Raw genomic sequence first — 72,089 nt, forward strand, 5'->3', positions numbered from 1 at the left:
ATATAAAAAAACCTTACAAGATTCACTAGATAATAATCTTACTTTTAATTTGTATAAGACATCAAATCACACTAATTTTTAAACTAACACGGCTAAACGTGATCTGCTGAGCGTACAATATGCTATGTTATGCGTTTGTAAGACAGAGAGAAAGAATGCAGGTGTAGCGCCCTCTTAACATAGAATTTATTAAACCACAGAATAGGGGTTCAAATTGACTTCACACATTAATCTACAAATTGATTCATTGAACATAATATGATTTGTTTGGATGTAAGAATGTGAAATGGAAGGTGTGAATAGGTTTGGCGAAGATGAACTTTCAAATAACAGGTATCATTAATAGGATAAATTATGTTGAGCTGTATAAAAATGCATATTATATACATAATAATTAATACATTTTTAAAAGTACTTAAATATAAAAACTAAGCCTATAATCTTTCCACATATTTACTTTCATACCACATTTCAATTAAAATTCTTTAAACTTATTCACTTTTAATATTTGGAAGTACTGTGGAACTATGGCAGTGTTGGTACTATGGTATCCATTTATTGAGCATTTCCAATAACAACTTTTCTTGTTTCTGAGCCATTGCATAATATGGATCAGAAGCCTAAAAATATATTAAATTACATGAGATACCTACATAATTAATTAATTTAAATAATACAATAACAACAATAGAAGGGTTAAAATCAATAATTTTTTCAATTAAAAATAATAAAATTTATAGATATCAGTTAGGTTAGGTCTACATCTAAAATCCAATATTTATCTTCAATTCTATACAATGGTTTTTAGAATTACAATTTTGTTGATCTGCAGTACTTACATGATAATAGAATAAATAGTTTGAATATATTTTTTTAATATCTAATATTACTTCGGAGAGTGAAGTATAGCAATTGCTCTCAGATGATAATCGTTCTTTTACAGTGTTTAATGATACTGGTCTATAAACCACTTTATAGTAATGGGGATCCTAAAAATGACATACAAATAATACAATCATCCTTATAGTAATATTCAGCATATCGTCAGAAACATATAGGTAGAAGTTTTAGAGTAGGTACAGGTAATAACAACTCACACTATACTTAAATGGAATATTCATAAACAGAAAACTGTTTTTCTCATCGCCAATCAACTCTAATAATATGCGTGATGCCATAATCATCTCGTTCTTATTGAGACTTTTTTTATTGGAATCACTCTTTGTTTCACTTATGACTTTTGATATACCATCTATGTTAACGCACATTGTACATATCCAAGATTCATAAGACGCTCTGAAAAATAGGTAATGCATTATACTATTATAGTGTGTCTCAAGAGTAAAGGATTAATAAAATTAATATATGAAAATAAATTAAGCATAAATTATTACAAATCTGTATACGACATAGCGACTGGGAGAGGAGGAATATGGCAATTATTGTGATATGACCTTTTACAAGCCGAACAATATATTAATTGGTGATCCCAATCTGTACAGCCCGAACACTTCTTATATCCTTGACGATCAAGATCGTCATCATCACTGGAACTTGAATCAGATTTTTCATAATTCATTCTAAAAGTTTTCATAAATTGCCTAGAAAAATAAACAATTAAGTAGATTACAATATGTTTAAAATTGTAATTTATGGTATATCACGTTTACAATGACAATAGACGTGCTTATAACTTTCCAGTTTCATAACTTATTATTATTCATTAGGATCGGTAGGTTCTAACTTTAATGGTTTTGTAGTGATCCCGCCGTACATTAAACAGGTAGGCATGTTAATCCCCAGTTATGAGAGCAAATACCTACGATGTGGTTTAATCATTTAATACTAAAGCTTACTTACGCGTGCATTTGTTCGTGGTTTGATGCCATTTTATTGCGAGTTTCAGAAAACAGGTGTCGATGGTTTCAGTAGATTAATAACGAGGAAATCGCTTCTTAAATTCCTGTTAAAGCGATACTTCAATACTGGTACAGTTATAAGTTACAACTAATAACATAATAACGTGACAATTATACCACTCGTCACCACAAAAACGAGGCAATCGCGGCAGCTCGGAGGACCGCGTTATCACTGTTATAACTCCTGTCGTGTATTATAGCTGCTCCGATATAAGCCAATGGGTTTTTAATTCGACGGAAAACGCTGAGGAATGCGCCGTGTATAGTCCCGGCCTTATACGTTTGTATCTTAGATAATACATTATCTGTGGTAGTGCCGTAGCTTGAAAATTTTTTTTTTGGGGGGGGGGGATACTTAATTTTTTTCTCTAGTCTTTGAAATGCTGTAATATCTAATTATTACCCCTGCTTTGTTCATCAAGTGTATCTACTCTTTTTATGACTATATATTTATGTTGACAACTATGGTACCTACGTTTAATACAACAATGTATTAATATTATTGTAAACCATAGGTTAATGTATTAATTGATACAAGCATAACATGTATTTATATAAATTAAACCAAAACATAGGTATGTCCACGATGTAGAGAAGAGAAGGTGATAAACTGATAACACTCGGCTTGGCCGGGAGAAAAAAAGTGGCTTGGTTTTCGACGGCAAATTTGTAGTTTAAATAATATCCACTGGGAGCACCACAAGCTTCAAAAGGCCGGGTGTTTGAATAATTGCATTAGACGCTATATATTTTAGACACATGTGTATTGTGTTTTATTGCATTGAATCAAAAAAATTAAATATTATAAATATTGTATTTATGATGGAAAATACCTTTGTGTACCTACGTTTATTTATTGGTATTTCAATAAGATAATTTTAACGTATGGTATGCCTCTTTGCAAATCATTTATTGCCTTATGATATACTTTATTAAACTGCCTCGAAGTTTACAATTGAAAATTATAGCAAAATTGCAGATAACAGAATACAGGCCATGACAAATTTAATAATTTCTATATATTATAAGCAAGGCTGGGCAAGTTAACGATTTTTTTTAACTCGTTAAGTTAAGTTAATACAAGAAAAAGTAAGTTAAGTTAAGTTAAAAGTTAACTAATGTTTTTTTCATAACTTCGTTAAGTTAAAAATTCATGGATAAAAAAAATTAACTAAGTTAAAATTAACTTAATTAAAAATTTAATTATTTTCAAATAATTTCACAATAATTTCGTTTTTGGTAGGCAAAGGACACATTTGACACAAAATTTCCACTGACATCCGAAATATCCGCAGGTAGCTGTTTAAAATAATTATTTAAATGCGGCCATTTTGACTCTAGGTCTCTTGACTCGGTCATCATTAATTAATATTATATACAAATAATAAGAAAAAACACCACAGTGGAATTAAAACAAATAAATGACTCGAAATCGACGAAATGTCAATCGAACTGCAGTACCGCTCTGCGCACGTCAATGGTCAATGAAGCAATAAGCAGCAAAATAACAATACCGTAATTAAAACTATAAATCGTGGAGTATAAATATTTTCAATATTGAATCAGATATTCAAAAATAATTTTTCCCCATGAGGCATGAGTTATTTTAATAATTTCAAGTAATAATGTATTTCTCGGAATCAGACAGGATGTGTGGTGTATGCGCTAAAATGTCACTATACTAGGTAATGAGTTATGGTTTACAAGAAAACTAATTAAGTACATGAACGTCGAGACCCGTATACAATTATATGAGTACATATAAATATAAATTTATATTAATATTTAATATATAATTTAAATATATAATAATAGTTCAATGTTCTTTTTCATTATATAATATTATGACAATGATAAACATAATATATGATCAAATATTTATATCCAATATGGCTCGTATTCACTATTCGTAATATGTATAATGTATAAAGTATATAGTTATAGTATATACTGTATGTATATTGTATATTTGTATATACATCAATAGACAATAATCACAAATTTATAAATATTAATTATTAATTATTATTACATGCGGGTGGGCATTACTAGTATTACACTGGATACAGGCTAATAGGCTATTTACAAAATTGAAAATACCTATATTATGTCTATTGTGTATATATCAAACTCAATCGGTAATAATTATTATTTATTAACCATAGGTACGTCATTTTCCCATTTATTTTCTATGATATCTAATAATTCTCAAGCCAACAAAATTATAAATCAATGGGTCAAATTTAAAATGTAACTTAATTTTAAGAAATCTGTATAAAATTAACTTGAAGTTAACACGTTAAATATGATAAAAAATTAACTTATTAAGTTAAAATTAAGTTTCCAAAAAAAAGTAACGAGTTACTTAATTTAGTTAATATTAACTTAACGTTTTAACTTAATTTTAATTTTTAACTCGTTAATGCCCAGCCTTGATTATAAGTAACTCAAATCTATTTATATATACTTACTTCTTTATATTTACTTTTGATTCAATATTTACCTAATATTGGTATTTGGTACCTTCTCTTAAACATATTTAAATATATCTAAAACACTATTACATTAATAGTAATAGGTAATGTGCCTAAGTATAATACATAAAATAGTATACATATACGTAAGTATAGTTATCACATAATATTAAAGAAGTAGTTAACATTTGGACTGTTTTGACAAATTTTTTTGTTTTCTCGGGGTTTAAAGTGGGAAAAATTCCAGAGGGGACTAATGTCTCCATATAGTATTACCTTTTAAGCGTTCAATTTATAATTTTATGTATAATGCCTAATGTATAAAATCCTAATTTGTTAAATGGGACGCATTTTAACCGTCATCAGAGGTAGGGTTGACTGAGTCCTCCTGCATCCCCCCCACTTTAACCCCTAAGTGTTCTATGTTGTGACTTATAGATAATATCCTGATTTGGGTAGTATTTTTTACAAATTATGTTAATATAAATAGTAATCTAGATTTACTAAAATAAACAAATGTGTTATTTAATTAAAATTATAATTATATCCCAATCAGATTATAAAAACATAAAACTTAAAATTAAATATGTTATACCCTATAGGAATATCGTAATAAAGATAAATTAATATATAATACATTTTTACAAAAGGTTAAAATTCGATTTACTTAATATGTACCTAATAGTTATTTATTAATTATTAATAATAGTTTATCTTACATCAAGATAAAAGTTATAAAAATATTGTTTATTACCTAATAATTATCATATTAAATTATAATATTTAAATTTAAAGTATGAGTATCCGTATCTTGAAAATTACTTAAATGATTTTATGTACAAATAATAATAATACTCTATATAATTATTATATTATTATGGAGTAATGCTATTTAGTAATTACCTACTTAAAATTTATAAAAAATCATGTAAATATTTTTTTTGTCTTTAATATAGTCACAGTATCTTTGGAGCTCTAAACAATGAAATATTTTTTCCTTCACTACCACTAGCGTATCTTGTCTTACAGCCTGGTACATAGCATTTATTTAGCATTTTTAATTATTTAATTTACCTATTGAACTTTTAAAATAATATTTTAAAACTTAATATAATATTTATTGTTCGGTAACTAAACATTCAATAGTAGACATTTAAATGGACAGTCATAGTTCTTACAATAATTCTAATAAATTTTGAACAATATTGGGAAGGGATTTATATTTTAAATACTATTTGTTATGACTGAAGTCTACCTCTATATGTTTATTTTATAGAATTCGTGAATATATTTATACAACACATTAGTTTGGTCTATATTTAATGCACCATAATAGCAAATTATTAATATAACCGGCCTTTGAGTAATGTGGCGGTATTCATGTTAACTAAATTTTTGCCGTTAAAAATTGTGCCACTTTTTTCTCGGAGTATTATCACCTTATCTTCTCTACACCGTGGGTATGTCTATTTCAAGTACCTATTAATTATAATTATTCTACGACCGGGGACTGGAAAAACGACGACGACGTTTGTATTATTCGATCTCGCGTATTTTATAAAATTCGAGGTAGTTATTAAAATATGCGTCTATGTGTGGATAGCACATTTTTCGTGAAATCAAATATTTATTTTAAGTCTAAAAATTAAAATTAATCACCAAAATAAAATAAAACAAACTTACTTAAAAATCGACTCTTTCAGCGGAATCCGTGACGTTTGCTCTTCGACAACTATGTGGAAACGCTCCAGATACAGAACTGAAAATATTGTGATTTAAGAAAAATAAAACCATACGGAACGCAGTATGTATTTGTTTATGTCTGCTTTGGTTATTGACATTTTAGAATTTTTAATCGACTGTGTCCTTCTTCAACGATTTTGGAAAATGCCATAGAATATAAACGATGGATATTATATTACGCCAATATGATGAGTCCACAGATATAATATAATACAACTTTTTATATCAGAGAGTTCCGTGTTTAGGAACCATTTGTTCATTAAAATGTTATATACCACTATAACCAAAATAGTTAATAATTTTAAATTTAAATTATAATTTTATAAGAAAAACGATTCTGAGCGAAAACGGTCAGTCAGCCTATGATATTACCAAGTATATTTGATGATATTATTGTGAACAAAGTAATTTATATATAACCTATTTACGTGGAACCTTGTTTTAAGTTTTCAATCCTTAGTTTTAAAAGTTGAACATTTTATACATTTTTAACTACAAAATAATTATTAAATTTTAAATTTGATAAATTAAGTTGAAAATTAAACTTTAAATGATTATAAAAAAAATTGACCCTATGTATTTTTTAACTGCTATTGTAACAATATATCAGGAGCCTTGCATTACATTTTCACGCTTTTTTACCAAACAAATAAAATTTTATTGATATTTATAGAAAAAAAATCTAAAAAAATTAAAATTTACAATGGTCTGTAAAAAGCTCAAAAAGAGTCAAATTATTTTCAAAATTGTATGATGTATAGGAAATGCTAATATGAACATTAAGAGAAATTTTCAATTATCTACAGTCATTCGTTTTTTAATTACAACAAAATAAGAAAATCGTTACATGAGAATCGAGTAAATATCAAATGTTGTAAAAATATAAATTTCAAACGCTCATAAAAGTTTAATTTGACTTTCTTCTAGACATTTTTTTTTTATAAAGGTAGACAAATTTATGAGAAATCTTGTATAATATTTTCAAATCTTAGATTTAAAAAGATAAAATTTTTATGAATTTCTAACTCAAATTAATTTGCAAATTTTCGTAATTTTTACGTATTTTGTCAATACTTGAACTTTAAATGCTTGTAAAAAAAAAATTGTGACTATGGATTTTTAATTTTATCCGTTTTTGAAACAATATACTAGGAGTCTCCTATTAAATTGTCAAGCTTTTTAACCAACAAATAAAATTTTATTGATATTTATATAAGAAAAACTAAAAAAAATGGAAACTGAAAATAACCGTAAGCTGTTCAAAATAAGTCAAAATATTTGGATGATTTTATGGTGTATAGAAAATGTTAATATAAACATTCAGTCAAACTTTCATATACCTACGGTCATTTGTTTTAGAGTTGCATCAAAAACCAAAAACGAATTTCTCGAAAACAGATTTTGCATAAAAATTCCCGTTTTTCCTTAATTTTTCTTTTTTGTTTTTCACGGTGCTCTTGATAACTACTGGGACATTTTTGCTTTTGACCCCCCAAAGTACCAACTAGATTCACTTTCCTATCAGAAAAAATACTGTTGAAGAAAATCCAAGGACTTTACTGTCCTAAAAGGTGATGATAGACACAAAAAAATAAAAAAAACACACATTATTGAAAAATCAATACATTCATCGTTCTATTCAGAATCTAAAATGTGATTATAAATAAATGTGATTACTAGTTTTTAGATAAAGGTATTCAGTAAATTCATCAAAATATCAAATTTACAGTACAGACTATAAATTGTTATGGGTACAAACAGGGCCGGATTTAGGAATGTGGGGGCCCTGGGCCCACCTTAGAAGTATATATTATTTTTCGATAACATATATTTAATATTTTAATATATTATTATAACTTTATAAGTGAATTTAATTTAATAATAGGTATATTAACATTTACCGAAAAACAATATTTAATTAGAAATAAAATTATGGTTTAAAAATATTTATATTAGAATGCCAAAATAATAATAACAAAAAAAAATGTAATACAATAAAAGTTGGTAGTAAATTATGTGCATTAAATATTTATATCGTATATATACCTACATATTACATAGTTTATAATAATAATGTTAATATAATACTAAATAGTATATAATTAATAATAATTTTTATTATATTGCAACTTTGCGAGATTTCGTCGCTGCAAATTTTTCAACTAGGTACTTGAGAAAAATCCAATGCTCTAAGTATGTCACTTTCTATACTTAACAGTGGAAGGGTTGATAGTCGACCTTGTGTCATCGAAGTTCGTAGTCGGTTTTTTATCAACTTCATTTTTGAAAACGATCGTTCCCCACTGCAGTTGGACACCATCAAAACCAAATATATACGCAGCACTACTTCTATATTAGGAAATGTACATTGTAAATTATTTTCCACAATAATCCTGTATAAAAATATTTCCCATTGCTCATTATCTTTACGCGTTTCTACATATATTTTGACAAATGAACTGAACTGTATGAATTCATTACCAAGTTTTTAACTATGTGTTTATTTATAACTGATAGTCTCAAAATACCAAATTAGCAATATTATTTAGTTGTCCTTATCGCTTATCCTACTCTACGAGTCATAATAATCTATTTTAAATAACTTTAATAATTTTACTATATAAAATATGATTGAACAATATTATTCGATTTGTGATTTAAATTTATTTTGCAAACATTATATTGTGTGTGTGTTACACTTGGGCGCAAAAAAGTCCCATTAAGTGGGGGCCCTCGTTTTGTGGAGGCCCGGGGTCCAGGGCCCCCTGGGCCCCCCCTTAATCCGGCCCTGGGTACAAACTAGATTTGTAAAATTCCAAATCTAACATTTTCCCCGAGCACGAAATTAATAATTATTATTTAATAAATCAATTTTAATTGTATCGGGTAGGTATATTTTATATTTTAGACTAGTACTCTATGTCTCGATCTAGTGTCGATAAATTAATTATAAGTTTGAATTCCATATTAGAGTAAACTAATGACATTATTTTAAATCCTCAAATATTTCAAATATTTGGATGAAAGTTATTTTTTGTGATTAGAAACAAATTATTGTGACATGCAATAAAGGTTTTTTTTATCAAGGTATACATAAAGCTATAATATAAACGTATTCCAATTATTACATTACCTTTACAATATAAGTGTTCATGTTAACATAAATAATGTTTAAATGTACATATTATTATGTAATATCTCTGGAAATAAATTGGCCGTATAATATATTTTCAATTTTGAACAATATTATATTATTTTGTTGTCATGGAGATATTCGTTTGGATGTTTATTCATATACGTCCGATTACACATTTTTAATCAGTTTATATTTCGCCACGAACCATTGACTGTCGAACTATAGTAATTTCCTTTACATAAATATATTTAATAACCAATTTATGATATCATTAATATATCTTATAGTAAAATATTTTTTTTTTCACGCCTGCACCGAAAGTTTGGTTTTCGACCACGGTTGATGCGTTCGAAAGCGTCCTTTTTCCATCCAGCGGGCGGTAAAGTGGAAATCCCCAAAGTGCCGGGTGGAAAAGAGGAAATCCCCAAAAGTGCCGGGCGGAAAAGAGGAAATCCCCATAAGTGCCGGGCGGAAAAAAAGAAATCCCCAAAAGTGCCGGCCGCAGGGCGCGTATCCCCTGCACAACCAGAAACTAAAATGTATACCTACCACGGTTCTTACAAAACATAAACTTTTGGTTACATCTTAAATGTATAGTATAACCTCCTTGCATGACGCATAAACTTTTAAACATATTTAATTTGCACTGTTCATAGATAAGTGCGTCGAACGATGCGTTAGTAAGTTTATTTCACGCAATTTGTATAATAATCTTATCAGTTACAATAATAAAATATACAAAGTGAAAATTGTAATTTTGAAATAAAATAAAATGTCTTCCATGAAATTGTTTTTGGAGAATAGTCTATAATTGTTGCATAGATCCCTGCATAACTTTTTCCATGAACGCAGGGGCGTGACAAAAAATAGTATGTGTGGCTCTCGTGGGAAAGCCATTTCAGTCTTGGACGAAACACGACGCCCGCGACTGAAATGGCTCACTTCCCGCCCTTGCCACACAATATACTATTCTAACCTTGCGTAAGGTATAATAACGTTGAGGAAGACAACCGCAAAAAAAATCAAAAAAAAACAATTAATACGTTCCACAGAATATTAAAAAAATGGCTCTCACCAGTATTTACAATATTGATGAATTGAATGCCATATGGATGGATAATCTAGAAGCAATATTGGAGAGCGTAATTAACGGCAATTATTTATATTACGAGGACACGATCGAGGATTACGATAGTTTAATTATAATATTCGTGGGGCCTATGATATTCGTCTTGGCCAGGAATTCATCTTGCGGCGAAGCGGTGTCCGTCACAGAACTATCGGATCCATGAAGATAATTGTGCGACGGTCCCCAAGGACACAACGCTAGAAGATGCAATTCAAAAATACGACGACAACTTCGCAGAGCCTTGTTGGTTGGTCGACGCAATTGAGCCGGCGAAGGACACGGCAGTGCACCAGCATAGCGGTGAGGCAGCAGTAACCGGGAAACGCGTTCCACAACGTTGAAACAAGTTTTTGACGGGATGGAAGCGCGTTTTCTGCGCGCTGTGCTGTTGCGGGCGACAAAACCGTCAGTAGCTCACGCTTGGGCCGAAGACGACGGACAGGATGACGGCTATGCAAAGGAGGTGAGGGGATACGAGAAAGAGCACGGACGGTGCCCGGCGGTATGTCACCCGCGCACGTTCTCCGGCCACCCATGGCGCGACGGGTTCGCGGGCGTAGTGCGCTCGGTCGTCGTTGACGCGCGAGACCTTCTGGTGCCTCGACGAGCGCCCGGCTGCAGTTACGGTCGCATGAAGCGATGGACGACGATGACACGGTGGCTAGTAGAGGTACCGGCGCGGGCAACGATCCCGCCCCGACGGTACCGACGATGACGACGCCGACGGCGGACTCGTTACGGCGGCAGTGATGCCGGACCCGCGGAAACCCGTCCGTCACCAATGAGTCGTCGTCACCGTCAACCGTCAACGCGCACGACATCGCGCGATATCCGCCGCTCGTCTCCGCGTCGTCCATCGCTCCCGTGGGACCGGTCGCGAGAACGTTGCAGAGGTGACCAGTAGCCTAAATCTTTGCAAATCAGCACCGATTAGCCATCTCGTATCCCCCCCCCCCCCTCGTTTATTGTGACTCCTGTCCGTCGTATTTTTTTTCTTTACTTTATATTTTTAATTGTTACATTTTTCAATTGTTACTTCGTTATTTTGTATACTTAATTTTTTGCCCCCCCCCCCTTTTTTTCGTGTAAATATAAATATAATTTATTTTTTTTAATTTTTCCCCTTTTTATAATATTGTTTTCGTTCAATAATAACATGTGAACACAAAAAAATATTGTTTCTTATTATTTTTATATTGTTCAGTGTATAAATCAATTGGTACAACTTACAGATTTAACGACTAACTTTCGTTAAAACATATACTAAATACTAATAACAAAAGACTCGTGGGTCGTTTATATAGAGTATAATGATAATGAACATTGACTACAGACATGCAGTATAAACATTACACGACTATTATAGGTACATTTATATTATGTTCCAAGAAATATTTATATAGTCTGTGTTTAAACCTTCAAACACTAAACGCGACGGAAACTGCTGCATAATTAATAAATCATAAAATAACACCGGTATAACACCGGCGGATACGGCAAGAATAGGTATAATAATATTAACTGTACATTGTGCAAGGATGGTAGATAGTAATATGTATTGTGTAAAACGTACGAACGTCAATATACCTAATCGAATATATTGTCGAATAGTTTATACAAAATAATATTTAATACAAATCCAAAGTTATATTTTAGTATTTCTCATACCTATTATAGCTGCAGCCTGTCGAAAAATATAATCAAATACTATAGATATCAATACGGGACAGTTAACGTTAAAATGCTTGCAACATAGGATTCCCCAAAATCGTATTGGTTGTCTATATTATGAGAAATCCTTCGGAGTTGTAAAACCTATAATAAAACCTACAAATAAATATATAATAATTGTTAGGTGTTTAATGTTTTGCATCCCCCCCCCCCTCATGAAGGTTAGGTTAGGTTTTGTAATCGTTTATAAATATAAAGCAAGAGCCTAATACGAATTAAAATATGATGTGTGTACCTATATACAATACATAATAGTATACGTTAAAATGTTTAACTAACCAAGAATAAAATATTAAATTTCAACAAAATAATTAAAATCTGCCCATTATAATAGGCTCTATTACAGTTCAAATTTTGACGAATTTAGTTTTTAAAAGTTAAGACAACCATATCCCACATATATAATTATATTGCGATCATAGTGTAACATAGATAAACATTATTTAACACGATAATAGTTACATTATTTGCAATTGAACAATCAGCTCGCATAATATTATAATACGTGTCACATAAATGGTATGCTATTACTAATAAGTAAATATTGCAAACTAGCAAATGAAATTGGTGCTGCAATAAATAAAAAAATGGAAAATGTTTTAAATAAAAATAAAGGGTTGAAAATATTACAAAATATTTCAAAAATTATAAATGGTGAAAAACCTGATGAAAACACTATACCAGAAGATATAACGACGGACGATATTTCACACTTTATAAATATGCTCCAGTATCATCAGTCGAAGTCGAAAGAAGTTTTTCCACTTATAAAAGTATATTATCCGACCAAAGACGATCATTTTTATTTGAAAACATAAGACAGCATATCATTATACAGTGCAATAGCGATTTTGATCAGGTTAGTATTAATAACAACTAGCAAAAACAAGTTCAAATATTAAAATTTTTTTTTAAATTATTATTTTAGAATGAATGATTATTGAATAAGAAAACAGAAGCACAAAAAAACTAAAGAAGTAACAACGTACAATAAACAAAAAAAATACTGTAGTGTAATTTAAATTTTTTTTTCTAATTTTTAACCTATAATAAATATAATTAAAATGCATTTTTTTAGTTTTTTTAGTTATTTTTGCATTTTTTGAAGTTTTTTAGTGCATTTTTTGAGTTTTTAAAGTCATTTTTGCATTTTTTTTAAGGGCATTTTTTGAAGTTTTTTAGGGCATTAAAATCCCAGCCCTACTTATTATATATAAAATCCATTAACTAATGGAGTTATTAAAAAAACAGTCTTATAAATGTATTAAATTACACAGATGACCTACCTACATTGTAAAATTATAATATTATATCGCTTTATTTTTTTAATGGGAAAATGTATATATTTGAGTTGCATATTTCATTAAATTTCTTAGAAGCAAGTACATTTTTCAATGATAATGTTATTTATTTTAGTATTTTTGTTGCAAATTGATTGCAGTTATCTGTGATAAATTGTAAACTCTATATAAATGCTTTGTACGGTCAATCGTTCGAAATGTAAAACACAGACATTTTGTATTATTTTATATACATGTAACTTTAACATTAAATATACATATACTAAATAGTAGGTATAAGGTATACCTAACCTATAAAGTATTTTTTTAAACATGTCGTGACAAATACTATTTAACATTTATAATTAAAATTGAAATCTATTTGGACCGATTTACCGTGCCTGGTGCTAATATAATTTTGTTCACAAAAGTACGCTCTACGGGAATAATGATCCTGTTCTATAAAATCCACCAAATTTGATTTTTTTTTTAAGCAATTAGAGGGTAATATTCTCAGGCCACATTGAAATCCGTTTTTCAAAGTAACTTTCATTTGATCTCCATCCACTTGATTTACTCGTTCACAGTGTATTAAGAATAATGATTGTCTTTTACAATTGTGGACCATAATCGTGTTTTTAACAATTTTAGTTTCGAAAATGACCTTTTACGCGTCGCTTGTGTCAGAGGCAGAGTCAGTAAATATTATAATATTATTATAAATTATAATAATAAAAAAGAAGGGGAGAGGGGCGCTTATTTATCAATTGATCATGGGGCGCACCGGGAAAATTAGTGCCAGCACAAACATAGATTCAAACACGAATGTGTAATATTATTATAGTTATAGGTGTCAAGATATTTACACGCTTATTATAATATAACATAATATTATAAATTATTCATTTAATTAATAGTATTACGGAAGCCGAAGATTTTTCGACAGTATCATAATATTATGTGACCGGCAGCTACAATATATCCGACTATAATATTATAGTTGTTGACTGGATCTGGCTCGATCGATCGTGATACGTCCCGACCCTTAGCCGGAACCGAACGTTCTTTTACGTTTACACGCATAGTGACGCATGGCATCGCTGTCCTCGATGATCTGTGCGTCGGATACGTAGTTCTCAGTTCGTCTTGTTCTCTGCGTGCAGTGTGCACCGTTCTCAACAATGACAGAGCGTCGCCACCGGACAGAGGCTTCAACAGTACATCCGACTAGCCACTAGCGTATACGGTAAATCGTGCATTGTTTCTTCGGATGGATTGACAGTGTTCGAATGCGGTCGATGTTCAACACATTTACAATACGTCATCATATTAATATTTTGCTCTGCCCCCCCCCCACACCACCCTAATACTATACTAAACTGCATTACAATAATTTTACATTTTTATACATGTAAATGTAAATAGCAATGAATCAAATCTCTGTATGATTATTGACTGTGGTTACTACCTAAAATAGTAAAGACTGTCCGTGGTTTTAATTTTTAATAGCTTCTCAGGTGCAAACGCTGAACTCTGTCCTGCAGCCAGTCACTTATACAGACAACGCAAGAAGAACACTAAAGCCAGCAGTCACGCCGTTCAACTCTACACCGTCATTCGTCAAGTCGTAATATGAATTTCCCCCTCCCCTTTTAATGCACGGTTCTAAGCGTCGCAAGACGCGGGTCCCGCTTTTTTTTCCTTTACTCCTTATTTATTAACTTGTCGCAAGCTTCCCGTTTGGTCGTGGTACTTTAAATAAAAATAATTAAACATATTAATAAAGATACCATGAGGTACGCCCCGCCCCGGTAACCCAGCGATAACACACCCCGAATAATGTGGTGCGTAGTCTCCCGTGGGCCAGGAAGGTTCAGAATACTGTCATATTTTATTCCAATTAATTATTATACTTTAAAGCTTAATAGCTTCTAATCTTTCCGTTATTTATTATTTATGTTCCCTTCACTCCATACAACTGCTATCTAAATCTTCAGCATTAATTTGCTGATGCGTGTTTAAAACCTACGAGTTCCATTGACTTGCCCTAAGACCAACACGCGGTGCGGCTCGTAGGTCACGTGTCGAGTGTTCCCCTCGACACAAGGGTAGTTTTTTGGCGGTAAAAGGCCAGAATTCTTACAAGGTATAAACATAATATAAAATATCCACACTGCCAAACCGTTTCCGTTCTACCGTCTGTATGTAGAATTTGTACATGGTTAACATAAAATATATTATGTACTTTGAACGTTATAATATTACGTAATAATGCGTTCAAACAATATAATATATATGAATAAATTTAATACTATGGACATATAATACAAAAAATGTGTTGCAACAATAAATACAGGTACCTATTCACATAATAAAAGTAAAAACCAGTAGGTAGGTATACTATAATATAGTAATACATACATTATAAATAAGCAAAATACGTATACGTTATTTTAAAAAGACAAAATAGTTTATTGATTATTTGTTATTAATTATTGGTTATATGCATGAATTATGCAAAAAGAATGATATGACTTGAAAAATGATAAGAAGCACAAAATAGATAAAAAGAATAATTTCAAAAACAAAACAATTTATAAGTTTTTGAACGAAAAATGCAAAAAAAAAAAATGTAATTAATTTATAATTTGGAAAAAGATAATAGCTAGGTCCGAAAAGGGTAAATACAATATTATATGAAAAAGGCAAAATATAATATTATTTTATATTCATAGGTATTTGCAATTTGCATGAAAAAAGCAAAAAAAAATGAAATATATTAATAATTATGTCCTATGGACTAATTATTTGAAACAAGTTTAAAATATAAAAACTAAGATAATAATTATAGGTACTAAGAAGATAAAAAATACACAGTTAATAGTTGTCATAAGTTATAACTGTTATAGTCCTAAAGCACACAATAAAAAACCTAAATATAGATTCATTTTTTAATTTTTTTTTTTTTATTAAAGTCGCAACAACAATGATTAAATAAGCTCATGACACTATACAGTAATATTGTAATAATAGCTACAATGATTCAATATATTGTGTTGATTATGATGTATATTTAAACTTTTTTTGTGTGTTGCCTGGATCAAATTGCTTCATCAAGATTTTCTGCGATGTCAAGCAATATTACTAAAGTTTCAAAAGTGGCTAATTTGATGTTTGACTGTTGGAATTTATTACCATGTTTTGTATAAGCCTGTTCAGTCTTGGTCATAAGGTGTCCGTAAGTCAACCAGAATGTGTGGCCGATTCGTGATCTATTTAGGATTACTTCCTGTCTTCTGTATAGTGGTATATGGTTAGCCATGGAAGAACTGTATTTATTTATTCATTAAGTTTGGTGTGTAGGGTTGACCATGGATGCGTTGCTATTGGTTTATGATGTGATTTTCAATAAGTCCTGGGCTGTATGGATGCGGATTTGAAGTGAGTCAGGAGAGGTGATAGTTTCATTTTAAGGGATGATGAGCTTTTTCCCGCGGCACCATATGTTTAAATCATTGGAACATAGGGAGGACTTTACGGGGAATTTAATTAATTTACATAGGTCGTTGATGGCGATGAGACAAAGTGTTACTTAGATGTTGGAGCCTTGAGTTACACCATTTTCTTGTTTGAATACTCAGGAAATGAAGCCGTTGATTTTTACTTGTAATGTTCTGTCCGATAGAAATTTTTTATTTTGTCACTATTAAAAAGTATTTTGAGTAATTTTTATATTATTCAAAGTTGCCAGGTAGTGTTATATAATTTTGTTATATCGAAGGATAGTGCGTTATATTGTATTTTTTTCTTAATTGAGATTTGTGTGGAGGGTTGACATGCGTTGCTATTGGTCTATGATGTGATTTTCTATAAGGAGTTTAAAGTCCTAGGCTGTATGGATTTGGTGTGAGTCAACAGAGGTGATAGATTCATTTTAAGGGATTACGAGTTTGCGTATTTTGTGTAATTTTTCTATTTGCGAGTACTTCTTGGCAATATTATATAAGTTTGCTATATCGAGGGAAACTTGCCCTAGAATTTTTTTGGTTTTGAAGGTTTTTAATAGGTCGTTTTGAATGACTTGTAGATGGTTCTATTTGGTTCGATGATTGCGAAAACCGTTTTGTCGAGGAGGAATATAATTTATTCTTTCGAGAAACCATCTCAACCGAGTATCAATTATTTTTTTGAATATTTCGCACATTGTATTTAGTAAAGATACTGGTCTATAAACTTCTATGATTATTTTGTTTTTCCAGGTTTTGGGATAGGTATGACAATGGCGTGTTTCCAAGTTTTTGGAATTTTTTCAAAAATGAGATTAATACTTTAATTATTTCAATAAGTTGAAAATATAAAAAACTAATATAATATTATAAGTAGGTACGAAAAAGATAAAAAAATATATAGTTATAAGCATACAAAACAGATTAACATTAAGATTATAAAATAGAATATAATGGTAGGTAGAAAAATAATTACTTACAAATACTGCTGATCATTGTACTAGTTATTACTTATTTCCAAAATTTTTTTAACTAAGACTGTTTTAAAATCGAGTATTAGGAACAACTATATACACTAATTATTGAATTATTAAAGTGGCATGAAAATAAATACAATTTTGTACGAAAAAAATGATTGCTTAGAAATCAAAACTATACTGACGAAAATGTTCACAATCAACGAATATAATATTACAAAAAAAGTATACACATTACAGTAAGTATTTCCTAGACAACGAAGAGAACATATTGTATGAGTGTTGTAGCCGGTCCATTTAATTTCAAAATATACCTACATAATACCTACCAACAAAATTAACCACTCAATATTTTTTCGAATATTAATTTTAAAGGTATTTTAGTAGAAATTTACAATATTCAATTGCCATTTGCACAAACTTCTGATCCGTATACATTATAATTAGGGCCCGAAAAAAATGCCCAAAAACATACATTTTACTGCAATAATGTCCTTAAAAATGACTTAACAATTGTTGTAGCATTTACATAAGATAACATGAATAATATTACAATTTTAAACTAAAATATATAGGTATTAATATCAGTTATTTATTCGGTGCATAATTTTTCAGATTGATGTTTTCTTTACAAAAATTTTATCTGAGATAATTTGTCCGCCCACAAAATGTGCCACCGAGGTTAATTTCCTATTCCCCCCCCCCCCCCAAACTTGCCTAACCTAACCGGCCCTGTATGCATATAATATTATTATAATCTGTATATAATAGCTAATCAGCAATAAGCTGCTTTATTTTTTGTGCAGTGGTTTTCAATATAATTTCATTTGGGATATTTTTCATTATCTTCCATTGAATAACTCCCTCAACAGCATAGCTATTATCTGTTACTTAGATTAAAAGTGAAAGAAGTTCACCATATTTTATATATAAATGTGGTTACAATGACATAACATATTCCGATGATTTTTACTTATATATTTCGCTTGCATATATACCCAACTATTATTATATTATCATTATCAGGGCTAGGATTTATATACCAACAGGATGTTTTTTTTGCGACTTCTGATTATTGATTTTGACAGCAATGTCCAAGAATCACCTCATGATGAGATAAACGGTGGTATTTTTATTTTGCATATTTTGGATGAAATGTATATATCTTGTTGCATATATTGAATAAAATGAATGTTATTGCATATTTCGATTATAAGAATGCAAAAAATGCATGTTTTATAGAATATTTCATAAAACATGGTTTTTTGTCAAACATAAATTTTATTTTTATGAATACAATCCTATGGTACAATATGTATGCGATAAAAGATTGAATAGTTTGACATTCATTTTTGAAAATTTGAAAAAATATGTGGTCGTAGCATGTTTACTATATTTTTGTGTTTATCTTATAAAAATTTAAATGCATATTTTTGTAAATAAAATGCATATTTTACCATTTTTTATTGCATAGAAATACTAGCCCTGATCATTATTATATGCGTTGTTAACAAAAAATAATATACATTGATGTTATTTAAATGATTATATTATGTTTGTAAAGTACGTATGCCTACAGCTTACTGATACATACGACTCGAGACTTTTCGCAAATATTTACAAAACATAATATTAAATAAGATTTAGTAATAAATAAGATAAGGTATAGGTACTCACAAATTTGTACAAACAGCTGGTTTCGTTTGTTACTTCGCCAGATATGTTGTTGAGTCGTTGGTTTGAAATGAGAATTTTAATATCTTTTCGGCGGACCTAAGACGAAGCGCACTAGCCAAATAACAGCCCAGGGCCGGCGACTATGACCACCGTGGCGGAAACTGTTACTCTTGACATACAAGCGCATCAACGCGTGTCAGTAGTCTATTGGCTCGCATATGACGACGTTTCAGACGGACTATACACACCGAATTATCACCAGACGGTGACGGTACCGAGCGAATCGCACCAGGGCGGTATAATCATGCTACCAAGGTATATACGTACCACAATGGTGCACCGTATAGCGTAGTATTACCCTGGTGAACCTCTGTTTAATGCGGTGTACCTATTGGGGCGTTCACAATGTCGACGTGGTAGTGCTCCACGCAACGCATAACCTGGTCGCCATAGTCATGTACCCCGGTATATACAAATAGTGTACACGGTTGCCTCGCACTTATAGTGGATATCGATCAGATACCGGTCGGTAACCGAATTATCACCTAGTGGTGACGGTACTGATCGACTCGCACGTTGTGGCGGCAAAACCGTGCTACCGAGGTATACACCAAGCCTGCAGTGCACCGCGAAGTGTATCCCGGTTACTTCTGTTTGACACGGTGTACCTATTGGCGCCCGCATGGTTGACCTGGTGGTGCACCACGTAACCTAACCTGGTTCGCCATATTATAGTCTTGTACCCGGCTTACAATGGTGTACACGATTGCCTCGCACCCAGTGGACAGCGATCGGATGCCGCTCGGCGGAAAGCCTGTCAGATCCTTTGTCGGATGGTTCATAGACTCTGAACTACGGAGGTTGATGGTCGAAGCGGTCAGAATCACAGTTTCCGTTTGGCCCGCGATGGTGGCCAAAGTGACCAAACTGATGTCTGGTTGTAATGATATTCAGCTTCGTCTTACCTATTACGTAGAGCGATCCCCGCACAGTATATAGTTTAATGTCCGACTAGGTTTGACTGAAGGACACAGAAGACGACACAGCTTAGGACTTCCTCTGAAATTCGATATCTTTAAATATTTATTTTACAGTAGAAATTACCTAATATACTGTACAATTTAAAAAAAAATACAAGAAAAATGTTTTCGAATTACATTAGTGGTGGTGATGAGGCTCTCGAAATATACATAAGAATGTATGTTATTTTTATTATATTATATTTAGTGTTTATTTTGTTAGAAATAAACATCTATTATTTTAAACACGAAAAAATGAAAAGTAGATAATAGGTACCTACTATTTTGGATCTATATTGGACGGCACTGTGCTAGTTTGAGTATTTTCTATTTTATCATATATTATTCATAAACAATTTTTCTCAATAATTAGTTGTTTATTACCATTATGATAATCGACAATGGAGACAACGTATTATTTGAACACACGTACTGACATGCAAGACAAAAGTTAAAAGATTTTTATTTGTTTATAAAAAAAAATACAATAGTTATAATATTTATTAGAATTACCAAAATCGTTAAATAAATTTAATTTATTTTTTGAAGTGAAAACTTCTTTAGCGGCGTTGTGCACTTTTTTGAGATGGGTAAAAAATGTTAAACTCGCGTCTAATATTTACTGCGATAACCATATAATAGGTGGTCTTAGGATTTTAATTTTGACTTAGTATTTGTCATCAATTTTTATTCATTTGCAATGCGTAAAAGATACATTTATTTTCTTTTTTTTATGTGCTTAATCATCACAGTGAAATAGATCGAAAGGAAAAAGTTATATTTAACACTTACCTACTCAAATTGTAAATATTTTAATCAAAGGAATAAAAACGTTTTACAATAATTTGTCATAAAATGTATATTTAGATTGATGAATTTGAGGACGATTTTTTGTAAAATGTTTGGTCTAGACTTGTTTATACTTTTATTAATAATAGGCACCTAACAACTATAGCGTCTATAGGTAACGAAAAACAGAGGTAAAACAGAAATATTTAGGCAACACCAGTTTTGAACTAAATTTTTTTTTGTTGTACCTAATTAAAAAAAAATTTAACCTTAATACGAGTTAAAATCTTAATCAAATACTTAATGTACCTAACATTGTATAGACCTGATATAATGTTTAAAATATTTAAAATCTTTTAGAATCTGCCCAGGTACATAATAACTAAAGACCAGATTTTTATATTTTACATATCTTTACTTATAGTATGCAGCTCCAATTGGATAAGCTTTCTCAACGATTCATTTACCTATGAACTGATATATAAAGTTTTTTAGCGCATAAAATAGAATATTTTTAGGTTAAAGAATATTTTGAGTAAAAAACATGTTTTAGGAATATATTACCATGTTGGGTTAAAATTTGAATTTTTATAAAAATCTAATAGATAATAAAAAATTTTTTTTTTTATTATTTAAAACTTGTTATTATTATTTTTTGAGTTCATAAGGCTGAATTATTTAAGTTATTTTTTTGAGTTATTTGTTGAACTGTATGCGCAATCTTTAATATTATTATTTTTTTGAATTTATATGTTGTGTTACAACAGTTAAATATAGGTACACCAGTATGGCAGTATATCACCATATTATATAGATTAAATATAACTGTTCATTTTTATAAACTGTTACTTTTATTTGTTTTTCAGTGTTTAATACATTTTTATGAAAAAGAATATTTTTACGTATAAAAGATTATTTGAGGAAATTATAGAGCATAGAACCATATTATTTTCAAGATTTTAAGCGCTTATAAATTCGGTCTCTGATAATAACTATATACTGGTACTTACTTGAAGATACTGTGATTATAGAAAAAATACAACATAATATACCTAGGAGTTTACCATAAACAGGTATGTAATTTTTCTTTATTGGATTTACCGAATTTGTTACCTATTTTTTCATATATTTGTTTACGTCAGTATGTTGTGTTTATTATGTAATATGATTTTTTTTCCTTTTTTTTAAAAATATATTTGTGGTTTTGTAGGTATATTATATTAGTACTTTTATTATTGACATTTTAAGACCGAATTCGACAAGAAGTAGAATATCAAAATTCACTGTTTCTCAAGTATAAGTAACGCCTAAGTATAGGTCTTTGAATTTTTAAAGACATTTTTAATTTCGTATAAATTGTAAACATAATAAACGAGCCCGTGTGCCTTCGGCCGGTAAATTATTTAACCAATAGCCAGATTTGAATAATATTCTGACTTATCGAATCCATCTAATTTTAAGTACGTTGAGTAATATTAATGCATGTAAAACAGAATTTAACTACAAACATACCTTTAGCATAGCTTCGACCTGCAAGCCACATCTTAATATCGGTGTTGACAGAATATCACTTCACGCGTGAAAATTGGCGTACTAAGTACTGTTTCCGGCATCAATTTTAAGTCTAGAAAAAAAAGTTAAACTAATTGAAAACATTACTTTACTTTAAACACTATTATAATATAAAAACTTATTGGATACAATTTTTAAAAAAATTCACTGTCGAAATATTACAATATAAATCAACAAATTGTATTCGATTAAACATTTACATGTGTATTGTCGACAAAAATAAACAATATATTCACCGGTTTCATATTATAATAATAATAATTTTTATAGCCAGCATATTATATAATTTGTTTATTTAGGTACTAGCCAACACAGTATAATAGCAATTGTATATACGACATAATAATATATAGGTAGAGTTTATACACAATAATATGATAATAATAATAATAACCAGTTACCACGGTTATCTCAGATAACTTTGATATTAACTGGGAAGTATAAAATTATTTAAGAAGGCTATTATAGACTATAGTATTGAGATAAAAATGCAATTGTAATGTCATTGTTAGCGCGCGGTTTTTTTTTTTCGTTTTATTATGGGCCGGTCAAAATTTTTGACCACCCTCTCAAAAACTGAAATGACGTTACTGATTTTGTGTAGATTCCTATGCCCTATAATATAACGAGTAGATAAAATACGATAACAATGTTCAATTAACAAGGTACGTGTGATCATATTATTAATCGTATTAAAATCGTACGATAAATGTCGGACTCATTTTCAGCTGTTTACGGACAATTTTAAAATCATTAAATGTTATTTGTTTGACCAAAATGCGTGAAAATTTAATTCAAAGCTCTTGGTATACTGTTACACTAGTAGTTGAAAAATATTAAAAATACAAAGTTTTTTTTTTATAAGCTTTTAAAGTTCGTATTTTGACAAACTTTATAAATTTAAAATTTAATAATTATTTTATAGTTAAAAATGTACAAATTATTCAACTTTTATAGCTAAAGATTTAAAATTTAAAACAAGGTTCCACGTAGAAAGTTTATATTGTTTATAATATTATATAAATTACTTTATTTACAATAATATCAAAAAATATACTTGGTAATATCATAGGCTGACTGACCGTCTTCGCTCAGAATTGTTTTTCTTATGAATATATTATATCATTTAATTCAAATACAACAAAAATACACAATACATTACTTGTAATCTGCTGTAAAGCAGAGCAATACCCACTTACCTACCCTTTTTAATTTTTTATATGCTTAATCATTACATTTCGATAGTTCGATAGAAAAGAGTTATATTTAACACCTAATTCAAATTGTAAATGATACAATAATAAGAATAAAAACGTTTTTCAATAATTTGTCATCAAATGTATTGAGATTGATGAATTTTTATGACATCAATTTTGACCGTACCTAAATATACTATTTTGTGTAGAAGATAATGTGATGCAATATTTTATAATCACGACGATTTTTTGTAAAATGTTTGGTTTATATGCTAGTTTATACTTTTATTAAATAATAACTAAAGCGGTACTTACTTAAAGATAAAGTGGTTATAGCAAAATTACAACAAATCCCTTATCCCTAGGACGTAACCATAACATATGTATGTAATTTGTATTTATTAGATTTACCGGATTCGTTACCTAATTTGTATTTACTTTTTTACGTTATCATGTTGTGTTAATTATGTAACATGCATTTTTTTCGTTTTTTTTTCATTATATTTGTGGTTTTGTATATTATTTTAGTACTTTTATTATTGACATTTTAAAACCGGACTCGACAAGAAGAAGAATAGTAAAATGCACTGTTTCTCAGGTATAAGTAACTCCTATGAGCTCTAATATTTACTACGGTAACCATAGGTGGTCTTAGGATTTGGATTTTGAAAGGAATTTTTAACCTCGTACACATTTTAAACATAATAAATGAGCCTATGTGCCTCCCGCAGATAAATTATTCAACTAAAAGCAGGTTTTTAATAAATTTGGCCTATCGAATGTATCCTAAGTGAACCTATCGTTCTATAACTAATTTCAACTAGGTTAAGTAATATTAACGCAAGTAAGACAGAATCTAACTCCAACTGTACCTATTTAGTATAACTTCGACCTGCAGCCACATCTTAATGTTGGTTGACAGCGCGTGAAATTTAGCACGCTAAGTACTACCTAGTCAGTAGTCGGCAGCTATTCGAGGAAAAAAAATTAAATTAATTGGTTTTACATTATTTTACTTTAAACACTATAATATAAAAACCAAAGTTAAACAATTTCAAACTTATTCAATTAAATATAAATAAAGTAATTTAATTCGATTAAACATTTACAAAGTGTATATTGTCATCAAAAATAAACCAGCTTCCTATAATAATAATATTTATAGCCATGCAGCCAGCACAGTATTACATAATACATATAATATATTATATACTGTTACTTTTATTTGTTTTTCAGTGCTTAATACATTTTTATGTAAAAGAATATTTTTATGTATAAAAGATTATTTTGAGGAAATTATAGAGCATAAAAGCATATTATTTTCAAGATTTGAGTAATATTAATTCATGTAAAACCGAATTTAACTACAACTATACCTTTAGCATCATAGCTTCAACCTGCAAGCCACATCTTAATATCGGTGTTGACAGAATATCACTTCACGCGTGAAACTTGGCGCACTAAGTACTGTTTCCAGCATCTATTTTAAGTCTAGGAAAAAAATTAAACTAATTGAAAACATTACTTTACTTTAAACACTATAATATAAAAAACAAAGTTAAAAACTTATTAGATACAATTTTTAAAATAATTCACTGTCGAAATATTACAATATAAATCAACAAATTGTATTCGATTAAACATTTACAAAGTGTGTATCGTCGATTAAAATAAACAATATATTCACCGGTTTCCTATTATAATAATAATAATAATAATAATATTTATAGCCAGCATAGTATATAATTTGTTTATTTAGGTACTAGCACACACAGTATAATAGCAATTGTACATTTGTACATACGACATAGGTAGAGTTTATACACAATAATATGATAATAATAATAGTAACCAGTAACCACGGTTATCTCAGATAACTTTGATAGTAACTGGTAAGTATAAAATTATGTAAGAAGGCTATTTGTATTGAGATAAAAATGCAATTGTAATGTAATTATTAGCACGTGGTTTTTTTTTCAGTTTTATTATGGGCCGGTTAAAAATTGTTCGTAATATAGTATATTTATTATACAAAATAGGGGTAGCGAGGTTCACGAGTGCGACGGCCGGCCTGAATAGATGGATCGTCGCCGTGAGAGCTCGGCGCGACCGGCGAAAGCCTGGTCCTATATACAGTGATAGGGAATATTATGTTGGGGATATCGGCGTGTTACAGTCGCCGTATTGACGGGGTCAATATTATATCGTTGCGCCTGACACGCAGGAAGCGGCTGCAACGGTATATCGTACCCGTGGTCTGACACAACTCAATCAAGTTAGCGGAGGGGGGACGGAGAGGTCCGTTGACTCTTGATCGTTGGAGTCGGTGTTGGCGGATGATATTGATGATATTGATCGATGTCTTATGTGTCGGCGATTAGTCGGGCACAGCGGCGGCAACTACTGGCTCCGTGCCTGGTACTTCAGGCGTGCCGGTGGATCGTCGGTCACGCTCTGGACGCGTCCCCGGGCTTGGAGTGACTCGCGATTGGTGGCGGCGGACTCGTGGTCGTCGTCGGCGGGTATCGGTCGGTCACTGGGTGCCGGGCCGCGTGTATTGGTGATCAGCGGCGTGCGGCAATGTCGTTTGATGGCGGGCTTAATTAATTCGATCCGTCTCGAATTACGGCCGGTCCTCGTCGATCAGCTCTGCACGTCGTCGATCGATGACGGTTTAGATTGTCGGCGTTTGAATCGCTTATCGGGCTGGTCAGCGGCGAGTGGCAATGCGCCGGTGACGGCGGGCTTAGATAATTCGATCTGGAAGCGAATTACGGCCGGCTCACGTCTGGCTGCTGGTCTGCACGTCGTCGACTGGTGGCGGGTTTCATCGGATGGTCAGGTCTTCGTTCCTTCTAAGTGTTGTAGTGTTACTGGGTAGAAGGTTGAATGAAGACTGATGGTGTGTGCCGGAAATCGTCCGGTATATATACTGTACCGTATTGTTAACTGTGCGCAACCGCCGTGTGCGGTTGTGTTTATGTTAGATATGGAAAGTGATCTTGTTCACCCCGCTTTAGGGCTGTGTGTACGGGGTTGGGGTCGTTGGCTTTGGGGCAGCTTCCCCTACGTTTATATTTTGGGTTTATGTGTCTGGGACAACTTGAGACCCTGTAATGTGGGTTCCAAGTTGTCCTGGTCGTTTGCGCGGTGATATTGCGTTCTGATTGGTTGGTCCTGAAGAGGACCGTTTATGTCGTGCGCTGGCGTACTGTTACAAAGGTTTCTGTTAAATTTCACACAGCTACGTATATTTGGGCTACTGATTTGTGGTATCGAATTTACCAATTCACTCTAGACCAATTTTTTTACACACATTATTATTTTTTTTTTTGGGGGGGGGGGGGGGGGGGGTTGCGTAAAGATGTTAACACATCAATAAAAAATAAAGGCCCTATTGCCTAAACAGCGTGCAGACCGATGCATATAGGTTACATCAGAGACGTCAGTGACAGTAGTAATCACGTAAACAAAACAGTGATAATATTATTATTAAATTATTAAAAATCTCATCTGACGATACGGCGGCGGCAGATCAGCTGATTCACGAGTTCCGGCAGCGCGGCGGGGCGCGGATGGGCCCGCGACGACATGACGGTGGAAGTGGAACACCTGCATAGCGGTGACAACCATGAACTAAGAAGATCTTCTTAGTTCATGGTGAGAACCTAACTCAAATGCGTAATGCACGGCGTTTCGTTGAGCAATGATCGGCGGTATACCAGCAGGGCCGAGATAGAATATGCCATAGCCGAACGATGTAAGGGGCAACCCGCGCGTTACGATCCACGGCTATAGATAGTATGGTTGTCCATCGACCCATGATCCTCATACTTGAAAAGTGTCTACCGAAATGAATCTCTATAATCAGTATTAAAGTTAAATTAAACAGCTAGAGACTTAAGCACTAGCGCTTTCACAACGGACCGGCGTCCGAAATAATAACGCTCGAGTTTTCGCTATTACGTCTTATTCTATATTTTACATAAATATATTTTGTACAATTTGGGGGCAGCGAGGATCACGGGTGTGACGGTCGGTCTATGAAGACCTGGGCTATGATTGGTGGTCCTGAAAAGGACCGTCTTATGTGTATGACGGTGTATTGTTACAGCTTATAATATGTCATAGTGGTTATCACGGAACTACAATTTACATTTGAAAGGTAATTGCATTTATAAGCACAAATAAGCGCCAGTGCGTAAGTCTCCAGCTGTTTAATACTGATAATGGAGATTCATTTCGGTAGACATTTTTCTAGATTTGTTGGGCAACTATACTATCTTTAATCGTGTCACGACCAAACGAACTGTTGGCAACGTGAAGAGTCGACGGGGCCACGATCGTGTGGACAAGCAACGGACATAGTCACTTCACATAAATACCCGAGCGGTGCGTAAACCGTGAGATAAAACGTAAACCAACCCAACGAGACGTCGACGGTGGCATGGAAGGCAACGCGCGTACAATTCATGCGACACAGTGATTAGGACGGCAAACGGCAACATAAGTCGGGGGGGGGGGGGGGTGTTTAAGTATAGATTAAAACCAAGTTTTTACAGTTTTCGTATATAAATAAATTTAGGGTTCGGGACTTCTAAATTTTTCACATTTTTAAAGCATTTTTACTTCATTAATTACAGTTTTTAGGTCATATTTGCATTTTTGTACCAGTATTGGTAATAAATATTACTAATAATTATTATGCTTATTATGCATAGTCAACAGTCACCAAAATCGCTTAACAGAAGCTCAAAGAGGGGGGGGGGGCACGGATAGCACGTCGGAGTACATAAATGGCGGAACAAAAATGTCGGCGGCGCACTCGCATTAGCGCCAACTTGCACAACGGTAGAGAACGGAAGGCGACTCGGGCCACGCGAACGCGCGTGAGTTATGCGTAACATCAGCAGTTTACCAGTCACCAAGATCGGCCAAAAGTTGGAGCATGAAAATAGGATACGAATTTACACTTAACACAACGCTATTAGCGGGAGAACAACGGCGACGACACACTCGCAAAAAACAGCAAACGGAGCGGAGCACGTAACATCCGGACAGCTGCGTATTAGGGCAGATAACTGGTAACGGCCCTTGGCGACATCGTGGATACGCAGACAACGCGAAGGGAAGACACTAAAATGAGCGTCGTGCGTTTGGACGAATTACCTTTTTACACGTCTGTAACAATTAATGTGTTTGGGTGAGTTTTTTTTACCAAGGGCTGAAGAGCGGATAGGCCAGTCGGGAAATTGGGATTTTTTCAGTGGGTACCTGTCCGTACCGAATTATGGGGCCCTCAGTCTCAACACCGTATTTTATTTTTTAAATGTTATTAGTTAATAATAATACAATAATGAACTATATACACAAATACACAATTCGGAAAAAGTTTATTTTATTGATTTAGAAATGATGAAATAAATATTTTGCTTTACGTTTACAATATTACATCTACATGACATTGTACGTATACGCTATGCAGCTGATGTAACATCTTTCTCGTATAATATCTGTTTTAAGGATTGGGTTGTGATAACACCTAATATAGTGCGCTTACATACTTCAATAAATAAACAAATTTATTAGTTAAAAGTTCAAAATTATAATTAAAATTAAAAATATCCCATAAACTTTTGTGAATTTCTAACTGAAAAATAATCTACAATACATTTTAAAAATTGTTCATGTCTATAAATAGCTCAAAAAGGGTAAAAATAGTTTAAAAATTTTACCATATACAGAAAATACTATAATTATAAGCATTTGGAGAACATTTCAAGAATCTGCGGTTATTCGTTTTGATAATACAACAAAATATCAAAATCGATATAATCGATCCTAACCGAATCGGGACTACACCGGCACGTACCTTTATGGTAGATGTAGCGGCGTCCGCCGAACCATCTATCAGGTGGTCGTCATACTTTAGGTTTTGCGTTCACCGTCGGCAGCCAAGTCGGAATATGTATCTGCTATCCAGCATAATTTCTAAAAGTTCGACGACGACAGTTGTAGGCGTGGTGTTTTGTTTCTTCTAGCACTGTTATTTTGTCTATTCTCGGCAGCGACGACGGTGGCCGGTTGCGGTTAAATTATATAATACAAACGGTATTGCAATGACATAAAGATATTTCTATAACTGTAACTGATCGAAAATATAATAATTCGTCGATGTCCGTTTTTAGTATTTATTCGAATATCTCCGAGACAACGTTGTTTAATGTTTTGACCGTCAGCAGCCAGTATAATATAATCGCGACGCATAGAATGATTTACGGCACTTTTTTTTCCCAAAAAGCATCGATACACGGATATTATATAATTATTATTAAATACAATTACCTGTTATATGCTGTAATAATTAAATTATGAATGAACGCAACACGTCATGTTTTAATTGTTCATAAAATAATTATTATGTTTATTGAAATAAATACGTGAAATATTTATTAGATCACAATTTTTTCTTTTAAGTAATTATATCACTCAATGGTGATTTGACATATAACATGGAAATATATTTGACGGATTCAATGACTTTGGACTCACGATACTCCTTTGCTCTTCCTTCTCGGGACGGCTGGGCTGTGATTGAATTGACGGGTTGGTTGATGGATACAGTGGTCGTTGATAATATGAACGTAGGTATCGTATTGTAAAATACGGGCAGTCAGTCGGCGGCGGCGTGGACGAGCGACGATTGACAGATATTAATACGGTTTTTATGTAATCGTTAGTTATTAGTTATTACGATACGACGACGTGTGAATGTGCGTGTGATGTACTGATGTGTTAACAAAATAACTATTATCGGCGCGTGTAAAATATATACGGGTCGGACGGCAGCTGCGCCTCGTTCTAGAGGTATTTTAATAGCGGCGATTCAAAGTGTGCGAGACATCCAACGGCGGGTGCGTGTCGTTCGCGGTATAAATAACGATAGTCGGACGACGGCGGCGTGTCGGCACGTCGTTCACGATTTGCGGGGAACGGATAGATATTTGACAATATTACTATCGAATGACGGCTATCCTCATATTCATTAACGATATTGTGTATTGTGATATATAATATGTGGACAAGTTAACTTCTAATCGTCTCATTTGACATGGGTTCACCATAACCGAGTACGATAGAAATGAAAAGTGCGGCGGCGGGAAATTACGCATTGGCTTGTTTGACTTGGTCTTAAGACCATATCCAAGCTCGGCAAAGGTAGAGGACGGCGGTGATATTTATCTCTGGGTAGTATGGCCTGGAAATACCATATCCAACCACAGGGATAAATACGTATTATACTAGTGACTTGTATATCGGAGCACGACTTGACTGCTGGCTCTGGCCTATATTTGTTAGTGTATGCGGCTGCTGGCGTGTTTAGGATTAATAATGACGGTGTACATGTTTTCGTAGTTTATAGGTGTTTCACTTGATGTCGCGGACGCATGGTTATTATAGTGATCTATTGGGATGACGCGCTTCACAATCTTTTATTTGTTGTTGCATATTAATTAATATAAAATGATTAATTAATATGCAATGATGACAATTTGAAACGCGTTTCTTACTGCACGCTATCTGTTGTCCATGCTCGGCGGCGGCGTTGGCGATTTTTGTTTTCTAATGTTATTTTCTTCTACTGGCGGCGCGTAATTCTACGGCTACAGCGATGATGATTCGTATAATGTACGCTACGGAGCGCGTGTGTGTAGTAATTGCGTAGGCACTAATATTCGAGAAAATACATACCTATGCACTTTCTGTCTCGTTACAATGCGTTGTTTACAAAAAATAATATACCTACATTGATTAATTTAAATTATTATATTATTTTTGTAAAGTACGTATGACTACAACTCACCCGTACCTACCGTGACACGTATGGCTCGAGACTTTTCGCACACATTTACAAAACAATGGTCATATTATATAGGTAAGGTACTAAGGTAGTGTACTCACACATTTTTACATACAGCTGGTTTCGTTAGATTACTTTGCCAAATATGTTTTTAAGTCATTGGTTTGAAATGTGAATATTCTAATTTCCGTAGACCTAAGACGAAGCGGACTATAATTAGTATAATAGCCACGGACTAGGCGACTTTGACCACCATCAAGGCGGGAACTACTACTCTGACGTCTATATAAGCATCAACATGTGTCAGGAGAGTCTATAGACTCATACGACGACGTTTCAGACGGACTACCCACCGAATTATCGCCATGTGGCGACGGTACCGAGCGACTCACACAGGGGCGGTATAATCGTGCTACCAACGTATACATACCACAACGGTGCACCGTGTAGCGTATTACCCTGGTATACCTCGCAATAGCACCACGCAATGTAAAGCCTGGTTCAACATAGTTATGTACCCGGCATACAATGGTGTAATCGATTGCCTCGCACCTAGTGGATAGCGATCAGATACCGCTCGAAGGAAAGACGTTTTTCACGTACCACCAACCGAATTATTGCCAATTGGCGACGGTACTGATCGACTCGCAGAAGGGCGGTATAACCGTGCTACCGAGGTATACACCAAGACGGTGCACCGCTTAGTGTATCCTGGTTACCTATGTTTAATACGGTGTACATTGGCGCCCGCATAGTTAACCTGGTGGTACACCACGCAACGTATAACCGGGTTCGCCATAGTTTTGTACCCGGCTTACAATGGTGTACACGACTGCCTCGCTCCTAGTGGACAGCGGTCGGATACCGCTCAGTGGAAGGCCGGTCTGATCCATCATTCGATGGGTCATAGACTCTAAACTACGGTTGATGGTTGACTAGGTCAGAATTTCAGATTACGTCAATGATTTTTGTCCGCGATGGTGGCCAAAGTGGCCTAACTGATGTCTGGTTGTAATGATATTCAGCTTCGTCTTACCTGTTGGCTGTTACGTAGTGATCTCCACACACTATCGTTCAATGTCCGACTAGGTTTGACTGAAGGACACAGAAGACCATACAGCTTTAGACTTCCTCTCAACTTCGATATCTTTGAATATGTATTTTGCCGTAGATAATATGTACGTAACCTACCTAATATTCTATAAAATTAAAAAATTAAAATATAAAAACAAAAACGTTTTCAAATTTACATCAGTAGTGGTGATATTGGATATTCACTAGATTTTTCATTAAGCAAAAAAAATTAGTTGGAATTCAAAAACTAATAAACGTAGAACATACATGAAAACTTAACTGAACGTTTATATTATCATATTCTATACACCATAAAATTTTAAAAATATTTTGACTCATTTTCAGCTGTTTACGGACAATTTTAAAATCATTAAATGTTATTTGTTTGACCAAAATGCGTGAAAATTTAATACAAGGCTCTTGGTATATTGTTACAATAGTAGTTGAAAAATATTAAAAATACAAAGGCTTATTTTTTTTTATAAGCTTTTAGTATAATAAAAAGTATAATATAATATAACACAGTATAATAATATAATATCAATTTTATATACGACATAAAGTTTATACATAATATTAATATGATAAAAAAAATATAGTTACAAACTAAAGTTTAACAAGTTAGAAAGAAATATAATACTAATGCATTTTTATATCAACATAATACATAACATTATAACAAAAGTGAATGTTATTTTAAAACCAACAATGTGTAGATTTAAAGTATATAAATAATTAATTAACAAGGGTTTCGTTTTAAATTTAGTGATATCAATATTTAATTTCCTAAACATGAGTCTATTCCTACATTAACAGTATTACATTTTCCAAAATGTCTGTTTACTTTTATACAGTTTAAATGACTTAAAGTTTTTAATCGAGTATTGTAAGAAACAATAAATGTAATCAAAATTTAAACATCGTCACAACGGCACTTTTTTTCCAAAAAAGCATCGATACACGGATATTATATTATTATTATTAAATACAATTACCTATTGTACTTAAACGAGAATCGGTAATGCGTAATTTCAGTTTTTTAATATATATTGTCACTCGTGGACACGAAAATGAGCCCTGCTACACGGTGTATACCTATAATGAATAAATATACATTTTGCACAAATAGTGGCAGTTTGTAGGTAGTGATAATCAAATCTTAAAACAAAAACCTGTAATATTTTAAGGAATTCAATAAACACAAATAACTATTGTTTATAGTTTATATTATAATAATAATATATTGTAATAACACATTATCAGAGCCCGTTTTCATTTTTGTAAATACGAAACGTTAGGCAACCTACACATTATACATATAATACTTGTATTGCATTATAAATAACTTCTATATTTTAAAATATTTATATTATAGTAATTAGGCGGATAGACCGTATAGTCACTCAGAATCGTTTTCCTCGTATTTTTCTCATGGTATTTCATAAGTCCAGGGCAGTGGCGTAATTGTAAATGTTTCATGGGAGGGGGAGAGATCGAAATTAATTTGTATGGCAAACTTGTGGGGGGCTTTGCCCGTGATACATCATCAGATTTCTCTATGTTTTCCTTAAATAATAAACAAGAAAATGTGTAGGTAAAATTATTATTATTATAAATTATTAAATTCTATTTTTTTTTAATAAACTCATTCAATTTTTATATAATAATTAGTATGACATAATAGTTTATTGAATAAACTGCAGTGACTGCAGTTAATTTTTGAATACATTTTTTAACTGGTGTTTATTTAATTTTGTATAATTTTAGCGAGAGTTGTAATGCTAATTATAAATTATAATAAGTGTATAAAATACGTCATACATATTTTGTACGATTTTAAAACATTTAATTCCGGGCCTAATAATGTTTAGTATTTTGAATAATTTAAAATTGTAATACTTACATCAGGTCCAGGCTTCTTTTCAAAAAATTTCATTAGAGTACTACTATTTGCTGGTAATTTTCTTTCTTTTTACTTCATTTTTCGTTTAACTTATAAAAAAGGTGGATAAGTGGATGTCGCTCTGCTGTACAGTAGGTTACAAGTGGGTCACTGTAATGGATGGTGTTAAATTTGAATTCAATGATATAATATCATTGTATAAGAAAAACGATTCTGAGCGAAAACGGTCAGTCAGCCTATGATATTACCAAGTATATTTGATGATATTATTGTGAATAAAGTAATTTATAAATAACCTATTTACGTGGAGCCTTGTTTTCAATTTTCAATCCTTAGCTATAAAAGTTGAACATTTTATAAATTTTTAACTACAAAATAATTATTAAATTATAAATTTGATAAATTCTGTCCAAATTTGATCTTTAAATGCTTATAAAAAAAAACTGTGCCTATGTATTTTCAATATTTTTCAACTGCTATTGTAAAAATATATCAGGAGTCTTGTATTAAATTGTTACACTTTTTGGCCCAACAGATAAAACTTTATTGATATTTATAGAAAAAAAAACTAAAAAAATTGAAAACTGAAAATGCCCGTAAACAGCTCAAAAAGTGTCAAAATATTTTCAAAATTGTATGGTGTATAGGAAATGCTAATATAAACATTCAGTGAAATTTTCATGTATCTACAGTTATTCGTTTTTGAATTACAAGAAAATAAGGAAATCGGTACATGAGAAATCGAGTGAATATCTAATGTTGTAAAAATATGAATTTAAAACGCTCATAAAAATTTAATTTGACTTTCTTGTAGAAATTTTTTTTTTGATAAAGTTAGACAAACTTATGAGGAATCTTGTATTAGATTTTAAAATCTTAGATTTAAAAAGAAAATTTTTTATGAATTTCTAACTCAAAATAATTTGCAAATTTTCGTGATTTTTCCGTATTTTTTCAAGATTTGAACTTTAAACGTGTATAAAAAAAAACTGTGACTAAGGATTTTTAATTTTTTTCATCTGCCTTTGAAACAATAACCTAGGAGCCTTCTATTAAATTTTCAAGCTTTTTTACCCAACAAATAAAATTTTATTGATATTTATAGAAAAAAAATTTAAAAAAACTGAAAACTGACAATGTCCGTAAACAGTTCAAAAAAAGTCAAATTATTTTCAAAATTGTATTGTGTATAGAAAATGCAAATATAAACAACCAGTGAAAATTTCATGCATCTACGGTCATTTGTTTTAGAGTTACACCAATAACCAAAATCGATTTTGTTAAAAATCGATTTTGCGTAAAAATTCCCGTTTTTCCTTAATTTTTCTTTTGTTTTTCACATCGCTTTTGAAAACTACTGGGAAATTAAAATTTTGACCTCCCCAATGCACCAACGATATTCACTTTCCCATCGAACAAGATACTGAAGTCGAAAATCGAAGCATTATTTCGACTACTTATCGTGTACACAGACACAAAAATAAAAAAATAAAAAAAAATAAAAAAAAAATAAAAAAAAAAATAAAAAAAAAAAAAAAAAAAAAAAACACACATCATTGTAAAATCAATACATTCATCGTTTCACTCAGAATCTAAAAAAAATCAATTACTATGTTGTGTGACACTGTGACTATGAGGGAAAGACACGGTGTGTACCTACAGGCTACAACGTACAGTAGGTACCTACTGCAGTGTCTTTACGTAATCGCAATAATCAATGTTGATACTTAGTGTCGGCGCTTCGTAGTATTCGTTCTACGAAATGTAAATCTTCAAGTCATATTTTTATTATTATTTATTATATTATGTTTTTGGAATGGTGGTTTTTCGCATTGTCGAATTACTCACCGTCTATAATCTTTATGCATGTAGTGTATAGGAAGTAGGTAGGTAATGTAATTTGGTACAGTATGTGACAGGCACCCAGTGTTTATTAATAAATAAGAATTAAAATTATTCAGACCATTTATTTTGAAATCATACTTATCGTTTACCAGGTAAATATTAATTATAACCAGGTAATATTTATACCGACACAACCAAACATTTTGTTTTATTTTTTTCTAGTTTCGTAATAATTTATAAGTTTGTATTTGAACTATTTGTATGTATAAGAAAAAATATAAATACAGCTAATAGGGGGATCTATCCCCCATATCCCCCCATAATAACGGCCCTGGTCCAGGGAGTCAAACTGAGTTTTAATGTTTCGGATTTCGTATATTAGAAACTGAGAAAAAAATTTTGTTAACGGGTTGACGGTACTTTCACCATAGGCTGTATATAATATGCAAACGTTTTTGGATTCCTAACTTAAGGTTTCTAACTTTAAATGATATTTTATAAACATAAAAATGTCCAAGGTTTCAATGATTCTGATGAAACCATAAAATGTACTTATATGATGAACAATATATTTGATGCATTAAACAGAAAATATCAGAAAGAAGGAATAAAAAAAAAATATAGTGAAGATTTAGATGTTTTTTGTATTTGTATTGTCTGTGTTGCATACTTGTGTAAGTAGAAATGAAAGTATAGTTTATATTATGATCAATGTACTTCTTATTCAAATGGTGTTTGCATAAAGTAAAATTAAAACATAACTTTTTATTTACTCGGTTACTCCTCACTGATAAAGTTAATAATTGTTGTTTGGTTTTTGTGATGGATGATGGATCTAAAAAATCTCAAAAATGTGATTAAATTTAACTATGATTTAACAAAAATATATATTACATATATATATTATAATGCTCCTTATATTACTTATTATTAGTTATGTTCTATATCCAATATTATATTGTACTTTTTCACATATTATTTATTAGTTGGCATATAAAGATCTAATACATCATACTTATAAACGTTTTAAATGTATTTGAAAGGGCATACTATTTACCTGTTTATTTTAATAATATTATAAAATTAAAATTGATTATCATTATTGATACAATTGTTTAGATAAAACATTTATAATATTATATGAAATAACTACTTGGAGTGCTACACATTACTTATTGCAATAGCCAATAGTCATTTTGTATACCATCTTTGCAGTTACTGCTGTAGTTGTTGTGCAACCTATATATATTTAATCATAGTCCGTGGTCCATGGATAGTCCAGATTATGATAATATTATACCTATGGTATGTTAAATGTTAATTTATATTAAATTATTAACTACACATTTTGTTTTACACGTGGTTGTAATTACTATAGTTATAAACGTCCACAGGGGTTTATTACAATTGTTCATAGTAATTCATAATACAGTTTCATAAATGGTATGAAGTGTGGTATAATTTAGATATTAATACATTGCAAAGTAATTAAATTAGAAACATAAATGATATGTATTTAACCATGGAATATATACATTATTGACTATTATATCATTGTACATAATAATAAGTTATTTTTATTGCCTATAGTATAACTAAATTGAATACAAACTAAATTTTAAAAATTTTGTAGTATGGCTAATATTGTTAAGTTTACATTTGGTTTTGCCTATCATATTATTTATATTAATTTTTTTGGTCTTGTGAAAGTTTCTGATTCTTATAAAATATAATAATAACGTTTTTATTAGTATTGGTATATGGTTTTCTTCAAAATCAAATTAATGATAATATAGCTGATTAAATGAATATTTTTGACTTGGGCGACTAAAAACAGAGTGCTAAATTTTGTGAAAATCATTTTTATCTATTTCTGAAATGTAATATAACACTTGACGATGATATTATAAGAGTTCTGTCATTTGGCAAACACTTATGACATCACTTTCTGTTATTATAGTTTGTATGCACATGGGTTCACATACCAACCACCTCAAGCTCAGCCAGATCCTGGGATATTTTATTGGTAAGTAGATACTTAAATTGATCAGTAAGCTATAGAATATTAATAAATTGCACCAAATAAATACAATGTACAATTTATAAAAATAATGAACACAATTTTGAATCATTTGCCTGAACATATACATTTGGGAATAATGTCCCAAATTGTAAAACAGAGTATAATTTTTATTTTCCGTTGATCCATTATTTCTTTCAGTTGTTGTCACACTTCACAAACTTTGATAGTAGCTTTTAAGTAAATAAAATGTTTGTTACACCATCATGCTGAATAACTGTATAAACATATTTTTATATAAATTGTTTGTAGTATAATAAAACAATATTTCTAATAAAATACTCACTATGTTTCCATTGGGTATAAACATTCAACATCGTTAAATGGTCAGATTCAGGAACTTGGAATTTTTCAATGACAAAGTCTTATACTTCTTCCCGGCCTTTTGACACTACTAACATCTTACACTGAGGAGAATCTAATGAAATTCAGTCATTTGGCGTCAAAGCGATGTCAATTTTTCTGTATTGTCCAGTGCTCCCAGTACCCACAACTGATATAAAGAATTTAAAATGTTGTCCTAAAACATAATGTTGACTTAGTAAAAATCATAATAATTTATTAAAGTCGTTGCCAGTTAGATAGGCATGGCGGCGGTGGAGCGATAATGGTACACCTGCAGGGCAATCTCTATTTTGTGACTAAATGTGAAACATATTTAGTCATTTGAATTTTGGCATCTTGTTATTTTAATGATTCTATACTTTGATAATTTAGATGACTTAATTTCAAACGGCCAAAAGTATGAAAGTGTCTAAAATATCAAATGACTTAATTCGATCACAATAATATTGTAAAATATATAGTAGAGCCAACGTTATTTTACCATAATATCCATAAATCTTATGATATATTGATAATAATTTTTGAAAATTATTAATCGTCTTACATATTCTAAACATTTAGCATACCTAATTATATTACTTCTTTTTGTTCGAGTTAATTTTTATATTTTTAGTGTTCACCATTCTGTGTTTTTAGTTTTAATTTTTTAAAACATAAAATATAAAATACAATGGCTTCTCAAAGGTAAGTTAAAGATATAGACAATAATATTTTGGATATTAATAGTTCAGTGTTGAAATGTGAAATATGATTTTATTTATTTTAATCAATAGTACCTACTAATTGTTATATGTAAACTTTTTAGATTCTAAGCAAAACAATGAACTTATTGATTTTACAATTTAGAAATTTTTTTTAGTTTAATTAATTCAACCATCTAATGTTGTATGAATAATGTCTAATAGTAAAATAAATTACTTTAATAACAAGCGGTATCATTAGGTACTTGGCCACCTTTTAATGGCTAATCTATTTGTATTAGTGTGGAAAAGAAAAAAAACGAGTATCCGACCAATTATCTGTGCTTATTCAATATATGGATGAGCACAGGCAATTTGCTGCCGGAAAATTTCAGGATCCACACAATGGAAAACGTCTAAATGAGTTGGAGTAGTCAGAATTTACACCATGTCTAAATTAAATTGGACCAGCTAAAACATCAGATCAATGGAAGAAGGTACATTTTTATTTTAATGCATATAAATACTAATTAATCATATATCTATCAAATGTAATGTATAAATAAAGTGGTATTCATTTATTGTAAGTAATAAGTAAGAATACTTACTTAATAGTAGGTTACCTAATATTGATACCTTAGTTATTGATAATGTATATTTGTGTATTATTGGTTATCAATATATGCCCATTGCCCATTTTTTACTCAAATAACAATGTAATTAGTTATAAAGTGTGATAATAATATGACAGATTATGTTGTTATTTTTAAGTTAAAATGGTACTTTGAAGGCTATTTTACAAGATTCTTCACTAAATGAATGTTAATACTCTATTACTCTAGTTAAAAAAGCATAGCTTATAAATAGTACTATTTTTTTATATAATAAATTAACATATATTTTAAAAGTAAAAAATATGTAGTATTTCTAAAATGTTGTTAACTTAAAAGAATAATCGATTACTATTTTTATTTTTCAGTGCTGGCGTAATAAAAAATGCATTCTAGCAGCAATTTACCTCCTGAATCATATAACCGCCAGAGACTCATTCTTTAAATCATTGGGACTGAAACATCTGAGGGAATTGGTACAGGAGAGATTGAGTTTGATGAAGTAAATGTATAATTATACCTATTAGATCAGTGGTTCTCAATCTTTTTTGTACATCGACCCAAATTTTCCCCGTAAAATCTTTCACGGCCCACGTGGTTTAACTTTTCAAAAAGTAGTTATAAAAACAAAATTTGTTTATTACTTTTATTAGGTATTTACGGGGGTATTTATTATTTTATAGGTTTATAATCAATATATTTTTACAAAATAATATACTTTTAATAATGAGACGTATTAATACCCGTCGTAATAAATAAATATACGACAAATTATTATTTATTACACACGTAATTTTTGGTACCATATTACTATAACAATATAAGTATATTTAATATTAATTTAACATAAATTTCTTGGAATCTATATAATTCAAAAAAATTTTCACGACCCACCAAAAATTGACCGACGACCCACCAATGGGTCGCAACCCACAGTTTGAGAAACGCTGTATTAGATGCTAATTTTATTAAAATTTAACCTAAATCACAACTACATTTCAAATTTAAATATTTATATTTTGTTAATAGACTGCTATTGTTGATAGGGAAATGTTGGTTGATGCCACAAAAGGGTTGGAGGATTTAGAAGTAACATTTAGAAGTAACATTCAGATAATCTCAGTCCTGAAACAATAACTCATGACACAACTAATATCTCACCACAATTAATTACAAATAATGCCACTACAAATACAACTAAAACCAAGTTATATAATTCTCATTCATCAATCACCCCATTAAAAGATACCATCACTAAAAAACGATCATCTCAAAAAAAAATTTGTGATGGTTTAGAAGAGTTGACCCAAAATAAAATTAAGAAAGTGCAAGATAAGGGACGTATTTCATCAGAGTTAGATGACATTAAACTAAAAAAGTCCAAATTAGAGCTACAATCAGCAGAGGTAACCTTAGAAATACTACAAACAGAACTTTTAACCAAACAAATAGAAATGGAATCTAAAAAAAACCAAATACTACTTCAAGAGGAAATATTAAACTTACAAAAACATAAAATGTTGAATAATTGAATATTTCATACTACTTATATATAGTAGTTTATTATTAGTTTGTGATATAATACTTGTAATTGTTCAATTTACAAGACATTGAATAGCGTTAAAAATTGATGTTTATTTCTTATTATAAAATTATAAATTTTGTTTCTGTTATTAAACAATTATTTTTTTGATTTAATTATGATTATAAAACAAAAGTCATGTTTATTTCTTATTATAAAATTATAAATTTTGTTTCTGTTATTAAACAATTGTTTTTTTTATTTAATTATGATTATAAAACAAAAGTCATGTTTATTTCTTGTTATAAAATTATTAATTTTGTTTCTTTTCTGGTTATAAAAATAAAGTCGTTTTTACTATCAAATTATTAATTTTATTCAAAATATTTGTTAATACAATCAATTGAACACAGTTTCAATTAAATGTCTTTGTACTGCATTACCAGCTTGTCGAACAGGCAATACTGGAACTTGATCCACCATATCAGCAGTAAGTAGTGTTTCATCGTCTATAACCAGTGGTTCATTTGCTGCAATTAACATATTGTGCAACACTGTGGTAGCAATAATTGTGGTAAGAGTAGTCTGTATTTGTGTTCGTATTCCTAGAGATAAAACTGGGAACCGCCTCTTCCATACACCGAATGTTCTCTCTATGACATTCCTAGTACCAATTTGAGCTTTCTAAAACAAAATTAAGCAAATGTTTTATTTAAAATATACCAGCCCCTTTACAATTTTTTTAATTTGTATTACTTATCACTAATTGTATTTATTTTTTGCTAACCTGATATCGTAGTTCTGAATCACTTGTAGGATTTCCAAGTGGTGTCATCATATAATTTCTACAAGCGTAACCTCCATCTCCTACGAGCACGGAATTTCCAAATTCATTGTTTTCAAACTGTGCTTGTAATAATGAATTGTCAAAAATTGTTGAGTCGTGAACTGAACCAGGCCATCTATAAAAATGTGCATACAAAAATTTAAAAGATATGAAGGGTATTTATACTATTCAATAACTTTTCAGGTACCAACTCATTTTATAAATCAACTTCACTACTACTCACCTAGCTACAATATTTATAAATTGCATATGGCTACTACACACTGCCTGTACATTAATAGAAAAGAATCCTTTTCTATTTCGGAATTTCTCTCCGATGTCACTATTGGGTGACTGAATTTTTATGTGCGTGCAATCAATTGCACCAATAACTTTTGGAAAATTACGTGCTAACAAGAAATCATCTTGTGCTAAGTTGATTTCAGTTTGTGATCTTGGCATTTTTATATATTTAGGTTTTAGAAGTGCAATAGCTTCAGAAACTTTTTTAATGACACGGCAAACTGTGGATTTGTGGACATGTATATGATCACCTAAAACTGCCTAAAATATAAAGTGTATCATTACACAGAATTAATTTTAAATAAATATTAAATACATAATCGTGACAAACCTGAAAAGCACCTGTAGCATAATATCTCAGGGCTATTAGAAGCTGTAGTATTGGTGACAGTGACACATTTCGTAGTGTATTTTGAGTTATATTGTTGCTTATCATGTCAAGTAGATCCATGAACATAAGTTTTGACAATCTAATAAACACAGGAATATAATGTAGGTATATTTAACTACTATATTTTAATGCAACATATTATAAATTATAATATATTATTAACATATTATTAAGAAAAGAAAAATTGTAGTTAGGAGTCAATGATAGTTAAACTATGTTAATATATTTGTAGGGACAGTACCTAATTATATATGAAACGTTTTACTATAGGTACAAAGGTATTTATTTAATAAATAATAAAATATTTTGATATTAAGTACCTGAATCTTAGTTTAAAATTTACATCATCATAATCTACCAGTGGATTAGACCTGTCTCGAAAAAATCGTGGTCTTGGTAGCAATTGTAAAACATCAATAATAAATAATTCATCATCACTAGATGAAGATGAAGCCGACGAATCCATTGATTATTAATTTTAAAAAGAAACAATGAAAAATGAAAATATTTAATTATTGAGTCAAAACAAATAATTAAATAAACAATTCAGTATCAAAATTGTCACCAATAACATTGATAACATTCGTATAATTAATCGATCTGTAAGTTACAGAACCAAAATCCGATCTGTATTTTACAGGTCCAGTAGTCTATAGTTTACAGAGCCGTTACCGCTATCGGGCATTCAAGCAACACCCACTTTTATTTACAGAGCCGTTAGCGGTTAACAGTGCGATAACGGTTCGGTTAGTCACTACAGGACGTTTATACAACCCGCCCTCAATGTTATATCTAATATTTTTTGTATTTAATTTAAGAATATCTATCATTCTTATATTTTTATCTATAGGAAATTATTGAGGTATCAAATGTTATAAATGGAGTAGAAGTCCTAAAAACAAATATTGAAGTATACTCTATTTCAAATAAGAAACACCATGACAACCACGGGCAAAAACAGTTTTGCTACGTAAAAGTGGGTGTTTTTTCTTATTTGAAATAGTATAAACTAGTAAATATCCATCTTAATAAATTAGTATAATCAGATATTACATAGTTTCCATATCACATTAATTTGTTAATACTGTCATTGTCAGCCAAGGTCATTTATTTTATACATTTATGATAAACAACTAGGTGAGGCGCGTGTTGTGGCCCAAAGTTGAAACACAGTGAGTTGCAATTAGTTTGGGGTACACCTACTGAAAATTGGCGCCGTAGCCTTGCCAATCTATCTGGTAACACTGTTACTGTTGTAAAACTATATTACTTGTGGAGGTGGCTGGAGGGTCCATTAAATGAAACTGGAGTAAGTATTGGATTCCCAATGATTTCAGTAATAACACGGTGTTAGCTTTAGATTGGTTCTTAGGATTTCAGGAACTATACTGATTGGTAAATCGTCTATGTATTTCTTTTTTGTGTAGAATCTTAAAATTTAAATAAAAATATATATGTACAACTAAAAAACTTATTCAATTATTAAATTATTACAAAAAAGTTTTTATACCAGAAATATTGCCTGGGACTTCTATACGACCAGCTATACCTTCCTTGATTAGTATTTGCTTGTCTGGATAAATTTGCAATGCATTCACACCAATTTGAAGATTATAAATTTTCATTTTATCATAACTAGTAACAACAACAAATTTAATTCCATCAACTGTTTTATTTGTTGGCATATGTTTCGCTGATATCACTAAATGGATTTTTAGTTTCATCAACTCCTTCATCTCAATTATACCACCACCTATCTAATCAGTTTTGGGCTTCGTCCCATTCATCTCTATCAGTTTCACAAGCCCACAATAGAACATTTTCTGTAATAAAATACAATTTACTGGTCTTAATATAATATAATTGTCATACTTATTCACAATAATCGCTAAACAATATTACAACAAATAACTAATGCATAATAATAATAATTAATAATGGTGTCAAATTAAAATATTAAAAATGTAATTTATTTATAGTTAATTTTAATAAGAACACCTAATTATTTGAATTATACCTTTTCCAGGATTAGGTGTAGCTCCTGAACCACGATAACTATCCCACTTGTTATACTTCTACGCTGGCGTAAATCTTGTTGTTTAAGTAGAATCATCATCAATACTTGATATGGGTGGGCATGTCCCAAGTAGATTTATATAAAGACATATTTTGATTATCTTCATCTCAAGTAGTTCTAAAAAATAAGAGATTGTTATAATTTTGTACAAAAAACCAATCACTTGGCTATATTCTTGAAAATGTTTACAAATAATATTTATAAATGACAAAGATAAGTGGGCAGGTATTTAAATATTAAAAAAAAAATGTATTTTAAAATTTAATATACGTTTATAAAGTAAAATACATGAATAATTTATTTATTCATATTATAACTTGTTTTTATGTAAATATAGGGAAAAAAACTCTACTCGGGCCTTGTTTGATCATATGTTAATTTGCTTTAATTATAAGTTAACTGTAGTAGGAATCCAGTAATTAGATTTTCTAACACGAGTGTAAGATAAAAATAACACATGCGGGTGAAGATACTAGGTTCTACACTTTTAACTATTTTTAATCCGAGAGTTCTCCAAATACTTTTAATTATTTGAGTATTAGCACCGGATTTTAGATTCACAAAATTCTGAGTGATAAAAATAATACTAATGTCTATATGCACATGTAATGAAAATGCATTTGGACATAAATCAAGTCAACTGTTACAAATAAACAATTTTATGGCATTAGGACTAAGAGATTAATAAAGACAACATGTATACTCAGTTATTTTAAATATTATAGTGAATTTACCATTTATTAAAATTAAAGGTAAGAATATTATTTAAGACCCCAGTACCCCATATTAGGTTTTTTGATACTTTAATTTTGTAAACAAGTTATGAGTAGGTATTATAAAATTGACAAAATTATATAATGTTAAAACGCTCATAACTTGTTCAAAAAAACCATACATAGACAACAAAATATAATATTAAAAGTTTATGAAAATGTAACTATATTATCAATATTAATGTAGGTAATCGATTCAGTTACAGAAAACTAACTATTTCATACTAGTACAATTTTAAAAATCCACGAGGTCCCTTTCACTCACTCGAAGACTGTTAAAAAAACTCACCTAATTGGTATATCTTGAAGTCTGACATTAGGAATTGAAGGTTCATCTTTATTTCTAATAGATGGTATTTTACTGGATCACAGTTAGATACCACTTTTTCTTGTTTTTTTTATAATAATATGGTTAATTTTGTTGGTTCCATTTATCACTTTTGTTACCTATAAAAGAAGTATAATATGATAATTTAACTTCAAAATGTTTACTAAACAATCATTACTTACTAGTTACTAATCCTCCTCAAACGATGACGTTTCTGCTTATCTTTAGAATCTGAAGATGAATAATTTACACTATAATTATATGATTTTTTCAATATTTCTTGTTTTGATAACTCTCCAGCGTCTGTTGCAGTTTCATCAAGAGCAGATTGATAATGTCTATCCATTATCTATATATTAAAATATAAAATTAATATATTTACCACACAACTTATTGTTAAGTCATAAATTCTTAATGGCTTTTGATTGTATGTTTTAGATTGCTTTTTAAAATTGTCTCTTTAACATCTTGTTCTTCATTGTCGTTATCTGTAAAGAAGTGTCAAGTCGATTTCTTGGTTTTCTACAATTCTTTTTCCAACAACTTTTGGGCTGAAAATTATTATACATTTGTTATGGAATTTGGTTTGTAAATAATTTCTCAAGTTATAATATTGTATCAAATACAGTGGTTAATAGACTACTTACCAACCTATTTGTCCAATCTGAGCAATGAACCTTTCGTTAAGTGAGGTATTTTAAAGGCTGTGTCCGACCATGGTCGGTATTATAATGTACGCCCGAACATTTCGGATATCCAAACTCAACTTCAATAACTTAAATGCCACAGAATAAGAAATAAGAATGAAAATAATAATATAATCCTTTAATTATTCTGTTCTTATACGTACCAAAGAATCTATTTTTTCTATTCATCTATTCTATGGTTATATCAAGACAAATCAAATAGGTATCACCACCATGATGATGACTGCGAATGAGCGCATTTTGAAAAGCTATACAGCACGAACAGGGTCGACGATATTATGTCCTAGTATGGTCAAAGTTTTGAGCAGCGACAACAAAATACGTTGGGTCGGCGAAAACGGCAAACACTGGTACGGACAAACAACAGGCGATTGTAGAGATGAAAATCAACAAAAGCCGAGGTCGAGAGTAGCGTAAAGTTCGAGCTGCGAAACAGTCGTCGTTCGTATAAAAAAACGGTCGTAGGTACCTACTGCGTGACGGTGCGTGAGACGTGAGTTGGCGCTTGGCACGGCGGTCAGCTGGTCGCGGGTGGGAAACTTGGAAAAACGTTTCGCAAAACCCACTGTAAAATACAACAATATTATAACATGCGAAAAGGCGGAAATTAATAATTATTAAATTTTTCAGGGTTTTCTTTACGATTTATGATCATAATATTATTACTATATGATCTGAAGTCCGAACCTCCGAAAAACATGGAAACGAGCTGGCGCGGGCGCACTGATATGACGTTAGACCTATGTTCACCCGATAACGTTAACTTCCACGGTTGGCGGACAGTCTGTATACGCTTGATTAGTGGGACGTCACAAATGTTATCAATCCTTATCAAAATTTTGATTTGGATCCAAACAAAATAATGTAATATTATAGTCTCTGCTAAATACCTTCATAATATTCGTTTTAATTTTTTTAATTCAAATTTAAAATTGAAAGAAGAAACTATTATTATTATTTTAAGTTCTATTTGCAAATGGTAATGGCTGGAAATCATTTATCATCAATTACATTAATTTCAGACCATTTAAAAAATAATATCAAGCAACTTAAAAGAGGAGAAAGAGCTTATGAGGATAACCATGTACTTAAATTTCAAATGGATCCTAATCTAGGTATAATTGTAGGGTAAGTTAAACCTAGTATGCGTAGTAAAGTTTACAAATAAAAGTTGAAATTTTAATGAATGACGATTGTATTACAAATTCTAAATGCTCTTGCCCCCGAGGCACAGCTATTTGCCATCACATAGCTTTATACACTCATTATAATCTAAGTTCAACAGACAAAGCTTGTTCATGGAGTGTTAGAAAAAATAATTTGTCTACAGAAATTAAAACCATTAATCAAATATATTATGGTAGTATTGATTTTCCAAATGCCATTGTTTCAGAAATAGATATATATAATTTTAAAAAAGCATTATTCAATTTAGCAGAACCTGATGGTTTTTCTTGGTTGTTATAACCTGCACCAGAATCATCTGACAATAATGTGGTATTAGTTGAAACCATTGGTAATATTGTTATTGATCCAGAATTTAGACGTTTAGTTAAAATTAAAGATTTTATTTCTCTTAAAAAATTGTTATACACTAAACTCCATATTGATGATAGTACTATATTACAGTTGGTTAAAGACACTACAGGACACCAAAAAAATTATTTATGGTTTCATAATAGGCAACATAGATTGACAGCTAGTAATTTTGGAAAAGTGCTAGCGGCTTGTAAAAGAAATAAGTTCCCAAAGTCATTATTTAAACTATTGGAAAATAATAATAATATTACTGTTGTGCATGCTATACAATGGGATAATACCAATGAAGTTGGCGGTATTAAGGTTCTAGAATAAGACCAAAATGTAAATGTAATACCAACTGGGCTGTGGTTAAAAAATTGTGGATTATTAGGTAATACACCAGATGGACTTGTTAATTCAAGTCATATTGTAAAAGTGAAATGTCCGACAGTGCACTATTGTTCGTTTCCAGTACTGTCAATCAAAGTCTGTGGTCGCCGACTGCCGGCTGCCGAGTTCCCTGGAATTCATTTATTTCATTTATTTGCGGTTTCATTGTACAATTAGAAGGCGAAAAGTAAGTACTCGAAATTCGATCCCGGCTGTCGACGATCCACATAGGTAATAGGTAACCTACCTATTATAATATTTATAGTCTCGTCAGGCATTTGCCATGTTCCACAGAATATTTTGATTGAGCAGTTCGGTCGGCCAAACTACAGTTTTGCGATCTCTCGTCGCCAAACACCATCATCGTTACTACATTGTTCCAAAATTGTGTACGAAGAGTATGGCGATCCCATAAAAATCGTAAGTCTCGTAGAGCAAACGCTACCCGACAAACTTGACGACGAACAGGTACCTATGGGCTATGATGCTACTGACAGTCTTTACACAAACAATTTAATAATATATTTACTTGTTTATTCCTAAGGTCTTGGTGAAAATGATTGTTGCGCCCATCAATTCTGCCGAGATTAACACTGTTCAAGGTGTGTATCCCGTGAAACCGCCGTTGCCTGCTACTGGAGGCTATGAAGGAATTGGGAACGTATTGGCAGTAGGATCGTGCGTTAAAAATATCTGCCCTGGAGATTGAGTTATAGCTGACGGTGTTATGGGTACTTTGTGTACAACTGGCATGTTCGATTCTAGACTTCTAAGAAAAGTTAGTAGTATAATACTATAACATAACATATTAACATATTATAAAATATGTTTATTTTGATTGACTTGTAATGTTACAAAAATAAACATAACAAAAATCGTCATATTATTTAAGGTAATTCACAAAACATGCTCATCCCCATTTTTCCTTTAAAAATGAATTTATTCAAATTCTTATTTTTGGAATTTTTAAATAAACTTAGGTATTTTATAATTATTGGGATGTATAGTACTACTTAAGGAGTGTCCTGTACTGACACAAACTTCTGTTTTTCAAATGATAACCCCCCAGTAATGAGTTGTTGTAATTAGTAAACAAAATTATTTAGCTGATAATTTTTTTGAAAATGTTGACGTATAAAATCAAAATTTGAACATGTAGGTAGTTTTTGATTTATTTAACTTTATATATTATAGATAATGTGGTTGGAAGATATGGTGGCTATAGAAATTTAAAAATGTTAGTAATTTTATCAATATTTATAATTTATTAAAATGGTCAAGTACCTATCTATAAATTATAATAAATACTAGATATTACATAATATATTTTATATTCGTGTAAAACCATTTTTAAGGACTATTATCTGTATTGGTCTGGCACACCAAAGGCCCATCATGGTCCATCGATCAGTTTTTTTAGGGAGTTTGGTAATGAAAAACAAAATTTATTTGACATTTTGGTGAAAAAATGCTCACCGCCTTTTTTCCTTTAAAAATACCTTTGTTCAAATTTTGATTTTTAGAATTTTTAGCAGATGATGTTTTTGTAAATGTAGATGTATCTAAATCGAAATTCTATTAAGTAGTTGCTGAATTATTAAAATGTTTATACTAAGGATAATAGTCCTTAAATATGGTTTTACAATAAAAAGTTATAAGTACCTAATATTAGATGTAGTACCTATTCACTAAACCTACTTAATAATTTTTACAAATTATTTATCTCAATAGATCAATGGTAATTAGTACTAATTACTAACATTTTCAAATCATCTAAGCCTCCAAATCTACTTAGCCAATTTCCATATACATATAAACCTTAGTATACAAAGTTATATAACTCATAAACTACTAGTTCAAATTTTTATCTAGGTGCATCAAAATTCTCAATAAAAAATATATGCTGAATAAAAATTAAAAAAAGAAGATTCCTATTTGAAATACAGAAATTTGTATTGTAACAACATCCTCCTTAAATGGAATAAAAAATCTTAAGTATTCAAAAATCTTAAAGTGCATTTAAAAATTCTAAAAATTGTAATATAATATGTATAGTTTAAGTAAAAAAATACGGTGAGCTCTGTATAATATTAATGCAAAGCCTGATGAGGGGAATCATTCGTTTAAAAATAAACAATGAAATTATTGAAATATTAGAAACGGCAAAATAATAAATAATAATTATTAATTACAAAGAAACAGAATTATGAAAACCAAAAGTATATTTATATTAACTAAATAATTTACAGTAAAAATGATGGTCCTCATTTGTAAAACAGAAGTTTGTATCGCTGCAAGATACTCCTTTAGCGTACTACAAAAAATCTCAACAATTTAAAAATATCGCCTTTTTAAAATTTTAAAAATGAGATTTTAATAAATTCATTATAAATAATAAGAATAGGGATGAGCATGCTTGGTGAATCATCCTATATTCGAATATGTATGAAATACAACAATATTCTAAATACATTTTTGGATACATTATGATACGTATGTCCTATCATGATTCTTGATTAATAATTATATTATTATGTTTCAGGTAAGTAAAGAAATCAATATATATGCATTAAGTGGTATTTCTTCTAATCCGTGTGCCGCGTATAGAATGTTACATGATTTTGTTTCACTAATGTTATTTTACAAAATGGAGCAAACAGTACATGTGGTCAGAACATTATTCAATTGGCAGACATTTTTGGCTATACAACTGTAAATATTATACGCAGTCGACCTGAACCAGACTTGGAAAATTGAAAAAAAATAACGTCTAAAAAAAAAGTAAATATTGGATATACTAATCAAATTATTATTAAATTGTTTTTAATTACTTTCATTAACTGGTGCTTCAGCATAAATAATTGACCAACACTCATCAATCTCTTCGATAGGCACTAGTGCTAAGGCACATATTCTTTGAACAATTTTTATAACTACATCATTGTGTGTATAATTGGCACTAGTCCAACTTTTTGTACTTGATGCCATATAGATTGTCTAAAATAGCATCTTTTTATTTCTATTTTATATCCAAACTAGGATTTCATTCATGTTCTCTTATTATAGTTTAGGTGCGTATGTTATTAATATAATTTTTTTTTTTATAATTACCTTCCTATAGTATATCATGTGATACACATTTTTGGTAACAAAAAATGTTTTGATATTAGAATATTTATAGGTATTAGTATGTATTAATATGATTACTGATATGTAAGATTTAAAGAAGATGTATTATCAGTTTCAATCATTTGTATTTTTTTTAAATCTAAGCAAACCTATTTTACTATTTAATATCTGTCCCTCAATAATTACATAATTACCTATAAGGAATCAATTTATTTTATAATAATATTTTACATTTAAAATTTAAGTTATATAAGCTTATTTAAAATATTTTTAGGTGGTTGTGGTGCAATTTTTGAAGTATTTATTTCCATTTCCACGACAGAATTCAAGGGAATGAGTATGGTAAAACAGCACCAACTTATTACCGAAGTATATACCTAACTATTATTGATATAAATTATAAACCAAGCATGTATACAGAAAATAATTCTAAGAGGGAGGTGTGTGTTCATAACTAAAGTGAATTACAAATTAACCATAAATAGCCTTGTTAAGAAAAAAAAAAATGTTTTTGAAATATTTCGAAGGATTGAACCCTTCCTTATCTATTCTGTTTATGGGTCTGTTATTAATTATAATTTATAATCTTATAGAAACCTATGCTTTTCCAAATATTTAAATTAATTATAGTCACAATTTTTTAGTTATTGATAACCTCCTTAGATGACATTTAAAATATATTTTTTTTTTTTTGGTATGGGAACTTCCATTTTTTTTTACTAAAAACTCTTGTTTTCCATACCAAAAGAAAATTATTAACCAATTGAAAAGTTTGTAATATTATAGTATTTAATATATTAAATATTGTGTCACATCAATATACTTATACATTTAATTCTTATATATTTTGAACTTTATACATTTAATGCAACAATTTACAATAGGTGTTAATTAAAAAAAGTAATTTTTATATTATTTGTTTCAGGTTTTAAAAGATGAAACTAAGTCAATGCATGGAATACGAATACATACAGAAATACCTAAATACCTGTTGAAAATAACAAATAGAATTAATTATGTATAATAAAAATAAAATAGTTATTGTAAAATAGAAAATGACTTTTCTGTTGTATACATTTTTTTCATTAGGAATAATATGCTTCACATGCGAAGAGCCGAGGGCCATTGGCTGTTTAATGTTCATTAATTTTGTACCATTATATCTACCGGTGCCGGCTCCACAGGTGTTACGGGGGCAGGTGTCACGGGGGTGGCGGTTGATGCTGGAGGTGGTGGCCTTGTCAGTGACGGTGTGCGGCTGCCAGGTGTTTGTGTCGATGGTGGTCGTTGTGGCCGCAACCAGTGGCCGCGCAAACTTTTTCGACAGTGAGGCAAGAAAAATGTTAGTTGCAGCACACACGACCCACCTTTTTATTTTGCACACACCCCCTATTATAATTCTATATCAAATTAGCCTTTCTAAAAATTCATGTTACGGTTACTACAATAAAAATAACTTTTATAAATTATATAAATACTGCTTTCCATCACGTTCTGTAGGTTTAAAAAAGTTTGAAATGGAACTTGAAGCACTTCTTTTAACAGACTTTTTTTTTTTACAAGATACCTTATGTCGAATCCAGTTGGTATTGTTCATAAAATCACGATTTTTTCCACAACTGGGACACAGTGAATTCATGTTTCAATAGTTAGTGATTTAAGGGATGTGGTAACAAATTAACGTAATACGTAAATAAAATAATAATTATAAAAAAAAGGTGGATAAGTGGATGTCGTTCTGCTGTACAGTAGGTTACAAGTGGGTCACTGTGATGGATTGAGTTAAATTTGAATTCAATGATATAATATCATTGTATATTAAGAAAAACGATTCTGAGCGAAAACGGTCTGTCAGCCTATGATATTACCAAGTATATTTGATGATATTATTGTGAACAAAGTAATTTATATATAACCTATTTACGTGGAGCCTTGTTTTAAATTTTCAATCCTTAGCCATAAAAGTTAAACATTTTATACATTTTTAACTACGAAATAATTAATAAATTATAAATTTGATAAATGTTGTCAAAATTTGAACTTTAAATGCTTATAAAAAAAATGATGCCTATGTATTTTTCATAATTTTCAACTGCTATTATAACGATATATCAGGAGCCTTATATTAAATTTTCACGCTTTTTTACCCAACAGAAAAAATTTTATTGATATTTATAGAAAAAAAAACTAAAAAAATTGAAAACTGACAATGTCCGTAAACAGTTCAAAAAGAGTCAAAATATTTTCAAAATTGTATGGTGTATAGAAAATGCCAATATAAACATTTAGTGAAATTTTCAAGTATCTACAGTCATACGTTTTTTAATTACAACAAAATAAGAAAATCGTTACATGAGAAATCGAGTGAATATCAAATGTTGTAAAAATATGAATTTCAAACGTTCATAAAAATTTAATTTGACTTTCTTGTAGACATTTTTTTTTTTTGATATAGGTAAGCTTATAGATAATCTTGTATTACATTTTCGAATCTTAGATTGAAAAAGAAAAATTTTTATGAATTCTCAACTCAAAATAATTTGATAATTTTCGTGATTTTTCCATATTTTGTCAATATTTGAACTTAAAATGCTTATAAATAAAAACCGTGACTAAGGATTTTTAATTTTTTTTATCTGCCTTTGAAACAATAACTTAGGAGCCTTCTATTAAATTTTCAAGATTTTTTAACCAAAAAATAACATTTTATTGATATTTATAGAAAAAAAAACTAAAAAAATTGAAAACTGACAATGTCCGTAAACAATTCAAAAAGAGTCAAAATATTTTCAAAATTGTATGGTGTATAGAAAATGCCAATATAAACATTTAGTGAAATTTTCAAGTATCTACAGTCATACGTTTTTTAATTACAACAAAATAAGAAAATCGTTACATGAGAAATCGAGTGAATATCAAATGTTGTAAAAATATGAATTTCAAACGTTCATAAAAATTTAATTTGACTTTCTTGTAGACATTTTTTTTTTTTTGATATAGGTAAGCTTATAGATAATCTTGTATTACATTTTCGAATCTTAGATTGAAAAAGAAAAATTTTTATGAATTCTCAACTCAAAATAATTTGATAATTTTCGTGATTTTTCCATATTTTGTCAATATTTGAACTTAAAATGCTTATAAATAAAAACCGTGACTAAGGATTTTTAATTTTTTTTATCTGCCTTTGAAACAATAACTTAGGAGCCTTCTATTAAATTTTCAAGCTTTTTTAACCAAAAAATAACATTTTATTGATATTTATAGAAAAAAAAACTAAAATAAAATGGAAACTGAAAATATCCGTAAACAGCTCAAAATAAGTCAAAATATTTGGAAAATGTTATGGTGTATAGAAAATGCTAATATAATCATTCAGTCAAAATTTAATGTACCTACGGTCATTTGTTTTAGAGTTGCACCAAAAACCAAAATCGATTTTCTCGAAAACGGACTTTGCGTAAAAAATTCCCGTTTTTCCTTTGTTTTTCACGTTACTTTTGAAAACTTACTTTTGACCCCCCCCCATAGTACCAACTAGATTCACTTTCCTATAAGAAAAGTTACTGTTAAAGAAAATTCAAGCACTTTTACTGTCCTTAAAAGTGATGACAGACAAAAAAAAAAACACACATCATTGTAAAATCAATACATTCATCGCTTCCCTAAGAAACTAAAAAAAAAAAATTGGAAGTGACTCTGCTGAACAGTAGGTTACAAGTGGGTGACTGTTATGGATAGTGTTAAATTTGAATTCAATGAGATAATATCATAGTATACGAAAAATGATTTTAAGTGGAGACGATTTGTCAGCCTAGAATATTGTATACTATATTTATATTGATATTATTAATATTATTAATACCGTAGCCGGTTAAGTTGAATTATTATTATTTGTTTATTATCGTATTTGTATATGATAATATATTTTTGACGTTTCAATTACCCACGAATAATATTTTTAAAATAGGTATATATATTACAAGTAAAAACGAATTAAGAACGATATTGCAAAAAATAATTGCCGGAAATCATTAGTTTTTAACTGAAAACAACAGGGAAGTCTGAACTTGGCGGTCAGTGTTCTTTTTAAGTTATATGTATTATAACTAATTGAAATTTTTGGTATTTTCAAATGTACCCGGTGTACCACACTGCGCTTGCTCGAACAATTAAAATCAAAAACATCCCTCGACTTGTTATGTAAAACCACCATGGGTGGGTGTCAGAATTATTTTTGCATCATCAATTTTAAAACGTTGATTTACCTAGATTAAAAAAAAAATTAATTTGTAATACTTAAGCTCGGTAAACTTTAAGCGTTGTACAGGTGCGTAAACACCGAAAATCGTGAATTTCGTAAGGCCATACCATAAAAACCAATGATTTGCAGGTAGGCGAGTTTTGGACAAGTACCTACATAGGTAACTTATAATAATTCATATTGTAAATTAATTAGGTACCAAAAAAATATAACTTCTCAAACACTGTGTCTATTGGCACTGGCGGGAGAATGTATTAGAATGTCTATAAACTTGCGGACCAGTTTGTATAGTTAAATTTGGCATGCGAACTATAATTGAAATAGAAAACCAGAATAAGTGCATTGCAGATCACAAAGATTTCTGTAAAAGAACATACGATTTATAAATATACCGTATAGGTATACTGAGTACTTATATAATAATATATAAGTTCTTTGGATTTATCATAGTAAATAATATATTTTATGATATCTATGGCAATCGTCAATTGTCGAAATTCGTCGGCGACGGTTAACAATTCTAATAATTTCAGTAATACTATTATATTATAAATATAATATATTTTATATATTGTATATTTTGATTTCGGTGAACAAAAAAATAATAGGCCACAAATATAAACGGACAGTTCGTTAAACCGTATATATTATAATGTAAGTTTTAACACAAACTTTGCAAATTTCGTTATGATCAGGTTATTTTCATAAAATATTTCGATACTTTCAAGTTTCAGTTCATCGGAGTGAGATGATTAGATAAAGATGGACGAAGATAGCTGTTTCTTCGGCGATGGCGGGACTCTAGCTACGTTTCACCGGAAGAGTAGATGTTTACGAGTAAGTTTGTTTTCATTTTATTACCTACTATTTTACATTTACTTTTTAGACTTAAATTAAATATTTATTGCCACGGACAATCTGTTAACTAGGTGACGTAGAAGCATTTATAAGTTTAATCCCAATAGCGCAATGTATAAAATACGCGAGACCGTCTTCGTTTCACCACGACAAGTTTAATACGCACCTTTTTGCATGTTATACTATACGCCGGGTATCACCTTAGGTTTGCGCGAAGTATTTAAAACAATATAATGTTATTAATCTTTATATTTTATATTTTTATATACATAAATACATTATACACCTCATATATTTTATTAGCATACTTACACCTTTTTTAGTGTAGCTTATACCCTAGATGACTATAGATATAGGTATTAAATGTCTTGCAATTATATATTTTACTATAATTATTAATTTAATTATAATATAATATAACAATACACTCTAAATTAAATTAGTTGTTATCAAGACAGACAGTCTTAAAACAAACTCTTTTCTGGACGTTTTCAAAACGTATTGTGCTTAAAAAAAATTGCACAGTTGTCGTAGCAGTCAGTTGCTAGATCAACCCGTGTGACATCAAATAGGAATTATTCTTGTTTTTTTAAATAGTTTTTTCGAAAAATATATGTAACATGTATAGCTCATATAATTATGAATTTATAGTTAATGGAAATGCGGATGTTTATACTTCATAGATATTTTTTTAGTTAATAATCGTGTAAATAATTTGATTAAACAATAAGGTACTTACCTACTCATCACTATAATATCAATTTTATTATATTACGTATAAAATCACCGACACAAGGTGCAGACTGCATTTAAAAAATTAAAAACATAAAATAAAATATAAAATAATGTTGTAGTAGAAGCTGCAAACTATAGTTTATTAACTACCTACATTTACTCACTATTAAATTCATCATTGAATGATTATTCAGAGATCACTTTGGGATAAATGTAAATTAAATTAAAAATAATTAAAAAACATTTTGTGAAAGGAAAAGATTACTGCTAACATTTAAGTCTTAATTATTATTAACAAATAAATACAAATAATAGATTTTTTAATAGCTTTTTTACTATTAACATTCAGTGTAAATATAGTTTCTGATCGACTTACCAATTGGTATGTAATAAACCTAGATGTAATAAAATAATTATTCATATCAAATAATCCTAACAATTTAATGTGAGGATTCTCATAAATTGATCTTACAGCAGCCTTAAAACACCAAAAATACATTTGTACATCATTTACAAAATTTTAGTTCCCTATTATGGTGTAGGTATTAATACAAACAATAAATTGATATTCGAAAACACAATTTCGTATACCTATTATTATTTACTAAATACCTACAATTAAATTAAACTAAAAATAAACATATGATTACATACTGAGTGCCTATAATATAATATTATATATGCAAATTGAATCTTTATTACGAATACTTATCGTTTACACAGACCACAAGAAAAAATAATTAAAAATATTAAAAAAAAAACACACATCATTGTAAAAATATAGTTGGTATTATAGTATTTGATGAATTTACTGTATACGTTTATGGCTTTATGTTAACTCTAAAATACAGTTATCACATTTTTATTTAATAATTCATAAAATACAATATGCTCTTATAAAAATATTCTTGTGCTTCTGATATCTATTCACCACCTTAATCAATAATTAAATTGATAAACGAAAATAATAATTTAAATAATACCTATATCATATTATTATAATTCAAATTCAAAATTATAAACTATTTTGGTTTATTGTCATATCAAATTTCAATGAACAAATTGTTCCGGAACTCTTTGATATAAAAAGTTGCATTATATTATATCCGTGGATTCATCATATTGACGTACCTAGTATAATATCTATCATTTATTTATTTAATCTATGGCAAATCTCAAAGTCGTTGCAGAAGACACAGTCGATTAATAATTCTAAAATTTCAATAAGCAAAGAAGATATGAGCAAAAAACTTACTGCGTTTCGTATAATTTTATTTTTCATAAATCACAATATTCTAAGTTCTGGCTGTATTCTGGAGCGTTTCTTCGTGGGCGTCGCAGTTCACACACGTCACGGATTCCGCCGAAGGAGTCGATAATTAAAGTAAGTTTGTTTTTATATTCTTTTGGGGCTTGAATTTACTTTTAAGACTTAAAACAAATATTTAATGTCACGAAAAATGTGCTATCTAAGTGTTGTAGTCGCATATTTTAATTCCGGACTAGAAATGTATAAAATACGCGAGATATAAACGCCGTCGTCGTTTTTCCAGTCCCTGTTTGTAGAATAATTATAATTAATAGGTGCATACCAATACACTATACAGGGTACTTAATATAAATATATAAATATTTTGGTTTAATTTATAGAAATATATGTTATGACTTATAACTGATAATAGTCATAAGATACAATTTTAATTAATAACTGGTAATTTTTTTTCCAAATACAACGTCATAAGTTATAGGTAACTATTAATTTAGTTTCACATACTTAACTTATATTGTTCACCTAATATCTATATTCTATATCATAGGGATTAGGGATGTATAACCATGTACACATAAAAGTATATTCACGGAATTGTCAACTGCCTATCCTGACGTGTGCGCACTTATGAATAATATACCTACTCATATACTGTATATAAATAGTGTAATACTACATACATACATGAATGTGTTACCTATTATGTCCCTAAAAGTTCAACAGTTATTATTATATTTATTTATTTTTTAAATATAGGTAGGTACATTACAAGACTAATTAAAATCACATTTTTTTAAAATTTTTTTGAACACAATGTTTTAAAAATTATTAATTAATATATAATTTATTGGTATAGTACTAAATAAATTAATGAAATAAAACAAACACAACTACTATAATTATTAGTAATAATAATGTATCCACGTATAAATTATTAAAATACAAAACGAACAAACGAAAAACGATTCTGAGCAAAGATATCGTTGACTAATAAATAATATTGAGATTAAAGTAATTTATTTTTTCGGTAGAAAATCGGTATAAATATGAATTATAAATATTTTTTTATTTTCATACCATGACGCGTGTGTGAAAAATTGTTTATATTAAGTGTTTAAGATGTTAGATTTCGGTTCGGCTAATTGTCCACCCCCTCACTCTTCCGCATCAATGAATCAGAAATTATTATTTATAAAAACTGCATTTTCTGAATTTTCTAAAACATTGCTTTCCAAGCAATGAATTCGTTTCATATATTATCAACGAATTGAAAAATGAAATTAGAAAACATTTATATGGGATAAAGTCAATTTTACAAAAACTTATTAGAAAAAAATTAAATACAATTAAATAAAGGTAATTTTTTTTCTGATATTTCCATTTTTTTACATACCCATTATGTTCGATACTATAACTTCAGTCTTCAGTTATAGAAAACAACACTTGCCAATATAGAATTACTGTCGAATTATTTTTATTTTAAAATATTAAATAGCATCTGATCGACTGATGTGCTATAATGAAACTCAAAATATAACGAATACACTACCTATACACGTCTTATCTAAATTCTATTTTATATTCGTTTAAATTGGACTTTAATTTTTCTGGCCATTTTATTTAGCTTTGTAATATAAGTGCATTAAATCGTATTTTTAAGGCATTTTTCTTATTTTTAATGCATTTAAATCCACGTCCTATTTATAACTTAACGTTAATTTGTATATACCAATCGATTAGTGTGCACAATAAAAAATATAATATTATTGATGGGTTAATAGGTTGATAACTATTATGTAGGTAGGTACAGTTTTGTACGTTCAATGTATCGTTCTTAATTCATAAAGTAGCTAAATGAGTCACATGATTTTGTCAAGTGGTGGGGGGGGGGAAGGATATGGCTGATTTTTTAACATGCACTATTTCAAGGGCTCTTAACCTAAGGGGCGCACCACTCTAAGGTTAGGTTAGGTAAGAAGGAGTGACACAATTTCGTAAGGGGGGGGGGGCGTGAAAATGTTTAAAAAAACACGAATTTATTTAGTTATTTTGTCATTTAGGTAATACATATTAATTAATAGGTATTTCTTAAAATTTTTTTATTATTTTATTTGAAACATTATTTTTAAATATTGGGATCAATAAAACTATTTTTATATAATTACTATTTTATATCAATTAAAATTTGTTAATAAACCAAGTAATAAATAAATGGTTACCAAGTAAAAAAACCGTTATCTATATTGTAAATTTGAATTCAATTTACCGCATAGAAAAAAATAAATGTTTTTTTGAAGATAATGTAAAAATATCCATCATCCATCGGTTAGGACCATATATATATTTTCTATGATTGGGACGGTTAGGTTATAATTATAAATAATGTATGGCAAATGACAATCGTCTGAGACGAACAGCGTTTCCAATACGTACTCACATATTTCGTTCCACTCTGGTTATTAAACTAGGTGCCTATTTTTATAAATGTTATTAATCTCAATACTTCCAGACTGAACTTTTGGATCGGAGATATGAAGACGCGCGCTGCATTTTCCTTGGCGGAGATGCACAGCTCTGACACTAGACAATATTATACACTCGAAGGGAACACGTGTCGCCGGAAGAATAAATAATTACGTAAGTTTTGTCCTTCTATTCTGTTGACGCGGTAGACTTAATGTAAATATTTATTGTCAGACAAACTTATATACTCACTAGGCGTAGAGTAGTTTTTAAAATCCAGTTGTTATAGGTGTACAAAAATAAGGATATTATGAAAAATACCTTAAATAATAATACTTTGCCTACAACTGTTAATTTATTGTTATAGTAGAATAATTTTTAAAATTTGAAATCAATGATTAGGCAATGGTTTTATAAGTAGGAATAAGGTAGGTTTTTATACCTACCTAATAAAATAAGAAAATAGGTACATAGTGATTAATGTTATTTAATATGATTTGTAAGTACATAGCAGATTATACCTACCACTTGGTGACGATTATTTTTGTCTTATACATTCTTCGTAATTCCGTTCCGTCACGATAGTTTTAGTTTTCGTTAAATGTGAAACATACATTTTCTACGCATACGGGATACGGGTATTAAACATTTGGGTTTTAAGAGAACACCTCAAACGTACGTTTTATTTTGGGGGTTTTACGGGATATACCTATAGGAAATTTTCTTCAAATTTTCACATTTCACTATTTGATATTATGATATTATTTGTACCTAGGTTAAGTTTCTGTTTTAGAATCGATCGATAGGTTACCTAGGTATATCACATTCTTTAATTTAAATTCTGGTAGTCGAGTATTGGACAAGTACCTAGTCCGAACAATCCAAACGCTGTCTTACTCGTAGTCGAGTTCTAGTTGATAACTGACTTGTGAATAATTGTAATTTTTGTTAGGTATAAAAATAAAACTAATAAATCCTTGAATACAACATTTAAAAATACAAACTCTGTGTAATAAAAATTAATATTAGGTATTTATTGGTAGGTTTATATAATATCCGTAGACTGTAACGCATAGGTCATTAGAATATTGTAGAACATTTTACTGCATAAGATGCGTGTTATTTTAGTAATGGTATTCGTCAGTGAAAATTTTCAAACTGGGTATAATATTATATCATAAGCAGATTGAAATGTGTGAACGTTTCAGTGCTTCGAAGACTAAGTTTCGTCACGGGGTGTGTATTTTCTTATTTCTCAGTAGGTTTTTTTTTTATTATTGTTAATTGATCAAAGGATGTATTGCCCGAAATTTTTCAATATTTGTATTGTAATTATACTGGTATAACACTATTCCGGCTATCAATAAAGTCGTGTTAAAAATTAGAAAATTGGGAGGTATGATATTTTTTTAAGTAATTCTTTCGAGTAGGGAATTTCGCTCAATGATATTTAAATATTTTCACCGATAATCAAGTACGATGACTTGTAGGTAACTAGAGACTGGGTAAATAGGAATTAGGTAGTGTGTGATATGGCGAAGATAAGGAAATGGGTCAACAGGATTTCAGAATGTTTGGTGTATGAAAGGGAAAGATGAAAAAGAAATGTAAGGTTAGGGTAGGTAAGTGGAGTGAGGGTAGCAGATATGAGAATAATAAGTTAGGTGTTAAGGTACAAAAGAGGATAGAATAAGAAATTAATTAATTAAGGGTAGTGTAGGTTAGTGTACATATTGTAGTGAAAACAAGAGAGAATAGGTTTAGGTGGTTCGGTCACTGTATGATAAGAGATAGTGAGAGTGGCTATAGAAGTTAGTTAATTTAGGTGGGAAATGAGGGGCGAGAAGACTGAAGAAGAGGTGGATAGACAGAATACCGATCATATGGAGGTGTGGAATGAGAGTGGCTGAACCTGTATATAGCTGTGAGAGACGGGGGAAGAAAAAGTGTAAAGGTAGAATAGTTATGTTAACAATGCCGAATACGTAGGAAAAGATCTTGAATTGCAAAGGCTATTACTACTAGCTTCAACTAACCATAGGTTTACCTAACTAACCTTCTTATGACTCATTAGGACACTTTGAATAAAAAGATCCTGAGTTGCAGGTTGCGGAACTTAAGTGTTTGATTATCGAGTTGATCCTCTGATTGTTGACACCATGGATAGTCCACGCCTATGTTAAATACATTTGAGGCCGCGTTCCCGGAGGGGAAGGCAATTGAGGCTCCTTTATATTGATAGTCGATACTCGATATGAGTATACTTTATTTGGCCTCAATTATTCCCCTCGAAGGACGAAGACCGCTGATAAGACCATTATGTCCTATCCATATCTTTATTATCTATGATGGAGCCATACCCAGCTCACTCGTGTAAACTTATTGCTGGTTGGAATGTCAGCGCACTATTTGTTTTCCATCTTTGACCCACGCGTAGCATACCAAATGTACGATTAAGAAAACACTAAAATGATTGTGCGTGGGTCGGAGAGAGAAATAAATGGTGCGCTAAAAATCTGACATCCTCTTAAGTGTTAAATATTTGCCTGCATGTATGCACTAAAAACAGGCAAATATATGCAATGAAATATTCAAAAATATTCAAAATAATAAAATATTCAAAAAAATACTGAATGAAAAAGTTTTTATTAAAATTTTTTAAAAATAATAAATAATAATTCAAATTGGTTTAAAAAAAAAAATTCTTTATTTACACACTTGGTTGGTAGGTAATGAATGAACCGAAAATATAAAAACATTTTAAGAAAATAAGCATAAATACGAAGAAATCATGAAAACAGCTCCATAATTTCTGTTAAAATATTAGGAAAATGTATTAAGTACCGTAAAAGTGCTAAATTTGAGTTATTACTTTAAATATTATATTCATAACAAATTATAATAGAAGGTTAGGTACTGTTATTCCACATACCTATTATAGTTTAATTTAACTACAACATTCTAGTAGAGTCTGATAAAATTTGGTTCCACGACTTTGATCATACACACTTTAAATACTAAACTAGGGGTCTTAAATTTAGTTTATATAGATCTGAATAATCCAAAACATATAATATTGCTTCAAAATATAAAAATAAAGTGTCTTGTATTGTAGTAGGTAGGTTACTATCAAAAAAAAAACTAAAAAAAATCATACTTGAAATCTATGTATAATATACGTATATTGTAATAAACGTTCAAATGTTTACTATAGTACATTATAAAAAATTAACTTAAGTTCAATATAATACATTATAACAGGTGTTCAAATAAACATTTCATACCACAAATTTTGTTAATTCACACAGTCTCTCTTCAATTTTAAATTTTTCTTCAAATTATCTACAAAACATAAATGTTTAGTAAATTGGAAGACTTGATTAAGTATTTAATCATTTATCTAAAAGAGATGTGCCGGGTCGCCACATTACTATATCGAGGGGCCATGGTGCAAGTGTCGTCCATAAATATCATAACTTTTATTATATTAGAAATACAAACTTAATATTTCACTAACAGTAAATATTATAAAAAAATATTACGAAATGTACTATACTCATATTATATTATGATTGTATTAGTTACAAACTCTTGAATTAAGAGTTATGTTTGAGGATTTAATTAATTTCCTAAAATGAAATGCCTCAAGGTTGCCTTAGTAGATCGAGGGACCGTAGTTAAAGTGCCGTCCACCAATAAAGTACCCGAAAAAAAAACGATTAATTCAAATATAGAAGGTACTTATATCATATACTTTTATCAAAGTATGATTGTGTTAGTCACAGTCTTGCAAATGATATTGTCTTATGTTTTCCCAATCTAATTATACAAAATACTGAAAATTAATGAAATCACAAATATTAGTACAATAGAGAGACTGTGCATTGATTTACAAATTTGTCTTAAATTTACTTTTTGCATAGAGAATATGAAGGTGGGCTGGGCTCTTAATATCAGAGTATGGGGGACAGGTCTGGGATTTCATATTATCAATAATAAAGACTCTTTAATCACTTTTATGTGCTTCAAATTGTTTACACGAGTGTGCTGGGTATGGCTCCATCATAGATAATTCAGATATAAAATAATGGATAGGACATAATAGTATATGGTAATAGTCTTACCAGCGGTCTTCGAGGGGAACTAAGGTGTCAACAATCTAAGGATCAACTTGATAATCAATCACTTATAAGTTCGGCAACTTTCAACTCAGGAACTTTTTATTCAAAGTGTCCTAATGTAATTAGTCATAAGAAGGTAGTTTGGTAAACTTAAGGTTAGTTGAAGCTATGGTAATGATAGACGACTACAATCACTGGTCGTGAGCTTTGCGATGATCTTTTCCTACTAACTATAAAGGTATTCGATATTGTAAACATAACAATGAAAGAAAATATTTAAATATTATTAATTTGGTTATGTTAGGTTAGGTTAGGATAGGACAGTCAATTAGACGTTAACTAATTATTATAGTTTTTAACACGGTCTTAAAGACTGTCAGCTAGAGTTGTACCAGTAGAGTTATTAAAAACTTAAATACAGCCAACATTAAATAATGATTTTTTTAACACAACAAATTATAAAATATATTTTAATATAATATAACAAAATATAATTTTTTTAGGATTTTATAAGGTTATCAATACTTATGAGCTTTTGTAAATAGAAAATGTATAAAATCAATAGTTTTAATTTAATATATAGTATTGTGTTTTATTATTCTACACTGTCAAAGAGTTCTCAGGGTTTTCTTTCCACATTTTTTTACATTGTACTAAATCTAATTTTTTTCCACACATATTTACAAAGACTAAAACAGATATCTGACTATGTTTTTATTTGCATTTAGACTTTATAGTTTGTTATTTAATATTGACTGTAGACCCAGCTAAACACAATATTATTTTAAATTAAACATTATTTTATGTCCTTCATAAATTACAATCACATAATAGAGTCCGTGCAGGACCTTTTTCTGATTTAATTTTTTTGCATCCTTTATAAATAAATTACATTCGTTTATATAAATTTTCTAAAACATATATAACGGTGTTACACCTCTGATCATAATAACTGTTCGTATTATTATAATGTAAACAAAACCTAATTTTTGGTTTGTAGTTAATATGTATTGAAGTATTTAGCTTCCAGCGTATTCTTTTGTTTAGTGTTATTTCACACAGATTTCTCAAACAATTTTTTTTTCAATTCATTGATCACTAGTAGATTTTTTTGTATAAATATTTTTCAAGATTAACCGGCTATACCTGGGAGTACGCTGAGTACCCGTGTACTCCTAAAGCGTGTTCCTAAAGTAAAATATTTCCACATTTTTTTATGTTTTCTAAAATTGATTTGCTGCAGGCTCCCTCCTTCAATTTTTTTTTTAGTTATGTAACTATAGTTGAATATTTTGTATTGACTTTAAAATTGATAACTTGGTGGTGCCCCAGGAATAATCATTCTTTAAAAAAATAAATATTTTAAATAGTTTTTTCTGTTCAAGATTTGGGGTATTTTAGTTTGAACTTCGTAATGTGTGTTTCAACTGTAAATTATTTTTCAAAATTTTTTTTTTTGTATTCTAAAATGCATTTGACGGTGGGCACCAACACCTTCCTTCAATTTTTTTTTTTTAGTACTTTAACTAGTTGAATATTTTGTATTGACTTGAAAATTGATAATTTGGTGCCCCATGAATAATCATACTTTAATGTACTAAATATTTTGATAGTTTCTTCTGTTTAAGTTTCGGGACATTTTAGTTTGAACTTTGTAATGTGTATTCATACTGTCAAATTTTTTCCAAATTTTTTTTTTGTTTTCTAAAATCTATTTGCCTGCGGGTGCCACACCTCCCTTCAATTTTTTTTTTTTAGTACTGTAACTAGTTGAATATTTTGTATTGACTTGAAAATTGACAATCTGGTACCCGTTGAATAATTCTTTAATGAACTAAATATTTTGAATAGTTTTTTCTAAATTTTTTTCCAAATTTTTTTTTTGTTTTCTAAAATCTATTTGCCTGCAGGTGCCACACCTCCCTTTAATTTTTTTTTTTTAGTACTGTAACTAGTTGAATATTTTGTATTGACTTGAAAATTGATAACTTGGAGCCCCATGAATAATCATTCTTTAATGAACTAAATATTTTGATAGTTTTTTCTGTTCAAGATTTGGGGTATTTTAGTTTGAACTTCGTAATGTGTGTTTCAACTGTAAATTATTTCCAAATTTTTTTTTTGTTTTCTAAAATCTATTTGCCTGCGGGTGCCACACCTCCCTTCAATTTTTTTTTTTTAGTACTGTAACTAGTTGAATATTTTGTATTGACTTGAAAATTGATAAGTTGGAGCCCCATGAATAATCATACTTTAATGTACTAAATATTTTGATAGTTTCTTCTGTTTAAGTTTCGGGACATTTTAGTTTGAACTTTGTAATGTGTATTCATACTGTCAAATTTTTTCCAAATTTTTTTTTTGTTTTCTAAAATCTATTTGCCTGCGGGCGCCAACACCTCCCTTCAATTTTTTTTTTTTAGTACTGTAACTAGTTGAATATTTTGTATTGACTTGAAAATTGATAACTTGGAGCCCCATGAATAATCATTCTTTAATGAACTAAATATTTTGATAGTTTTTTCTGGTCAAGATTTGGGGTATTTTAGTTTGAATTTCGTAATGTGTGTTTCAACTGTAAATTATTTTTCAAAATTTTTTTTTTTGTATTCTAAAATGCATTTGACGGTGGGCACCAACACCTTCCTTCAATTTTTTTTTTTTAGTACTTTAACTAGTTGAATATTTTGTATTGACTTGAAAATTGATAATTTGGTGCCCCATGAATAATCATACTTTAATGTACTAAATATTTTGATAGTTTCTTCTGTTTAAGTTTCGGGACATTTTAGTTTGAACTTTGTAATGTGTATTCATACTGTCAAATTTTTTCCAAATTTTTTTTTTGTTTTCTAAAATCTATTTGCCTGCGGGTGCCACACCTCCCTTCAATTTTTTTTTTTTAGTACTGTAACTAGTTGAATATTTTGTATTGACTTGAAAATTGACAATCTGGTACCCGTTGAATAATTCTTTAATGAACTAAATATTTTGAATAGTTTTTTCTAAATTTTTTTCCAAATTTTTTTTTTGTTTTCTAAAATCTATTTGCCTGCAGGTGCCACACCTCCCTTTAATTTTTTTTTTTAGTACTGTAACTAGTTGAATATTTTGTATTGACTTGAAAATTGATAACTTGGAACCCCATGAATAATCATTCTTTAATGAACTAAATATTTTGATAGTTTTTTCTGTTCAAGATTTGGGGTATTTTAGTTTGAACTTCGTAATGTGTGTTTCAACTGTAAATTATTTCCAAATTTTTTTTTTGTTTTCTAAAATCTATTTGCCTGCGGGTGCCACACCTCCCTTCAATTTTTTTTTTTTAGTACTGTAACTAGTTGAATATTTTGTATTGACTTGAAAATTGATAAGTTGGAGCCCCATGAATAATCATACTTTAATGTACTAAATATTTTGATAGTTTCTTCTGTTTAAGTTTCGGGACATTTTAGTTTGAACTTTGTAATGTGTATTCATACTGTCAAATTTTTTCCAAATTTTTTTTTTGTTTTCTAAAATCTATTTGCCTGCGGGCGCCAACACCTCCCTTCAATTTTTTTTTTTTAGTACTGTAACTAGTTGAATATTTTGTATTGACTTGAAAATTGATAACTTGGAGCCCCATGAATAATCATTCTTTAATGAACTAAATATTTTGAATAGTTTTTTCTAAATTTTTTTCCAAATTATTTTTTGTTTTTTTAAATCTATTTGCCTGCGGGCGCCAACACCTCCCTTCAATTTTTTTTTTTTAGTACTGTAACTAGTTGAATATTTTGTATTGACTTGAAAATTGATAAGTTGGAGCCCCATGAATAATCATACTTTAATGTACTAAATATTTTGATAGTTTCTTCTGTTTAAGTTTCGGGACATTTTAGTTTGAACTTTGTAATGTGTATTCATACTGTCAAATTTTTTCCAAATTTTTTTTTTGTTTTCTAAAATCTATTTGCCTGCGGGTGCCACACCTCCCTTCAATTTTTTTTTTTAGTACTGTAACTAGTTGAATATTTTGTATTGACTTGAAAATTGACAATCTGGTACCCGTTGAATAATTCTTTAATGAACTAAATATTTTGAATAGTTTTTTCTAAATTTTTTTCCAAATTTTTTTTTTGTTTTCTAAAATCTATTTGCCTGCGGGTGCCACACCTCCCTTCAATTTTTTTTTTTTTAGTACTGTAACTAGTTGAATATTTTGTATTGACTTGAAAATTGATAACTTGGAGCCCCATGAATAATCATTCTTTAATGAACTAAATATTTTGATAGTTTTTTCTGTTCAAGATTTGGGGTATTTTAGTTTGAACTTCGTAATGTGTGTTTCAACTGTAAATTATTTCCAAATTTTTTTTTTGTTTTCTAAAATCTATTTGCCTGCGGGTGCCACACCTCCCTTCAATTTTTTTTTTTTAGTACTGTAACTAGTTGAATATTTTGTATTGACTTCAAAATTGATAAGTTGGAGCCCCATGAATAATCATACTTTAATGTACTAAATATTTTGATAGTTTCTTCTGTTTAAGTTTCGGGACATTTTAGTTTGAACTTTGTAATGTGTATTCATACTGTCAAATTTTTTCCAAATTTTTTTTTTGTTTTCTAAACTCTATTTGCCTGCGGGCGCCAACACCTCCCTTCAATTTTTTTTTTTTAGTACTGTAACTAGTTGAATATTTTGTATTGACTTGAAAATTGATAACTTGGAGCCCCATGAATAATCATTCTTTAATGAACTAAATATTTTGATAGTTTTTTCTGGTCAAGATTTGGGGTATTTTAGTTTGAATTTCGTAATGTGTGTTTCAACTGTAAATTATTTTTCAACATTTTTTTTTTTGTATTCTAAAATGCATTTGACAGTGGGCACCAACACCTTCCTTCAATTTTTTTTTAAAATTTTAACTCTAGCCAAATTTTTTTAAAAATTGACAATCTGGTACCCGTTGAATAATTCTTTAATGAACTAAATATTTTGATAGTTTTTTCTGTTCAAGATTTGGGGTATTTTAGTTTGAACTTCGTAATGTGTGTTTCAACTGTAAATTTTTTTTCAAAATTTTTTTTTTGAATTCTAAAATGCATTTGATGGAGGCACCAACACCTTCCTTCAATTTTTTTTTAAAATTTTAACTCTAGCCAAATTTTTTTAAACATTGACAATCTGGTACCCGTTGAATAATTCTTTAATGTACTAAATATTTTGATAGTTTCTTCTGTTTAAGTTTCGGGACATTTTAGTTTGAACTTTGTTATGTGTATTCATACTGTCAAATTTTTTCCAAATTTTTTTTTTGTTTTCTAAAATCTATTTTCCTGCGGGTGCCACACCTCCCTTCAATTTTTTTTTTTAGTACTGTAACTAGTTGAATATTTTGTATTGACTTGAAAATTGACAATCTGGTACCCGTTGAATAATTCTTTAATGAACTAAATATTTTGAATAGTTTTTTCTAAATTTTTTTCCAAATTTTTTTTTTGTTTTCTAAAATCTATTTGCCTGCGGGTGCCACACCTCCCTTCAATTTTTTTTTTTTAGTACTGTAACTAGTTGAATATTTTGTATTGACTTGAAAATTGATAACTTGGAGCCCCATGAATAATCATTCTTTAATGAACTAAATATTTTGATAGTTTTTTCTGTTCAAGATTTGGGGTATTTTAGTTTGAACTTCGTAATGTGTGTTTCAACTGTAAATTATTTCCAAATTTTTTTTTTGTTTTCTAAAATCTATTTGCCTGCGGGTGCCACACCTCCCTTCAATTTTTTTTTTTTAGTACTGTAACTAGTTGAATATTTTGTATTGACTTGAAAATTGATAAGTTGGAGCCCCATGAATAATCATACTTTAATGTAC

At 30.0% G+C, this 72,089-nt stretch overlaps 2 protein-coding genes and 1 pseudogene across 9 annotated transcripts in view; 1 reads left to right on the forward strand and 2 right to left on the reverse strand.

Moving 5' to 3' along the window:
* Positions 1-2,184, reverse strand: part of LOC132953539 (transcription intermediary factor 1-alpha-like) — a 3,244-nt gene extending 1,060 nt beyond the window's left edge. Inside the window, exons 1-5 of the mRNA XM_061025925.1 lie at positions 1,861-2,184; positions 1,395-1,601; positions 1,098-1,296; positions 840-989; positions 1-620 (exon numbers count right to left, since the gene is read on the reverse strand). The exon at positions 1-620 is cut by the window's left edge and continues 1,060 nt beyond it. Coding sequence (XP_060881908.1) covers positions 543-620; positions 840-989; positions 1,098-1,296; positions 1,395-1,601; positions 1,861-1,889 — 663 coding nt within the window. The 5' untranslated portion in view covers positions 1,890-2,184 and the 3' untranslated portion in view covers positions 1-542. The remainder of the gene's footprint in view (positions 621-839; positions 990-1,097; positions 1,297-1,394; positions 1,602-1,860) is intronic.
* A 35,644-nt stretch (positions 2,185-37,828) lies between these two features.
* On the reverse strand, positions 37,829-48,157 carry LOC132953541 (putative nuclease HARBI1). Of its 8 annotated transcripts, none has more exons than XM_061025930.1 (16): positions 47,948-48,156; positions 47,618-47,821; positions 47,415-47,542; positions 47,150-47,318; positions 46,950-46,998; positions 46,729-46,886; positions 45,607-45,783; positions 45,100-45,412; positions 44,860-45,019; positions 43,910-44,026; positions 43,530-43,668; positions 43,140-43,459; positions 42,857-43,031; positions 42,513-42,753; positions 39,198-39,431; positions 37,830-39,128 (listed from the first exon to the last, which is right to left on the reverse strand). In XM_061025930.1, the coding sequence occupies exons 11-15, from the start codon at positions 43,653-43,655 to the stop codon at positions 39,340-39,342; spliced, it is 954 nt and encodes a 317-aa protein (XP_060881913.1). In that variant the 5' UTR covers positions 43,656-43,668; positions 43,910-44,026; positions 44,860-45,019; positions 45,100-45,412; positions 45,607-45,783; positions 46,729-46,886; positions 46,950-46,998; positions 47,150-47,318; positions 47,415-47,542; positions 47,618-47,821; positions 47,948-48,156; the 3' UTR covers positions 37,830-39,128; positions 39,198-39,339. The 8 variants fall into 8 exon arrangements, with proteins under 8 accessions (XP_060881915.1, XP_060881916.1, XP_060881909.1 ...); XM_061025929.1 differs by having other exon boundaries at positions 46,950-47,070; XM_061025931.1 differs by having other exon boundaries at positions 46,950-47,318; positions 47,419-47,542.
* Positions 48,158-49,446: 1,289 nt separating this feature from the next.
* Positions 49,447-53,570, forward strand: LOC132953540 (uncharacterized; annotated as a pseudogene).
* Positions 53,571-72,089: the final 18,519 nt, after the last annotated feature.

Source organism: Metopolophium dirhodum, unplaced genomic scaffold, assembly GCF_019925205.1.
Source record: "Metopolophium dirhodum isolate CAU unplaced genomic scaffold, ASM1992520v1 scaffold9, whole genome shotgun sequence".
In the NCBI taxonomy this organism is placed as follows: Eukaryota; Metazoa; Arthropoda; class Insecta; order Hemiptera; family Aphididae; genus Metopolophium; species Metopolophium dirhodum.

Bases quoted from the DNA above. Each gene is read 5' to 3' on its own strand.
- LOC132953541 (XM_061025926.1), bottom strand. From the start codon at position 44,055: ATGGATTCGTCGGCTTCATCTTCATCTAGTGATGATGAATTATTTATT. The intron at 43,032-43,139 runs GTGAGTAGTAGT...ACATTTTTATAG, and splicing joins TTTATAAATATTGTAGCTAG to ATGGCCTGGTTCAGTTCACG. The intron at 42,754-42,856 runs GTTAGCAAAAAA...ATTTTGTTTTAG, and splicing joins ATTCAGAACTACGATATCAG to AAAGCTCAAATTGGTACTAG.